This window comes from Zingiber officinale, chromosome 9A (genome assembly GCF_018446385.1).
Source record: "Zingiber officinale cultivar Zhangliang chromosome 9A, Zo_v1.1, whole genome shotgun sequence".
In the NCBI taxonomy this organism is placed as follows: Eukaryota; Viridiplantae; Streptophyta; class Magnoliopsida; order Zingiberales; family Zingiberaceae; genus Zingiber; species Zingiber officinale.
This window is the reverse complement of record NC_056002.1, coordinates 39,978,184-40,048,852: the sequence shown is the minus strand read 5'-3', so window position 1 is coordinate 40,048,852 and position 70,669 is coordinate 39,978,184. Positions and strand designations below refer to the sequence as shown.

Here is a 70,669-nt window from a genome sequence, read left to right as displayed (position 1 = left end):
TTGCATATCCTGCAAAAGACCAAACACATACCATTTTTTTAAAATTATAGTGTAAAAATGTTGAAAATAAAGTTCGATAGCAAATTTTTCCAGTTATAAACATGAAACACAGCTATCTGCGGAATTGTTAGCTAAGCATAAATTTTAATAGAACTCACCAAGGCCTTGAATGCTGGCTTCAAGGCAGTCATCTCATAGATACAACAACCTGAGCAACAAAGATGCCGCAAGTCATTTAAATGTTTACGAAATGTGAATAGCTGATTGCCATTTAGATTTTAAAGTAGAACGATATCTTGCACAATGAAAAATGATTTTACCGAGAGACCAGATATCAGACTTAGAACCATAAGGTATATCAGAAAGAAGCTCAGGGCACATGTAACTTGGAGTCCCAACAAGCTGCATCAACCGCCAATTGTTTTCAGAGAAAGCGAAAAAAGATTGATCACAAAGAAACAAAAATATCAGCTGGATCCTAAACTCACAGAGCAGGCTAGATCATCTGAGGTCAAAACTTTAGCAAGACCAAAGTCACCTGCAAGGTATCAGAATTTGAAATATTTACTAAAGATGTCGTCAAAATTAATAAGTTGTTTTAGTATGAACATATGACTTACCGAGGCGAATGTTTTTCTCTTTTGTAAGAAATATATTTGAACACTGAGAAGTGAGAAAGTGAGAACAATCAATGGCCTGAGACATTAATAATAGGTCTCTAAGAGGTTGTTTCTATGATCAAAGGACTTCTTCTCACCTTAACATCACGATGCAGAATATGTTTTGTATGCAAGTAATTGAGAGCCATTAATAGCTGAACAAGCCATTTACAAAGCTTCTGTTTGAATATAAATAAAATAAATTCAGGATCCAAGATACAAGACATTCTACTAAACTAATAAATAGTTTTCAAAGCAAACAAACAACCTCCTCTGAGAAAAGAGCTCCATTGGCCTTTTTTATAGCTTCAGCCCTGCAATAAGTAGAAGAAGATTGATTTTGAAAAATAAAAATTAAATTTGTACCATGGCGAATGCACAACATACATATCTCCCCCTTGACAGTAACTGACCACGATACACACATAGCAACCCTGCAAAATTTACAAGAATATGATCATCAATCTCATGGAAACAAAGGATCAAAATGTTGGAAATGCTATCACTTTTAAGCATACAAGCACATATATATTATTCTACTGTCAACTAATATCTAGGATTGAAATCATAGGAGTATATTGTGCCACAAAGATGTATGGATGATGACTGAATGAGAACTGCTATATGTCTTAATTATTGTACCATTCCACGATTCATCATTGTAACACTTAAAAAGAAACATATACATAGTCGATGGTAATAGTCAGTTGATTGTAATTACACGATATTTTGAAATGAAAGGATACAACCTGAAAGCTCCATCTAAAATGAACATGGATTGGATATTTTTAATATTTCTGCAAGAAACCTAGTGCATATCAACTAGTATTAACTGATATCATTTATCTAAAAAAATTGTATAAACTGATATCACATACAGAAAACTTTTCTGACCTTCTCAACCCAGGATTCTTTGTGTTCTACAATGAATGGATTGTTGACCTTGGAAATCAGCTCCATCTGAAGTAGTAATTTGGAAACCAAATTAGCTAGAAAGAGAAAACAAATACTAATGTAGCAATAGTGTGACAGATGAAGCATTATGGAAATTGATTGGTAGATCAATCGAGTAGAAAATAGAGCATTTGAGTGAACTATTCACCACACCTCTTGATAGGCAGACTTGCGGCACCTGTCAGTCTGTTTTGCAAGACGAATTTTTTTCAAAACATACCTTCAATAACATTGCAGAAGGGAGTTTTAGCATGGTTCAAATAAAAACAAATCGGAGAGAAAACAGAAGCATATGATTTGCTTCTTTGCTTACTTCTTCTTCTCAATTTTATGTCTCACTAGAAAGGCTGACCCGAACGTTCCCTTACCAATCTGCTCTAAGATCTCATACTGATCCATGCTTTTATGATCAGTGCTTGCTGAATTGAACTTGAAGTTAAAATCCCTCTCTGAAATGAAGTTGAATATTCATAGATCTGTCTCCAGTGACGTTTCATTAAATTAAACATACAAGTTATCTACCCAAAGGAACACAAATGCAGGAATTTAAAAGATATAGAACAATGATAAACATAATGTCATGTGAAATAAAAGATATTATTAAATGTTATATTTAACTGGAGGATTTGTGCATAGATCTCCTGCTCTGGCACCATGTTACATCTGATCAATTGCCAGTATATTCCAAAAGTTTAAGATGTTCAAAAAGAATTAACCTATACATTTATCTAGAAAGTCCATAAATTGAGGCTTTCCATCCTTAATCGCGTGCATAGTGTGTTCATACCACTTATTTTCACCGTTCTTTCTCTTGCCCTGTTAAATGTGCCTCCATTTCAGTAATTCGACGAAAATTTTAAACAATTTCTTCTTAAAATCTAGTTGCATTTTTTAAAACTAGAATTGAACATTTGGATGCATTTTGATAGGAAGAAGAACAAATACTGGTTATTGCTTAAAAAAATCCATTGCTATGAACACAATGCGGCCTCAGATTCAGGTCCGAACTCACAATTGCTTCTAAAAGGTAAAACTTTTAGGCTGAAAACCAGGAAACATCGGCAATTTTAGTGAATCCAGACACATCTTAGCAGCCCAAAACATATTGCCAGAAGAAAAGCACAGAACCATCTAAATGAACACAATGCTACCGGAGATGAAGCTACAAGCTTCAGATGCACACACAAAAAGGGTTCTTTTTAGTAAAAAACCAGAAATTTCTGAAACACTATAGAATCCCGGACAGATTTTAGCAGCTCAAAAGGGGAAACTAAACCCAAAAAAAAAAAAGGATTGGGTTGAAAGGAGTACCGATGCACGTCGGGGAAAGAGAGTAGGACAGGATCGAACTCACCCAAGAAGCCGCATTTATAGGGTTCTTGCCCGTGGGCAATCCAAGTGAGCGATTTGGAGAGAAGAGGAGGGAAAGCGAGCTGACCTTCGCAGATGCTTCCTGAAATCCGTCGCTGTCGCCCATTAAAACAGCAGAAGGGTTCTGGCGGCAACGTGGTTAAAATAAATTAAACAATAGGGTCCTTTTTGCTTTTTCTCTCTTTTATTTTTATTTGTATATTTTAATCGTAACAAAAGCGATAAGATTAAACCTCATAACGAATTCCTCTCGATGATGTTTTAGACTTTTATAATAAAAATAATAATAAACTTATTTAGACAAAAATTTTAAAATATCTCTTGTGTTTATTATTATTCAAAAAAAAGTATTTCATATTTTTAAAATATCAAAGGGACAATCTATTTTAATTTTGTTCAAAATTATTATAATATGAGACAATTTTGATAAAATTATTCCAAATTAATTTTAATTAAAACTGTTTTAAGATTTAAAATTATTTTATCTTAGTTTTTAACTATAATAGGATTAAAATAAAGGCATTTTGATAATAAAAAAATAGGACATGATACTTTTAAATACGAAAGGCTCTTCTAGTGGTGTTATTTTAATTTTTACTGAGATTATTAAAACTCCCGGCTAGCAAACTCAATTTCTATACTTTATTTTCGACTTTTTTTACCTAAAAAAATTGAAAATAATTAGGTAAATTAGTGTGCATTAGGGAGTTGAAGTAAAAAAAAAAAAAATTGCATGTAGAGAATGGAAATAATATTTTTTTTTTTTACGAAAGGACTACGGAGGAAGTTGAGTTTGTTATTAGGCATTTTAGGACAATTTACTATTATTTTGATATTATTAAGAGTTTATATATATATATATATATATGATCAGCAGTGTCGTCCACAACTGAGAGGGTGAGACGTTCAGATCACTTCCGAAAGCCCCTATATATATAGCAGAGAGAGAGAAAGAGATTTGATATGTTGCGTGACTCCCATTGCATGATTTTTACTGTAGCAATTTTTTTTAATTATTTTTTTTCTACTCTAGCAGTGATGAAAGTTAAATCTGTATTATAACAACTACGGAATCATATACAAGATCGTTATTTGTTTAATCATGTTGTAGTAGCTACGAGTTCGTAATTATTACAAAAGTTAAATATGTATTATAACAACTACAGAATCATATACATGATCGTTATTTGTTTAATCATGTTGTAACAGCTACGAGTCCGTAATTATTACAACATAGACTTAGCATTGTAGTAGCTACGGACTCGTAGCTGTTACAACGTGATTAAACAAATTATAATCACATCGTAGTAGCTACAGTTTTATAGTTAGTACAACACAGACTTAACGTTGTAGCAGCTATGGACTCGTAGCTGTTACAAGGTGATTAAAGAAATCATGACCACGTTGTAGCATCTACGGTTCTGTAGCTGCTATAATGCAGACTTAGCGTTGTAGCAATTACAGACTCATAGCTGTAAGTACCCCAGATTGATTTTAATGTAATCAACCGAGTTAAGTTAGCTCCTATGTCTTTTGATGCATTGTGTCTAAGTGTGCAGGAACTTAAAAACACAAGAAGTCAATCAGAAAATGCGGCTAGCGAGAAGGATACCACGAAAAATGAGTCAACGGGCTCGATGCATCCAAGGGACAAATAACTGTTGGATCGCGGTGGCCGGCTAAAAGGGGGGTTGAGAATAACCTATAAACAAAACAGAAAAACCTTTCTCGATCTTTCAACAGAACACTTGCATAAATTAAGAAAGCAATAAATTAAAACTGAAACGACGAGGCACATAGAGATTTACTTGGTTACAATCGGGGAGATTGTTAATCCAAGGAAGATATCGCACTAGAATATCTCCTTCAGGCGGAGAAACCTCTTACAACAATGAGAGCGCAAAAAGGAAGAAGTTAAACTCTAAAAGAAGCACACAAGTGTTGGAAATGAATTGCTTGAGTTGTTGAAAAAGCTTTTGGACCAAGGCTATATTTATAGCCTTGGTCGGGCGCCCCGAAGGGGTTCCGGGCGCCGTGGGGGGATAAAATTTTATCCCCCAATGTTCAGATCGCGATTGACGTGATCTGATCAAAAAGTCAACTCCTGGCGGTTGGAAGGGTTCCGGGCGCCCCGGACAGTTCCAGGCGCCCTCGCTGGGAAAGTCAACCCTGTTGACTTTTTCAGCTCGGGTCTTTTGCTCCGGCTCCGTTCGCCTCAGACCGAGTTTTCCACTCGCTTGGGTGATCCCTGCCATCCGGAATAGGGCTCACCCGAACCCAACTTTCAGTCTTCTCGAGCAGGCTTCCGCTCTAACTTCTGTTCCCTCGGAATCGCCGCGTGCTTCCTTCTCGTCTGCCAGCGTACTCATCCGCAGTCTTCGTTCCTCGGTCGCACCCCGTGCCGACCTTCTCGCTAGCTGCGTCTCTTGCTCCTCGAGCAGTCTTCCGCTCTGGCTTCTCATCCCTCGGAACCATCGCACACTTCCTTCTCGTCCACCGGTGTACTCTTCCGTAGCGCCTCGTCCATCGGACACACCGCGTGTCGTCCTTCTCGCTAGTTACGTTTTCCGCTCGACTACCTGTGCTCCTAAGCTCCTACACACTTAGACATAAGGTTAAAAACACACAGGACCTAACTTAACTTGTTGATCACACCAAAACAACATTGGGGTTCCAACAATCTCCCCCTTTTTGATGTGAGCAACCCAAGTTAAGCTAAGGTAAAAATAGACATAAAAATAAATTAACTAATTTTGTAATTAAGTTCAAAAAGATAGAAAATTTAGATTTTGGTCTACCTCCCCGTAGACTTATACTTTTCCTTCTCCTCCTTTGATCACATAAAAAAATGGGATTCCGAAAAAAATCTGAGGGTTAAAAAAATTTCTAACTTTCTTAACAAAAATTCTAAGTTAGAGAATTTGTAATAATTTTCAGCAAAAAATATTCTAAGTTAAACAATTTCTAAATAAAACTTTAGGTAAAAAAATTTTCTATGGAAAAACTTTAAGTATAAAAAATTTCTAAGTAAAGCTTTAAGTAAGAGAATTTTTTTAAAAAAATCAAGACTTAGGAAATTTTACAAAAATATTTTGGAATTTTTTTTAAAATAAAAACTTTAAGCAGAAATTCCTAATTTCAGAACAACTTTTAACTTTTAAGTAAAAGTTTTACGCAAAAAAAAAAATAATTTCTAAGTAAAAAAATGTTTAAAAGACTTTTTAAAGCATTATTAAGTTTTCACCTTAATGTTTTTATCAAAAAGTTAATTAAATATTTTATTTTAATATTTTGGCTTCCAAGTTGTGGCGAGGCACTAGGCCTTCTTGGTTATTGGAGCAACAACCACTTCTTTAGACAAAGCCTCATAAAGAAACTCACTGTTTAATTTTCTCGTTGAAAACTCTAAATCTACTTAGTTCAAGTTCAAGTCAGACAAAACTTTGGAACCCAATATAAGTTCCAGCCTACTGGATTGACTAAAAATTTCTTAGGGACATATCTTTTTGAAATGTTCCTAATTTGTCCCTTATAATATCTGAAATATCAATTTAAATTGTTATATTTTTTAACATTGGTTTTAGATGAGCATGCATAGTTTTTCAAGTTATCATTTTCTTCTTTTAATTTTCCATTTTCTAACTTAATTCTGTCGAATTCTCCTATTGGGCAAGATTTAGCTAATATTATTTTGAAATTCTTAATTTCTTTTTCTAACTTGTGGCAATCTTTTGTTAACAGTTTAACGAACTTAAACAATTTATCAGGAGAAAGAGATCGTACCTGACTTACCTTGTCGATCTCGTTGTCCGTGTCTCCCCTTGAACTGCTGCTATCTTCCAACGTAGCTCCCCCTTCATCGATGTTCTCGATGCTCATTTCGGAAGAGCTTGAATCGCAGTCGTCGTCTTGATGACTCGCCATTAATGGAAACCCAAAGAACGCCTCGACTTCCAATTCGGACGACGTATCGTCCCACGTCGCCTTTAGGGTCTTGTGCTTTTGGACAGACTTCTTACCTTTATCCTTGTCCTTGTTCTTTAGCTTGGGGCAGTTGTCCTTAACATGCCCTTCTTTGTCACAGTGGTAGCAGCGGATGGTCCTTTTCTTTTTCCCCTACGGATGGTTAGATTTCCTAGATTTACAAAGATTATTAAACTGTCTTACCATCATTACCATTTCCTCGTCGTCGAGAGAAGACTTCGACTCAGGTTCGTCTCTCGATGCTTTGAGGGCGATGTTGTTCTTGGGCTCCTTTGTACCTGCACATCTTGATTCGTGCACTTCAAATGTAGAAAAGAATTCTTCTAATGAAATTTTTTCTAAGTCTTTTGAAATATAAAAGGCATCAGCGAATCTCGGTTACTTACCGATTCGAAAGTCCGGTGATGATTTCCTTTATCCTTGAGTGCAGATGTGCAACTGTCTCGTCTTCCCCAAGTCGCAGGCTGGTGAACTGGTTGCAGAGTAAATCCCGTTTCGCGAGCTTTGCTTCGGACGTTCCTTCGTGCAATTCAAGGAACTTCTCCCAAAGTTCCTTCGTGGAGTCGTAGTTGCCGATCCAGTTGACTTCTTATGGCGGAAGAACGGTTAGTAGATGGTACTCAGCTTTGCCGTTTGTCACGTAGTCGGCCTGCTCCTTTTTCGTCCAATGGTATTTCTCCTTACCTTCCGATGCTGTAAAACCGAACTCCATAATTAACATTAAATCAAAGTTAGTTTTAAAGAATACCTGCATTCGCTTTTTCCAACTAGCGAATTCCCCTTCGAACTTCGGCGGGTAGATGCTTGGTCCGGCCATTATATCGTTGCTTCGTTCGGCGATTAGTCCTCCTGAAGCGCCTTGGCTCTGATACCACTTGTTGGATCACAGTGACCGACTAGAAGGGGGGTTGAATAGCATGTAAACAAAACATGCATAAATTAAGAAAACAATAAATTAAAACTGAAAAGACGAGGCACACAGAGTTTACTTGGTTACAACTGGGGAGGTTGTTAATCCAAGGAAGATGTCGCACTAAAATATCTCCTTCAGGCGGAGAAGCCTCTTATAGCAATGAGAGCGCAAAGAGAAAGAAGTTAAACTCTAAAAGAAGCACACAAGTGTTGGAAATGAATTGCTTAAGTTGTTGAAAAAGGTTCTAAACTAAGGATGTATTTATAGCCTTGGTCGGGGCGCCCCGAAGGGGTTCCGAGCGCCCTGGAAGGGATAAAACTTTATCCCCCAACGTTCAGATCGCGATTGATGCAATCTGGTCAAAAACTCAACTTCGGGTGCCTGAAAGGGTTCCGGGCACCCCGGACTGTTTCGGGCGCCCGAAAGGGTTCCGGGCGCCCCGATTGGGAAAGTCAATCCCGTTGACTTTTTTCAAGCGGGGTCTTCTGATCCGGCTCCGTTCGCCTCAGACCGAGTCTTTCGCTCGCATGGATGGTCTCTGCCATCCGGAATAGGGCTCACCCGAACCCAACTTTCAGTCTTCTCGAGCAGGTTTCCGCTCCAACTTCTCATCTCTCGGAATCACCGCGTGCTTCCTTCTCGTCTGCTAGCACACTCATCCGCAATCTTCGTCCCTCGGTCGCACCCTGTGTCGACCTTCTCGCTAGCTGTGTCTCTTGCTCCTCGAGCAGTCTTCCGCTCCGGCTTCTCATCCCTCGGAACCACCGCACACTTCCTTCTCGTCCACCGGTGTACTCTTCCATAGCGCCTCATCCCTCGGACACACCGCGTGTCGTCCTTCTCGCTAGTTACGTCTTCCGCTCGACTACTTGTGCTCCTAAGTTCCTACACACTTAGACATAAGGTTAAAAACACACGGGACCTAACTTAACTTGTTGATCACACCAAAACAACCTTGGGGTTCCAACAATAACTATGGAAGAGTATACCAGTGGATGAAAAAGATGTGCACGGAGCGTTTGAGGGGAGAGAAGCCAGGAGGAAGTCTGCTTGAGGAGAAGATCAAAATTGAGTTCAAGTGAGGTCAACTAGGGTTGTAAACAAGCCAAGCCGAGCCAAGCTTTGTGGTGTTCAAGATTGATTGATAAAGTTACCAAGCCAAGCCAAGCCGAGCCTAAAATGAATCAAGCCGTTAAAATGATTATTGTTCAAACATGGCTTGGTTTCTTTTTTATGAGTTTGAACTTGGTTTGAACTTGGCTTGAGTTTGGTTCATTTAAATGTTATCGATCTCTCAATTTAAGTTTATTTGATTGTTTGAAATTTTTACATTTTAAGCTTGTTTGATTAGTTATTGAGATTGATAATATAAATATGTGGTTCATTTTGAAAGTTTCTTAACAAGTTGATAATAGTTTTATTAATGATAATGGTTCACAAACATTGTTCAAGAACATTGATCACGAACATGTTCATGAGCAATGCTCACGAACGTTAACGAGTTGAACACATGTGTTCAAGTTTGTTTATTTAGTTAAACGAGTTGTTCGAGCTTGTTTATTTAGTTAAACGAGTTGTTCGAGCTTGTTCATTTAATTAAGCTTATGAATATTAAACGAATATAAATAAACTCTTACCAAACTGAACACCAAGCTTATTCACGAACGTTCAGTTCATTTACAGCCCTAAGCTTAACTCCGGACGGATGAAATATCACCCATGTGAAGAAAGTCAAAAAAAAAGTCAACTCTATGTTGGTGTAGGTTGCACTAATAATTTGATTTTGATGTACGATAAATAGGTTAAAGTTAAATGAGATGTGTGTCAAACTCCTTTACCAAGTGTGTAGGAATTGACGAGTCTAGAGGACATAACACCAGGTTGAAATTCAGCTAGGTCTGCAGGACCTGATACCTGGTACGAAGTCCAATAGGTCCGTGGGACCCGATATCTATTGGAAAGTCCGATTGGGTCCACGATACCTGACAACCAGCCGAAGTCCAGTTGGGTCTGTAAACTTGACAACTGGTGGGAAGACCTGGTGGTTCAAAGGCAAGTCAAGCGACTATAGTTAGTAAGTGGAGGTAAACAACTAGAGGAGAGATCTAGTGAGGACGCGTTCCCGGTTGAGGGAACTATAGACATTGGTCCAACTTAAATTCATTTGGTAAACCTAAGTTGAGATCTTAACTAGATCTTGGTCTCGAGAAGATAGAATCTAATTACTACTACTATATTGTCGTATTGTGCTAACTTTGTTTTGCAGGATAAATATATTTTTGTTTCCCATGACTAACTCTTTTTTCAGGAAAAAGGTGGCTAAAAAAGAGAGTCCGGGCGTCGAGACCAGTTGCACCCGGGGCCGCATGCACCAGGACGGTCTAAGCGTCCAGACCATAAAAGTTATCCCGAATCTGAGTTGGAGGGCGTCAACTGACAGAGTTCACATCAATAGTCTAGGCGCCCGGAGGGGGTCCCGGCGCCCTGAGGTGGATAAAACTTTGTAGATGAAGTTTCAATGAGAGATCACCACGTCAGCAAAGTTTAAGCTCCCGGAGGGGTTCCAAGTAAATAGGCTTATATAATGGCCTTCAACCAGCAACTTTAAAATAACATATGCTACGACTTTTCTTCCTATGCGCTGCTTCAAAAAGGCCCCGACGACATTGTAATGCCCTGATGACAACCAGACATCAAGCTTTACTTAGTTTTCTTTGTTGTCAGTAATCTTTCAAATATAGTTCTTATACTTCATTTGTAAAATATCGAAAAAGGGCGAATAACCATAAGAAAATTTTCGGAATTTTTAGAAATTTTTTGAGAATTTTTCGGAGACCGTATGACTTCAGTTACGGGGATAAAATTTGGGTCCCAAGAAAGCCTGTTTTGGCCACCCTATTTAAGCGAGGAAATATTTATTTTCTTAATTACTTTTCTTTTTCTTTATTTTCTTTTTATTCCCTTCATTTCCCCGCGCGCGTGCCGAGCCATTTTCACCGACGTCGTGCCCTAACCGGTGGCGGTTCCCTTCTTCTCGCGATTTTAAGTCGTGCCCGACTCTTTCTCTCCTCTGCTTCCCGTCTCTGCCAGCCTCTCCACCCGAACCTTTCCCTCTGCCCCTTTTTCAGCGCCACCGACCACCGCAGTGCTGCCGGTCTCCCCTGTGCCCTAGCGTCGCGTTGATACCGGCCTCCTCCTCCTCTTCTCCAAGCCCGATCTTCTTCTTCTTTCCCTTCTAAGTCGCACCCCCATTGCACACCGCCGCCTTCTCCCTACTCGAGTTGTGTTGCAACGACGAGACGAGTCCGAGCATCGACCACCAAGTTCGACCCAGTGCCGAGCCGCTGCCCTAGTGCCCTCTGCCCTTGATCAATCCACGGTGAGGTTCAGTTTTGGTTGGGAATTCTGTAGATTCAAGGATCTTGATGAATTGTTTTCCTTTGTGATGATATACTATTCTTGATTAGAGGAAGCATAGAACTGTTGTGGATCAATCAACACGACTGTGAGGTTTCTGATTTTTGGTTCCGGTAACATTCCAACAAGCAGCTTCCATTGTTCCAGCAAACTTCCTTGGTTGTGGATTAACAACTGTAGCTGTGAGTTGTTCTTGGATCCAGCAGTCACTGATTTCAGTAAATTCCAATAGTTTCTTGTTCTAGAACAAGGCTGTGATTTGAGGTAAGCATAAGGATTTGATATATGTGTTGAATTATAGCTAAATCGGGTAAGATGCTATGATTGATTATGCTTATTGCAAGTCCTAATTCGAATGGATTAGTTAGAATCGATTGAGGAGTTAAATGATCCAATTAGGGTTATAATTAGATATGGATTTTTGTTAGCTTCTCGAGGATTTGATTTAGCTAATTTATTTATATGTAATTAGCTAAATCTGAATATCATATACTACAGGACTTTGACACGAGACGAGTATCTCGACGTCGAATTTGGACCGGATATGATCCTTTCTATTGGAGGCGGGTACTTTGACTTTATGTCATTTGATATGTATAGTAGTGTTTTTAACAAATAGCAATGATTATATTTCTTATCTGCTTCGGTTGGTCACTACCCGATCTGTTAAATGCTTGTTTTGTTTATTTGTTATGCACTTCATGTTAGTACCTACCTGATTATACATTCTTATAGGGGTAGTGACACAACCATATTTTTTATTATGTTCAGGAGCTAGGTTGTTGATACCTTATCTGACCTGTGTACCTTGACCATTGATGTAAAATACCGAAAATAGGCGAATATTAATACGGGGAATTTTTCGAAATTTTTAGAAATTTTTCGGAGCTCGTATGGACGAGTTAACGGGGACAAAAACGGGGGCCGGAGAAGCCTGTTTGGGCTACCCCGTTTTAACGAGGAAAAGTTGAATTTATTTATATTCTTTTCCTTTTCTTTTTCTTTTGTTTTCGCCGAATTCTTCTCACTGTTTTCTTTCTCTCCCGCACGACTCCTTCCCCCTGCCCTAACCGCACGAGCGTCTTCGGTTTATTTCCTCCGGCGCCGCTACTCCTCTTCATTTCCTTCTTCCCCGAGTGCACCAAAGTCGTGCCGACATTTCTTCTCCTCTCCTCTGCCGCCACCACAGCGACGTCGTGCCCTAATTGGGTTGTGCCGCTGCCGAGAGTGCTTCGCCGCCACCGACCTAGTGCTGCCGCCGGCCTTCTTCCGCCCTACAGCCGACTTCCACCGGTGTCCTGGCCTCCAGCCGCGTGCCCTAGGCGACACCTTCTTCCCTTCACCGACGCCGATCCAGCCGAGCCCTAGGGCCGGCTGCCACCACTGTGTCGTGCCCTAGATCTGCCGAAGACTTCCCGGGCTGTGCCTAGCTCTACCCAAGGTAGCCACCATTAACCATTTCATCTTTGGGTAAGATTTGATTTGAGTCTATGATGTGGAGGTCTCGGCTGAAGAATTAGGAATCTGTTGAGGTGAGTTTGGGAAGATGAATTTGATGATTTCGATGGTTTGAGCTATTGGTATTACTTTTGTTATGTAAGCATAGAGTTAATTATATTAAATCCTGTGTAGACCTTATATGGTGACTTCCTTTGCAGACATTGCTGGAGAGAGAGCTAACCGCTGTGATCTTCCTTTTTGTTTGATCCAGAGGTAAGGCTTAATGAATACAATCAAATATGTTGATTGATTTTGATTGATGGTGTAATTAGGGTTAATGAAACTAACCCTAGATGGTCGATGGATTAGGAATTTATTTAGCTATTTGTTTATACTTAGCTAAATTGTAGGATTTATCACAGGACCTTGACGCGAGACGAGTATCTCGACTACCGGTTTGGATTGTTCTATTTGGAGGCGGGTACTTTTGACTTATGTCATTTGATATACATAGTAGTGAATTTAACAAATTTCATTAATTATGTTTCTCATTCTGTTTCGGTTAATCACTACCCAAAACTTGATACATGCTTGATTGATTGATTGGTTTGCATCTCATGTATACATTACCTGTTTATACATGCTTGTAGGGGTAGTGATATACCATGTTTCACCATGTTCAGGACCTAGGTTTTATACCTTGTGTACCTTTGATTTGATTTGATTCGTTGACCTATGATGCACTTATATATATATGGATTAGGTCAGGATATGTTGTGGTTAGTGTCATGCACCATTTGCATGATTGCATGCTGTGCGATAGTTCGCTCCATTATTGTGAGCACATCGCCAGTTACATGGATCTGCACACACCACCACTCATGGGTTAGTGGGCGATCCAGGCAGAGTGTGTTGCAGCAGGGACTCTGTTAGGCACCGTTGGTCCGCTCATGGGTAGTATGACACAACGTGTTATCCGACAGGGATTCCTCCCAGTTATCGTGTACCGGGAGTTGAGAGCATTGCGCTCCCCCATTTATGATTTGAGGTAGGAGGATAGGTGTACTCCGACAGCATCCCGTCCACTCGGTCACTCATCAGGAGTAGTGACAACAGAGTGCACGGTTGTCACAGCCCTACCCACTCGGCCTCACTATGGTGTGAGATGATCGACTGGCATCAGGGGTGACCAGGACGCATCATTGGCATCATATGCATGATGCATTTATTGCTTGTGTTTGTGTTTGCTGCATTTATATGCTGCATATTGTTTGGATACCTATGTTTGACATGCATATAGGATTTTCATATCTCGCGGACTGCTTGTCTTTATACCCAGGTCCTGGTTAGTACAGTATTCTCCTGTTACTTCAGTTTGCATTTACCTTTATTACATCAGGAGACTGTACGCATGATTAGTGCTAGGTGTTATTTCCTTACTTTGTATATCAGTTGTACCTGCTGAGTGTTGGACTCACCCCGCCTCCATTGTTGTTATTTTTCAGGTTGATGCTGTCAAGAGAGAGTTCCAATTGTTAGTCCCCTGCAGACCACAAGCTCTTTTTTTTTATCTTTTGGTTTGTTATTTAGACTGTGTTAGACTTATTCTGTTTGAGGATTGGGATATTGTATGGACTCTTATGATCGATGGATTTTCGAATGGTTTAGATTTGTTCTACTACATGCCTGCCTGGACGGCAGAAGAGGTAAGTTTGTCGGATTTGTGTTTTACAAGTGTAGTTGAGTAGAGTGGTTTTCGAGTCAGAGTATTACTGCTTTGTTTGATTATATATAACTGCGTGGATGTTTGTGTGGTTGTGTTTTATTTACTGTTATTATTCCAGCCGCATGTGGCTGAGGTATATGGATATGTAGAAAGTTTCAGATTGTCCTCCGTACAGGGGAGATGCTGCCGAAATTTCTTCGGACAGGGACTCCTCCGGGGCGTGACAATTGATTTGGTCAATTTTTTTTATGGTACACATTATATATATGGATAGGTTCTGGATATTTTCTATGCTTAGTGTCATACACCATCTCGCATGATTGCATGCTGTGTGATAGTCGGCTCTATTATTATTGAGCACATCGCCAATTACATAGATCTGCACACACCACAACTCATGGGTTAGTGGTATGTCAGGCAGGTGTGTGGCAGTTCTGCTGTAAGGCTCCGCTGGTCTGGTGACTCAGCGTGGTAGACGGCAGACAGTTCTGCTCTGTTAGGCTCCGCTGGTTCAGAGACGCAGCGTGGTAGCCGGCAGATAGTTTGCTCTATTTGGCTCTGTTGGTCCGCTCATGGGTAGTGGACGCAGCATGGTAGCCGGCAGGGATCCCTCCTCTGGACTTGCTTAGGGAGATGAGAGCATTGAGCTCCCCCACTTATGATTTAAGGTAGGAGGATAGGTGTACTCCGACAACATCCCGTCCACTCGGTCACTCATCAGGAGCAGTGATGGCAGAGTGCACGGTTGTCACAGCCCTACCCACTCGGTCTCACCATCGTGTGTGAGATGGCTGACTGGCGTCAGGGGTGACCAGGACATGTCATTGGTATCATACGCATTGATGCATTTATTGTTTGTGTTTACTGTATTTATTTGCTGCATATTGGTTGGATGCATATGTTTGACATGCATGCAGGATTTTGATACCTCTCAGTCTGACGACTTTGTTATACTTATACCCAGGTCCTGGTTAGTACAGTTTTCTCCTATTTATTTCAGTTACATTTATCATTCTTATATCAGGAGGTTGTACGCATGATTAGTGCTAGTTGTTATTTTCTTTATTATGCATATCAGTTGTTACCCGCTGAAGAGTTGACTCACCCCGTGGTTATTATTACATTTCAGGTTGAGGCTGTCCGGAGGGTTCCAGTCGCTAGTCCCCTGCAGGTCGCGAGGATGTGTTGTTTTCGGACTGTTGGTTCTTATTTTCTTATTGCACTATCTGGACTTGTATTAGTTTACTTTATAGATGTTGTCGATGAGTTTATTTGGATTTGTTTTACGGCATGCTTGCTTAGACGGCAGAAGAGGTGAGTGGATTTTGTTTCATCGTGTTTTGAGCTTTATGGGTGTAGTTGAGTAGAGTTGTTTTTGAGTTTTCTTATCACTGCTTTAGTTTGTTTACTATTAAACTGCGTGGATGCTTGGTTGTTGCATTTTTATTATTGTTATTGTACCGGTCGTGTTGGCCGAGGTATATGTGGCCCTAAGGGCAATGTATAAAGTTTCAGATTGTCACCCGTACAGAGGAGATGTTGCCGAAATTTCTTCTGGCAGGGACTCTCCCGGGGCGTGATAATTTATTTGGTATCAAAGCCAAGTTGGCGATACTTGTTTGTTTGTTTTTCGTGTTACGAATTTTCGAGATTTATCTGATACCAATTTATTTCCTTTTATTGTAACGACCCAACTCCTCGGCTCAATTGGCGGCCTATTTGGCAGCCCCTTGGCGGCCTCTTGGGCGGCCCAAATTGGTGACCCCTTATGTCGTCGACCGACAACCCTCAGCCGTGTCGTTACTCACTAGATCTTCCCACCCCTGGCCAATGGATTTTTACCTTCCCCAGGATTCAAACTCTAGACCTCCAGGTCGCTCACTTGGCTACCAGGATTTATAAACTCTAGTACTTAGCCTGGAGGTCTAGAATTCGAATCCTGGGGAAGGCAAAAATCCACTGGCCAGGGGTGGGAAGATCTAGTGAGTAACGACACGACCGAGGGTCATCGGTCGACGACATAAAGGGTCGTCAATTTGGGCCGCCAGTTGGGTCGTCCAAGGGGCCACCAAATGGGCCTCTAGTTGGGCCGACAAATTGGCCGCCAATTGGGCCGCCCAAGGGGCCGAGGGGCCGGGTCGTTACATCATTATTGTATCTTTTTGAACTATTAGTGGATTGCCCGACGAAAGTACTTGACGAGTGCGGACCTTAGAGTAGGAGTTATCATAGGCTTTGAACCAAGTAAAACCATTTGTGTTAGAGTTTACTTTTTGTCTCTGTTCTTTTCTACTGCGTACTCTTGATTTCTAAAAAAGTGTAAAATGCTACTCACCCCCTCTATCGTATTTACAGTCCTACACTCTAAAGTTGTCTTTTAGAGTCATCAAGACCCAAGGCGCCTCAGCTCTGCGGAGGCACCTTAGATGAGCATAATCGCTTCTACCAGCTGCTAAACTGGAGGCACCTCCGATAGAGCGAGGATGCCTTGGATGAACAGTGTTGAGGTGCCTCCAATCATATTGAAGGTGTCTCCAATGAAGTAGAGTCATTGACTAACCGTTATTGTGTAAATAAAATTTTATCCACTTAGAGGTGTCCTAGATCCCTTTGAAGTCACCTCCTAGCCACGTTAGTTCAATGGTAACTTTTCCCAAGAGGCTATAAATAGCCTCTTTGAGATAAGAATTAAATATCAATCATTGTATTACTTTTCCTAGCTATTTCTATGCTTTCAAAGTCTGTAAGAGGCTACTTCACCCACACGAAGAAGTCTTTTTAGTAGAGCTTTCAACTGTCTTGGATTAACAACCATCTAATTGTAACTAAGTAAATCTTTTGTCCTTTTACTTATTTGTTTATGTTTTTTTTGTGTTTAATTAATATTATTTCCTTGCTAAGTGCAAAAGTAAGAGATTGGTTTTAACTTCTTTTCAGGGATATTTACCCCCTCTAGCCGGCCTACCTAGACTTACAAGTGATATCAGAGTCAGACTACTCTAGAAGGACTAATCGCCAGCTAAAACAAGAAAGATGATGGCCGGATCGAGCATTCACCCGCCAAAATTTGAAGGGGAGTTCATGATTTGGAAGCGCAAAATGGAGGTATTTTTTAAAATAGATTTTGAAATTATTTTAACTATAAAATGGAGCATTCACCCTCCAAATGGGGGCATGCATATCCCAAATGCGACAGTGGAAGCTTCGACCGTACGATCAGCTTGTCGATCATACTTCGTGTCAGTGACACTATCTTCCAAAAGGATGTCGAGAGATACTACAGTGGTCCCACTGCTTGTCCGAGTGGGATAACCGCTCGGCCGGGACTCCGCTCCATCCATGATCAAGTCCCGTTGTTTGGCTGAGCGGGGTAGCCAATCAGTCGGAACTCCGCTGCGCCCTTGGCCAGGTCCCGTACGACGTCCTGTCACTCTGTATTGAGCGTCGACTGTCTCGTGTATCATCTCGAGTCTGAGTAGGGGTCAACTCAGACTCGTATCCTTCCGATCGATCATTGTAATTATCCTCCGTTCGACCTTTTGATATCTAGTCATTGACCATCTTAACTTTAACATCCACTCTGACAATTGATCGTGTGCCAGATATATTTTCTCCATCGCCGCATCAAAGCCTATGATAAAATATAAATAAATAAATTATGATCTTGAAGAATATATTTCAATAAAATCCGCATGAATGAATCCATTCTAATAAATCTGTCCTCTATATATATATATATATATATATATATATATAATAAGTTTGCCCTTGGAGTACTGCGCTGCATCCATGGAGCCATCTAGTAGTTGGTTAAAGGATCTATGTCAGATTGTTGTTGGCCGAGGGAAAGTAATCAGTGTCAATGATTAGGTACGTATTACTGGCATGCATATGCTACGTCCCTTCATGCAAAGTGTTGGACCCCACTCATGTTTAATATTTATTATTATTATTATTATTTATCTTAATTAGGACAAACAGCATGATCTAGTACCAACTTAATTAGAGATTAAGCTCCCACTTCAAATATGTCATTAGCATTATTTAACATTAATTTTTTGTATATATATTTAATGCACAAATAATAAAATATCCTTCAATTTATTTCATATAATAATAACTAGTCAAATCTAAAAAAAGAACCGGTATTAATGGAGATATAATATCTGAAATGTCTATTATTATGAATAATTTAATGTATTGTTAATGAAAAAATAAAAAAAAATTAATAATTAACTTTTATATAAATTAATAAATAAATGTACTTATAAATTATGCTCGATTTTATTTATTTTATATTATTATTATTATTATTAAAGGAATATAAATGAGCTCTTGCTAGGTTTTCATTTTAATCCAACAATTTAATCAAATAACATAAACATTAGATGACAAAACAAAATAAAGTTATAATTGAAAAGGACCACACCGGACCACACCTTCAAAAGATTTGGTGTCCTTCTATTCAAACTTTGTTGAGCGCCGACACACATAAAAAAATTATATTTCAAATGTTAATTAAAAGAAAAATAAATTATTTCAAAGCAAATCGAAGCGTTCATCGTCTTATGCACTCGGTTCTTCAACACTTACAAGGGTTGTTTGATCAAAATTTCCTAAAGTTTAACCTTTTCGTTCGCAATATTGTTCTTCCACATTCCCCCACATCAATTATTGATGTAAGCTTTTGAGTGTCGTGGGAGCCATTTTTTTGTGCTTGCTCATAGATGAAATTATTGTTGAAATTTCATCTATGAGTAGAAGTGGTCATGTTAATTAGACCTAACACGGTAACATAACTCGACTTGGTTCAAAATATGATTAACTAAGATAAAATCTAAAAGTGACACGACATAACTCAAATACAAATTGAGACGATAATCTATTTTTTAAAAATAATAAAACTTTTAAAGTTTAGGATTTAGGGTTCATTCGAAGCACCGTTCATACTAGCTACTCAGATTGAAATCGTATGTGCTAGAACATGTGGTTCATTAGCAATCATGTGGCAAGTGAGGTGGAGGATTGTTTCCTCCGTAGCAATTGCGAAAGATGATTGGTGAATCATTTATGCCCAAAACTAGGCTATTATGAAAGAAAGAAATTGATATATTTATCAACGCGAAGAACTTGGTGAATGTGTGTGTCTTGTGTTTGTGAAAGTGATTTAAAAGATGATAGATGACCTAAAATGCAAGATCATGTTAACATCAAGAACTCAACAGGTTTTCATCATTAATTACCAACAATCACGTAGTCGGATTGAGCCCTAATTATATTAAACCCTCAAAAACCTTCAATCATGCAAAAAGGCATGTCTTAGTCATCCCTTCTGAGCATGGATGATGATAAACCCTAAAGTTGGTGTGAAGTCAGGGTGAAGGGCGCGCCACTTTATCGAAGCTTGAAAATCCAAATGTGGCCCAAATAAGTCGTGGTCGCGTGTAGTAGTAGTGTCCATTTGTTCATGTCAATTTTGCATTGAATCAGGTGTGGTGAGAGGTCTCTTTTCACCCGAATGCATCTCTTGCATGTCACACCTCTAGAGGGTTTCAGTCAGTAAAAATTCGACACTATTTTTCTTGTACTGATAACAATATGAATTCAGAAATATATAGTCCTTGGGGCCTCACAATCCTTAACCAATACGATCGAACATATATCATAAAGTAAATAAAACATTCCATGTAGTTTAATAAAGACAGCCTCCGACTGACAACAGAATATGAAAAGAAGTGAAACGGTATTAAAACATCGTAGATATATATAATATCTACTCCACTACAATGAGGAAAAAAACTAACTTACCTAGAAAATCTTCACAGCGGAAAACGAGGGTAGCATACCCAAAACTCGATATAAAAATCTACGGGTGTAAAAACTACACATCACCAGTTGGTAGGACACATAGCAAGGAAACCAAAAGACTAGACATAGAAATCGTCGCGACATAGAGAGGGGACTAGCCGTTGGAACCTCCTGACGGCTTCAACCTGAAATAGGCATAAATCAACGGAGTGAGTTTAATGAACTCAGCGGGTATCGAACAGACATGCATAGTAAAATATAACTATCAGTAATAGTCATGCATTTATAGTCTCCTGAACAATAAACGGTAATGCAAAACTGAACAATGGAGAAAACTGTACTCACCAGGATCTCCTATTAACATAAGGGTGAGAACCATACAAACAGATGTCGGATCGTCAGACCAAATACATAGTGTCTCATGTATACATGTCAATCATATGTAACCACCAAAATGCAACAATCACACACAAATAAATGCAATCCATGCATATGGTGCAAATGACATGGTCACCCCTGACGCCAGTCTGCCACCATCATCGTGATGATGAGGTCGATTGGGTAGGGCTATGACAATTGTGCACTCTGCCATTACTACTCTTGAGTGACCGAATGGACAGGATGCTGTCGGAGTACATCTATCCTCCTACCCCAACTAAATGGAGGAGCCGAAGCTCTTATCTCCTTGTGTCATAGTCAAGAGGAGGGATCCCTGTCCGCTACCACGCTGCATCACCACTACCCATGAGCGGCCGAGCGGAGCCCTGACAGAGCAACTACATACACCTTGCCTGATGTACCACTAACCCATGAGTGGTTGTGTGTGCAGATCATGTAACTGACGATGTGCTCAACTACAAAGGAGTCGACAATCACTCAACATGCAATCATGCAAGATGGTGCATGCCACTAAAGCATGTGACACCTGACAACATGCGCCTCCATCTAATATGTACCAAAAAGAACAATGAATCCATAACAATAAACTATGTATCATAATGTCTAGGTACATATGCCAAGTATAACTAGTAGCTAGTCCTGAACCCAGTAATGCATTGTATGTCACTACTTCTATGAACATAAGTACACAGGCAAGAATCTGTTGGTTGCTACTCGGAAAACCTAGAGGTTCCACTGTACAAAGGTCTGAACCTTTTCCTAGCTACCATGTGTTCTTTTAAATTAAATTTTGGATCGCCTGCGAAACTTAACACGTTTGATCCAAAACTTAATCTATTCGTTCTTTTAGGTTTTGACTTGGGTCTCATGCGGAACTTAACACGTTCGACCCAAATCGCCTCAAGTTATTAATTCCATTAAATATTAATTTCCATAATTGGTTCCCAGTACTGACGTGGCGAGGTACATGGCCTTCTTGGATATGGGAGCAACCACCACCGACTAGACAAAACCTTTTATAGAAAGCTAATATTTAATTTCCTAAAATAACTTTAGGTTAACCGAAAAGAACAATCAAATCACAAGGAAAAAAATAAAACAAAAGATCACAACTTCGAAAAACATATTCGAAATACTAGAACGTAAGCCTCTTGTATTTAGTATTATTTCCATAAATAACTAGTATGATGCGGAAAGAAAAATTACTAGTTATACCTTGTAGAAAAACCTCTTGATCTTCTACCGTATTCCTCTTCTAACCTCGGACGTTGTGTGGGCAACGATCTTCCGAGATGAGAAACCACCAACCACCTTCTTCTCCTCCTAGCTAGGTTCGGCCACAAAAGAAGAAGCTTCACCAAGGAAGAAAATCAAAACACTAACCAAGCTCCAAGAGATGCTAGCTTTCTCTCCTTCTTCTTCTTCTTCTCCAAGTAGTATCCGGCCACCACAAGAGCTCCAAGGGAGAGAGAGAGGTTCGGCCACCACAAGAGGAAGAGAGGGAGAGGATGGCCGGCCACACCAAGGAACAAAAGAGGGAGAGAAATAATAGAGGTTGTCCCCATGAAGGCACCCTCACCCCTTCTTTTATATTCCTTGGCCTAGGCAAATTAGGAAATTTAATTACAATAATATTTCCTCAATTTCCTTGACATGATTTAATTGAGAAAAATAAAATAAAATTTCCCCAATTGGAATCTTATGGCCGGCCACATCAATGAAGAACAAATTGGACAAGTTTCAATCAACAATTAAAACTTCCTAATTTGTTTCCGGAAATTTTAAAAAATAAAATTTCTCTTCAAAATCTCTTCATGGTTGATAAAAGGAAATTTCTATAATTTTAATTTTACAACATATGAATAATTTTTAAAGAGAAAATAAAATATCTCACCAATCTACAAATAAGGAAAGAGATCTAATCTCTTTCTTTAATCTTTTGTAGATCTTTTACAAGAGAGATATTTTAATTTTAATTCTCTTTAATAAATTATATCTCCCACATAATAAAAATTAAAATTAAAATCCCTTTTTAATTTAATTTGGCCGGCCCCCACTAGCTTGGGTTCAAGCTAGGGCCGGCCACCCAATCTTATACCTAGGCCGGCCCTAGCTTGGTTCCCAAGCTAGCTTGGCCGGCCCCCTATTGGTGGGTATAGGTGGGTATAGTAGTCTATATATAAGAGGCTACGATAGGGACCGAGAGGAGGAATTGGTTTTGGTCTCCCGATAAAATTAAGCATCTCGTGTTCGCCCCGAACACACAACTTAATTTTATCAATAATAATTCATTCCACTAGAGAACTATTATTGAACTACCGCACCAATCCCAAATTACATTTTTGGGCTCCTTCTTATTATGAGTGTGTTAGTCTCCCTGTGTTTAAGATATCGAATGTCCACTAATTAAGTGAGTTACTGACAACTCATTTAATTAATATCTAAGTCCAAGAGTAGTACCACTCAACCTTATCGTCATATCGGACTAAGTCCACCTGCAGGGTTTAACATGACAATCCTTATGAGCTCCTCTTGGGGACATTATCAACCTAGTATCTCTAGGACACAGTTTCCTTCTATAATCAACAACACACACTATAAGTGATATCATTTCCCAACTTATCGAGCTTATTGATTTATCGAACTAAATCTCACCCACTGATAAATTAAAGAAATAAATATCAAATATATGTGCTTATTATTATATTAGGATTAAGAGTGCACACTTCTATAATAACCGAGGTCTTTGTTTCTTTATAAAGTCAGTATAAAAGAAACGACCTCAAATGGTCCTACTCAATACACTCTAAGTGTACTAGTGTAATTATACAGTCAAGATAAACTGATACCTAATTACACTACGACCTTCTAATGGTTTGTTCCTTTCTATTTTGGTCGTGAGCTACTGTTTATAATTTATAAGGTACTGATAACATCATCTTCTGCATGTGACACCACATACTATGTTATCTACAATATAAATTAATTGAACAACTACAACTAAATGTAGACAATTTGACCAATGTGATTCTTATAAATGTTTATACCAAAAGCTAGGCTTTTAGTATACACTCTAACAATCTCCCACTTATACTAAAAGACTAAGCTGCCATATCTGCTGCCATACATCTGATTCCCAACCCTTCAACATGCCCATCAAAAGCTCTTGCCTTAAGGACCTTAGTGAAAGGATCTATAGGTCATCACCTGATGCAATCTAGGCGGCAACAATTTCTCCTCGTTTATACGATTTCTCATATTGGGTGGTACTTGCGCTCTATTGTGTTTACTTGCCTTATAGACTTATGGTTTCTTCGAGTTTGCTACTGCACCAACATTATTACAATAAATTGTAATAATCTTTGGACAAATCAGAAATCATATCTAAGTCTATCTTGAGGTTATTGAGTCATTCAGCTTTTATGGCTACCTCAGAGGCTTGCATATACTAAGCTTCTATGGTGGAGTCTAGAAAAATACCTATGCTTATCACTCTTCCATAGTTATGATTTTACCTCCTAAAGTAAACACAAAACCCCGAGGTTGACTTATTATTGTCTCTATCCGATTGGAAGTCAAAATCCATGTAACTCACAAGGACCAAATTAACTGCCTTGTAAGCTAGCATATAATCTCTAGTGCCTCTAAGGTACTTCAATATATGCTTTACTGCAGTCCACTATCCTTGTTTTGATATCTGCTAACTATGCCCTTGGCAAAACAGATTTATGATCTCGTGCATAGCATACATTAGGCTTCTGACAGCCGAAGCATAAAGAACTACCTTTATTTCCTTTATCTCCTTTGATGTCTACAGAGACATATCTTTAGATAAAGTTACTCCATGCTGAAAAGGTAAGAAACCTTTCTTGGAGTTTTGCATGCTTTAAAAAGAGCAAGGATTTTTTCGATGTATGAAGCTTGGGATAAGTAAAATATTCTTTCCTTGCGATCCCTTATTACTTTGATCTCAAGAATATATACATTCTCCCAAGTCCTTTATATCGAATTGTTTAGACAACCATACCCTTACTTCTGACAACATTTTGATATTGTTTCCAACTACCAAAAATGTTATCTACGTATAGTACAAGAAATACCACCACGCTTCCATCACACCTTTTGTATACACAAGACTTATCCGGTTACTAAATCCATAGATCTGGATTACTTTGATAAACCGGATGTTCCAAGACCTTGAAGCTTTCCATCCATGGACCGATTGAGCTTGCACACAAGATGCTCTTAGCCCTTTGCAATGAACCCTTCGGTTGCTTTATATGGATGCTTTCTTCAAGACTTCCATTAAGGAACGCTGTCTTGTCATCCACTTGCCAAATAGATAAAAGAATCGGATAGACTTAAGCATGGCTACCAGTGAAAAGTTTCCTTTTCATCAAGCCTTGCTTTGAAGTTACTACCTTCTCCATCCCTCTTTTCCTATTATAGACCTTTTTACACCTAACAGCTTTTACACCATTTGGTGATTCTACAAGCTTCCAGATTTTATTAGAATACATATATTCTAATTCTGTTATTCATTACTCTTTGTCAAGATGCTGCATCTTTATCTTGGAGTACTTCATCATATGACCGGAGATCAGGTTCATGTCCTCTAGGGATCGAATCCAAAAACTCTCCCAAAACATGAATCTATTTAGGTTGCCTAACAACCCTCCCACTACGACAAGACACTTTCTGCAATTGTGTATCATTTGTGATACATGTTACATTTTTCTTGTGGTATCTCATCTTGTACAGTTGGTACTAGGTTAGACATGTCCTTTATTATTTCCTTAAGAACAAATTTACTTATGAGCACGTGGTTCATTATATAGTCCTTTTCTAAAAATCAGTCATTGATGCTAACAATGACCTTCTGATTTTTAAGACTATAATCCTACTTTTGTTTATCTAGGATAACTTACAAACAAGTGAACTCCTATCCAACTTATCATTGTCTCTCTTTAACATATGTGCTGGATTACCCGAATCCGAATATGCTTCAAAATAGGTTTTCACCTATTCATCAATTCTATATGAGTAGAGAGTTCTAACTTGGAAGGTACTATGTTCACTTTCGTTTTCAGAGTTTATCCTTAAAACAAATTTGGTAATTTTATGAATAACTCATCATCTATCTAATTATTCCATAAGAGTCCTTTACCTTCTTTCTACTACACCATTCTGTTGGGGTATACCAGATGCAGTTAGTTGGGATTGAAATCCAACTTCTGATAAGTGACTCCTAAAATCTCTCAAGAGGTACTTGCCACTACGATCTTCCATAGTGACTTTTTACTTTAACATTTCTCCGCATCAACCTTGTACTCTTTGAACTAATCAAAGTACTTAGTCTTGCGGTACATTAAGTAAATTTATCTGTATCTTGAATAGTTGTCTATAAAATAGACAAAATATTCAATACTACCTCTTGTCTGGATAATCATAGGATCACACAAATCAGAATGAACCGATTTCAACATATCTTTGACTCCATACCCCTTGGACTTAAAAGCTTCTTGGTTATTTTCCTTCCAAGTAAGACTCGCAGGTTGGAAAGATTTCCACTACCAATGAACCCAAAAGTTCATCAGCCACCAATGAATCCTACTCATGTATAACCTAGCTTTAGATGCCAAAGATATAATTGGTTCATTTCCGAAGGTTGCTTTCTCTTAAAATTAGAAGATGTGTTACTAATTTCCATTTGTTGCATCGTGGGAGTTATTGGATTATAAATTGTCAACCATCATACCAGAATAGATAACTTTCTTATTTTTCTTGATAACAACTTTGTTATCAAAATAGACATAATATCTATAATAGTTTAGAAACTGAAATCAGGTTCTTTCTAAACTTGGTACGTAAAGACAATTACTTAAAATCCATATTTTATTCTTATCAAAGGATAAACATCTCCCACTGCAACAGCTACCACTTTTACAGTAGTGCCCATGTGGACGGTGATTTACCTTTCATTTAGTTGTCGGGTTTCCTGGAACCCTGCAATGAATTGCAGACATGATTAATGGCATCTTGTATCTACACTCCAGGTTCTGGTAGATAACACCACTAGACATGTTTCAACTAATGAATTAAATATACCTAAATTGTTCTTAGTTCTTAGAAGACAGTCTACCTTAATGTCCAAGTCCTATTTCCAATCATTACAATTGAGACTACTAAGTCTTTTCTATAGTATAACAACTAGGGAATTGACAAACATTTTAAATCCTAAGAATCACAAAAATATTTGGTCAAGATCAATTCCTTAAAATCCCCATGAATTTTATATGCCACGATAGTGTAGACGCATACAAAATCAAAGAGGAGATTTTATCCATTAATTTTATTATCTCGTCAACTTGATGAATAAAATTAATAGTTGATCTGTCTTTAATCAAATATTTGGTCAAAACTCTTTGAATTTTAAAATAACATTGATTCCTCAAACAATATTATTTAAATTCACCAACACCTCAAACACCGTGAATTTTGCATGCCACGTTAGTGTGGACGTATACAAATTCATCATTTGTAAGAGGAGGGTTTTACCCATTGACTATCTTGTCAATATAACTTTTTGACAAATAAAATTACCTCAAACACCATGAATCTTGTATGTCACGTTAGTGTAGACGTATATAAATTCAAACATTTGTAAGAGGGGTTTATTAATTTTATTATATTGCCAATCTAGTTTTATGACAAATCAATAGTTGGTTTCCCTTTGGTCACACAAGTGATAGTAGTGACTCCGTTGGGGAGGATACTATTAAATGTATCTAAGTGTATACCATTACTTGACACTAAGTCCATTAATAAGATTATGCCCCTTCCGTTGGGGAAGATCACACGCTCTTAATTAACTTCCTATAGTCATCCAAAAATGGAAGTCTGTTCTAGTGATCCACAAAGAAGTTCATCCATTATGGAGGAAGGCACTCAGAGCCAACGCGCAAGCTTGTTTGCATCACTTACAAACCAGTAATGGAGACCATGGGATTTACTTAAAAAATCCTCTCCCACTTAGTTATTTATAAATGAGGAATTTTAACTATGCTAACCTACTAAATATGTAAACTAACATGCACACACAGCACAATATAAAAGCAATAAATAGAAAATCTAATTTTCAACTATTATGGCTTTTATCTCTTGTTGTCCTCCGTGTGTTGTCATCCCAAGCTGTTGCCATATTTGGCCACTGCCACCGGGTCTAGCTGTCGCATCCATCTTGCTCCTAGTTCCGCTACGCCTCTGGTCCTTAGAAGGTTCCACGCTTTGCAAGATTCGATCCGCGACATAAATAGAATTTTACATTTTGATCCTATATTCCTCGAAGGAATGTACATGTAAACTAGATCGAACATAAAATAAAATTTACATCCATCGATCCTATATTCCATAAAAGGAATGTACATGTATCTAGATCAAAAATAAAATCCTAATAAAACTAAATACAGCTCCTGCTGTATTTTAATACAATCATGCACACACATATAAATGCCCTTGACATGTCCAAGGATCCAATCACACACATAAAACTATAAGCCATAATAGTTGGATCCTGCATCCACAAAGTTAGCACATCCTACTATTATCCTGCCTAAATTATGTATGACATGTGCATAATTAAACTAATACCAAATACACAGAGGCAAAACCCTAGCTCTGATACCAATTGTTGGTTGCTACTCGGAAAACCTAGAGGTTCCACTGTACAAAATTTTGTACAAAGGTCTGAACCTTTTCCTAGCTACCATGTGTTCTTTTAAATTAAATTTTGGATAGCCTGCGGAACTTAACACGTTTGATCCAAAACTTAATTTATTCGTTCTTTTAGGTTTTGACTTGGGTCTCATGCGGAACTTAACACGTTCGACCCAAATCGCCTTAAGTTATTAATTCCATTAAATATTAATTTCCATAATTGGTTCCCAGTACTGACGTGGCGAGGCACATGACCTTCTTGGATATGGGAGCAACCACCACCGACTAGACAAAACCTTTTATAGAAAGCTAATATTTAATTTCCTAAAATAACTTTAGGTTAACCGAAAAGAACAATCAAATCACAAGGAAAAAAATAAAACAAAAGAACACAACTTCGAAAAACATATTCGAAATACTAGAACGTAAGCCTCTTGTATTTAGTATTATTTCCATAAATAACTAGTATGATGCGGAAAGAAAAATTACTAGTTATACCTTGTAGAAAAACCTCTTGATCTTCTACCGTATTCCTCTTCTAACCTCGGACGTTGTGTGGGCAACGATCTTCCGAGATAAGAAACCACCAACCACCTTCTTCTCCTCCTAGCTAGGTTCGGCCACAAAAGAAGAAGCTTCACCAAGAAAGAAAATCAAAACACTAACCAAGCTCCAAGAGATGCTAGCTTTCTCTCCTTCTTCTTCTTCTTCTCCAAGTAGTATCCGGCCACCACAAGAGCTCCAAGGGAGAGAGAGAGGTTCGGCCACCACAAGAGGAAGAGAGGGAGAGGATGGCCGGCCACACCAAGGAACAAAAGAGGGAGAGAAATAATAGAGGTTGTCCCCATGAAGGCACCCTCACCCCTTCTTTTATATTCCTTGGCCTAGACAAATTAGGAAATTTAATTACAATAAAATTTCCTCAATTTCCTTAACATGATTTAATTGAGAAAAATAAAATAAAATTTCCCCAATTGAAATCTTATGGCCGGCCACATCAATGAAGAACAAATTGGATAAGTTTCAATCAACAATTAAAACTTCCTAATTTGTTTCCGGAAATTTTAAAAAATAAAATTTCTCTTCAAAATCTCTTCATGGTTGATAAAAGTAAATTTCTATAATTTTAATTTTACAACATGTGAATAATTTTTAAAGAGAAAATAAAATATCTCACCAATTTACAAATAAGGAAAGAGATCTAATCTCTTTCTTTAATATTTTGTAGATCTTTTACAAGAGAGATATTTTAATTTTAATTCTCTTTAATAAATTATATCTCTCACATAATAAAAATTAAAATTAAAATCCCTTTTTAATTTAATTTGGCCGGCCCCCACTAACTTGGGTTCAAGCTAGGGCCGGCCACCCAATCTTATACCTAGGCCGGCCCTAGCTTGGTTCCCAAGCTAGCCTGGCCGGCCCCCTATTGGTGGGTATAGGTGGGTATAGTAGTCTATATATAAGAGGCTACGATAGGGACCGAGAGGAGGAATTGGTTTTGGTCTCCCGATAAAATTAAGCATCCCGTGTTCGCCCCGAACACACAACTTAATTTTATCAATAATAATTCATTCCACTAGAGAACTATTATTGAACTACTGCACCAATCCCAAATTACATTTTTGGGCTTCTTCTTATTATGAGTGTGTTAGTCTCCCTGTGTTTAAGATATCGAATGTCCACTAATTAAGTAAGTTACTGACAACTCATTTAATTAATATCTAAGTCCAAAAGTAGTACCACTCAACCTTATCGTCATGTCAGACTAAGTCCACCTGCAGGGTTTAACATGACAATCCTTATGAGCTCCTCTTGGGGACATTATTAACCTAGTATCTCTAGGACACAGTTTCCTTCTATAATCAACAACACACACTATAAGTGATATCATTTCCCAACTCATCGGGCTTATTGATTCATCGAACTAAATCTCACCCACTGATAAATTAAAGAAATAAATATCAAATATATGTGCTTGTTATTATATTAGGATTAAGAGTGCACACTTCCATAATAACCGAGGTCTTTGTTTCTTTATAAAGTCAGTATAAAAGAAACGACCTCAAATGGTCCTACTCAATACACTCTAAGTGTACTAGTGTAATTATACAGTCAAGATAAACTAATACCTAATTACACTACGACCTTCTAATGGTTTGTTCCTTTCTATTTTGGTCGTGAGCTACTGTTTATAATTTATAAGGTACTGATAACATCATCTTCTGCATGTGACACCACATACTATGTTATCTACAGTATAAATTAATTGAACAACTACAACTAAATGTAGACAATTTGACCAATGTGATTCTTATAAATGTTTATACCAAAAGCTAAGCTTTTAGTATACACTCTAACAGAATCAAGATGATATAGGCCTAAATGCATATCAGATAAAATAAAGACATACCTCATGTATCAAGTAGTGACATACCAAAGCAGATATAAACATAACAATTACTACTAGCTATAACATACTATACATATCATAATGACAATATCAAAAGAAGGTAAGTCGGAGGTACCCGCCTCAAATATAGCGCGTGCTAAAGTAATCCTACGTCAAGCGGCTTATTGTAAATCAGGGTCCTATAACAACATGCATATAATTAATCCACTCTCGTGTATATCCAATAACTAAATTGAAATTCCTATTAAACCAAGAAACCGTAATTCATTAACCTTGGTTAATTAACAAATCAGATCTAATCTAAACCTTGGTTCAAATCCAACAGATAACCTCAATCGTTTCGAAACTACATGATTAACTATCCTTAACCATACTAACATCAACTCCGATTAAGCTAAATGAGAATCAGATTTTTCAACAACTTACCCTACTACAAGGTTTCTCCTGTTGACGAACAGCTAGGGAGAGTGATGGCCGGAATTGATATCCAGAGGTTTCTTTGTTGGGTTCTTCGGGCCGCGAAAACCGCTTTTCCGCGTCGCGGAAACCCCGAGTAACCCAAAGCCGTAGATCCGTGCAAAGATTCGTAAACAAAAACTTTTTCGAAAAACCTTTTCTTGTACGAGTTTATAAAACTTTAGATCTACACTAAAGTTAAGATTATACCTTTGATGCGCGCCCCACGCGAGTCCCGCTCGTCCAAATGATGTCGGATCTCAAGACCGTCAAGTGTCGGTCCTCTAGAAGTATCCACACGGACACACTAGATGGAGGTGACCAAAAACCAAGGTGTACTAGCACCTATGTGGTTCGGCCAAGGGAGGAGAAGAGGGAGAGGGAGAGCTTGAGAGGAAGAACACAAGGAAGAAGAAGGAGTTACACCACTTGAATGGGAAAATGAATTCACACACCCACACAAAAGTGGCCGGCCACTCTCAAAAAACACCCAAATTAATTGCATTAATTGCAATTAATATGAAACTATTAAAGAGAATGACTTTGTAACTTTCATGAGGTGGCACCCATGATGATGTGGAACATCATTATTGGTCCACCTAATGCCAACTCACCAATGAGGTGGCAAAAAGGTCAAGTCAAAATTGACCTTTGGTCTTCCTTCTCAAGTCAAGTCAAACTTGACTCAATCTCTACCATGGTGGATCTAATCCAACCATTTGATTCGAGTCAACTTAAATTAATGAATCTAATTCATTAAATTAAATTGATCCAATGAGTCAAAATCAAAATTAGACTCATTGAACACATGAATCAACTTGAGTTGAACTCAAGTTAGCCCAATTAGGATTACTCTTAATCCAATTTGATTCATCAAATGAATCTAATCCTCTTGGTTCATCATATGAACCTAATCTCCACCTAATTGTCCTAAGTGTGTGACCCTATAAGTTCTTGTAACGTTGGCAATGCCCTAAACCCATTTAGGAGCATAAGTAATGAGCGGTATCTAGCAACACATCATTACTACCCAAGTTACAAGAATGTCGAGATCCGACATCACCTTGTGACTACCAATTGTGACTACTCACAAAATAATGACAAGTGTCCTTCTATCCTAGACATCTAGATTGATCAATGTGAGGCATAGACCGTGTCATCCTCTAATCAATCTAAATCTTGAACTCCAAGTAGACTCACTCGATCAAATGAGCTCAACATCTAATGTTGACTCATTTGGGCATGGCCATGCACTTAGTGATCTCACTCTATCAAGAATACCGATGTCGCTCCCGTCATATGGGAGGGATAGATCCCATCTACATCACTCACATCCCTCTACATAATTAGTTATATACCCAGTAATCGCCTTTATAGTCCACCCAGTTACGGATGACGTTTGACGAAACCAAAGTACATAACTCCTTATGTAGGGATCCATGGTGACTTCAGGTCTAAGGACTAATAGTCATACTAATAGCCACATGAGAAAGTATATGATACTCATATAACGATCCATGATACTTTCTCATGGCGGGTCATTCAGTATACATTCTCTAATGCATACCCATGTGTCAACTTGATATCTCTATATCCATGACTTGTGAGATCAAGTCATCGAGCTGACCTACATGCTAGTCTTATTGTATTAACATTGTCCCTGAATGCTAATACTCGACTAGGAATGATTTAGAGTAGTGTTCCCTATATCATCTCACTATCGATTCAACTAATCGATTGATATAGGTACGAACCTTCTACTCAAGGACGCTATTATACTTAGTCTATTTGGCACTAATATAAATAAGTATAATAACCAAACAAATGCCTTTATTAATATAAAAGAATATGATATACATGAGTCCATACAATCATCAAATGATTGGCTCTAGGGCTCTAACTAACATTCTTGTGCTGGAATTTGGTGACCGGAGCTACAATGCCTTTACTGCCAGAAACAATCACCTTAGTTAGCACCACATCCATATAGAAATCTATGTCTAGAACTCTACAAACCTAAATCCAAAAGATGCCTTACCCTACCTTAATCTTGGCAACTCCCTTCTCGCCCGAAACCACGGCAAGCGATAAATCGAAATGAAACCCAGTGGTAGCTACTGTGGTGCCACGCCGGAGCAGAGAAGGGCGACGATAGATCCACGCGAACGATGAAAAGTAGTGGACGAGAGGGTCAGCCGGTGTTGGCTTCCTACCGCGATTAAGCTTGTTGACGGTTGACGATGTTGTAGCAGCTAATGTAGTAGTCGACCTGAGGAGATGTCGTCGCCGTGAGGAGCAGAGGGTGGCGTTAATGATCGATTGGCGATAATGGATCAGGGAAGAAGAAGAGGAGGTGACGATGAGGAGAGGTAAGCAGTGGATCTGGAGGGGAAAGGAAAATCGGCAAGAATGATAAGAATGGGTTGTGACCTAGATTTATAACATATATACTTAGGGTTTAATAATTATAAGCTTAGATTAATTGATTCAATCAACTCTCATTTAATTGGGTATTCTGAATAGGCTTCCTCCAAGCCTAATCAGTTCATCCTCTTAAAATACATCATATGAGTTCTGAAAAATTTCGAGAAAATTTTTAAAAAATTTTGTTAAAATTATTCGTCAATTAAATCTTATTATTATACTATTATAATTTTGTTACGATATCTTACATTGCAACAACTTAACTGATCTTGAGAACAGACTGATGAGTTATATTGATCGATAGAAGATGTGTCGATGAAACAAACAAAGTGAGAATTCAGTAAGAATAAACTATGCAAAAGGCCTCCTCCATCGCAACAAGGTCGACCAAACACATGTCAAATGGCTCTAGAGATGACGGGCACTGTGGACTGTGGTTATGCTCGTTAAATCGTTCTTCAACCTTCGTTTCTGATAACCTCAAATCGAAAAAGGCATCGTGGAGATTTCAATTGAGCAAACCTTTAGAGAAGAAATGATACTAAAATTAAGGGATATTTTGTATTTATTTGATAAACTAAGGGATAAAATATTGTAATTGTTTTGCAGCTTCATAAGAGCAACTCGAAAATGTAAATAAATTAGGGGGCAAAGTAAAATTTTGCCAGGGAGGAAAGATTAGGGGGGTTAATTCAGTAAGTAATTCGGCCATGCGCGACCGGTCTACTCTGTCGTTGCCTGTATTCTGTTGTGGGCGGAAGGCGTAGCACTGTCGCCAATCTCTCTCTGTCGCGCGTTGCGGTGACGCCGCTGGTGATGCCAATCTCTCTTTCTTCTGAAGTAAAGAAAGTAGGCCTGAATGGAATGGATGCCTTTGGATTTGGGGTCGGTGTTGGACGCAGGCAAGCAACACAATCGGACGCGTCCGAGGAGGTGAGACTCTGGATCGGTCAACGAATTCGGCGGCGCCTACCCCAGTCCTTTTTGCTTCCTCGTCTCTTATTTTTAGCGTTTATTGCCTCTTTGGATTGCCTGCCGTGGTTTTATTCATTGGCTGGCCTTTTGCTTGTTCCTCGCGATCGTGCGGGTCGCCTGTTGAGGGTTTCTCACCGTAATCGGATTGTAAAGATCGTTTTTTTTCTTCTTCTTTTGACTTCTTTGGCTTTTTCTTTGATAAACTTGGGATTTTTTAGGGTTATGTATCTTTTTGATTCCTCGTCGGTTTGCTTATTGATGTCGTGCCTTTAAAGGGTATTACAGAAAACAGATCGGATATAGCGAAGGGTTTCAACCTTGCGGACGTTGGGCATGAGTTCCGTGAGTGGAGAGAAAGAGGAGGGCTCCCTGGAAGTCAATGATGATGCAGGAAAGCGATCGAAACTGAAGGGGTTTGACAGCTTTGGGAGCAATGATATGTTCTTCAGAGCTGACAAGATTGATTTGAAGAGTTTGGATATCCAATTGGAGAAACAAATCAACAAGGCATGGAGCAAAGGAAAAGATGATTCCAAAAGACCTAAGGAGGGATGGGAGATTGATCTGTCGAAGCTGGAAATACGCTATGTCATCGCTCAAGGAACATATGGAACTGTGTATCGAGGAACTTATGATGGCCAGGACGTTGCAGGTATTGTTCTTTGACCTTTGCTGACAAAAATTTGGGTGTCTAAACTTCTGTTGCTTGGTTTGAATAGTGTAAGCCCATGGTTATGCATGCTGGCAATTTTGATAGTGCTACTTCCTTCTTGATCCTGATCAGCTGCTTTGTATAACTAGAATCACCTACCATTTAAGATCCTTTGCCTTTATATCGCAGTATGGCAAATGTAAACTTGATTTTCTAATTTAAACAGTGTTGATATTTAGTTAGGAAAAAAAAAATTATGCTAGAGCTTGTTAGGAACTAAAGTGCGTGCAATTATTGGCAGCAGAAACCACAAAACTCATGTGAAATAAGAAAGCTATTTCATTTCGACCTCAAATTGGTTATATTCCTAATATCCCTTGCCAAGTATATACTCCTTTTATCCATAACAATGGTTGCTTAGATCATAACAATAATTATCGTATTCATAGTGAAAGTGTTGGACTGGGGTGAAGATGGTATGGCTGCAGAGGCTGAAACTGCTGCTCTTAGGGCATCATTTCAGCAGGAAGTTACAGTTTGGCATAAACTTGGCCATCCAAATGTTACAAAGGTACCAGTTTTCATATCTTCATAGTCTCGGGCCTTTGCATGCTTATTTTTAGTCTCTTTTGACTGTACTATCAAAGTTCCAAGTTATCTTGAAGGAAACATGCTTTGTGTATGAAGTTTTGGTATTAAATGAAATGTTCTTGTTTCATGCTTAAAAAAATTTGTTTATGAGCAAGATCTTTCTTGCAGTTTGTTGGGGCATCAATGGGAACAACTGATCTTAAAATTCCTACAAAGAATTCCACAAGTGTCAGTGATTTTTCACATCCAACTCGAGCCTGTTGTGTTGTTGTTGAGTATCTCCCAGGAGGAACACTGAAGCAATATTTAATCAAGAATAGGCGAAAAAAACTCCCCTTCAAGATTGTGGTTCAGCTTGCATTAGATCTATCCAGAGGGTTGTCAAAATTGATCTTTTTTCCATAGAAGTTGTCCATTTGTGTTTAACCATCATGCTAAGGAAGATAACATCTTTTTTGCAGATTAAGCTATTTACACTCGCAGAAAATTGTGCATCGGGATGTCAAAACCGAGAACATGCTGCTGGATGCCCACAGGAATCTCAAAATTGCTGATTTTGGGGTTGCTCGTGTTGAGGCTCAGAATCCAAAAGATATGACTGGCGAAACGGGTACCCTTGGGTATATGGCTCCAGAGGTAATATGTTCCGTGGATTTCTTTCTTTCCCTTTTTGCTAACACAGGAAAGTTGAATACTTTCGCAGTCTGTTTACTTAGAAAGATAGATATTGAGAAAAGATACAAACTGAGGGAAGAAAGTATCGAAACATTATTTACTTGGGAAGATAAGAAATTAGAAAATTAGATATTATGGATTTGATGAATGACCATTTCTGAACTTATTATATTTGAATAATGAATAAACTTGAAAAAATAAAGTCAATTTAGTTATTTGAATTCAAGAAGGTGACTTAATGAAAATGCAATCATAACTAGGAATCAAATAGAAGAAAGGCAAAAGAAAAAAATAGTTTCAACCTATAAAAATAAAAGACCAGAATTAAAGGAGAAGCGATCCATTGTCAAATTTTGGAGAGGGGAACAAACTCACTTTTTCCAACTTATGGGAAGAAACTTGGGTATTTTATCAGTTTAATAAACCCTATTTTACTTATGCAGGTTCTCAACGGTAAGCCTTACAACCATAAGTGTGATGTATACAGCTTTGGCATTTGTTTATGGGAGATCTACTGCTGTGACATGCCATATCCTGATCTAAGCTTTGCTGAAGTCTCCTCTGCTGTTGTTCGGCATGTATGCTAATCCAACATTTCAGTTCTTCATAAATCTCTAATTTCTTATCAGTATATCTATCACACTTGGACTTCTGAAACTGAAGTGAAAACTTAGTTATTGAATAAATGCTTTGATATTCTTCAATATTGCATTGCAGAACCTACGACCAAATGTACCTCGGTGTTGTCCAAGCGCAATGGCTAGCATCATGCGCAGGTGTTGGGATGCCAATGCAGATAGAAGGCCTGACATGGATGAGATTGTGCGGCTTTTAGAGGCTCTGGACACCAGCAAAGGTGGTGGGATGATCCCTGATGACCAACTAAATAGTTGCTACTGCTTCATTCCTAAACGTGGTCCATAGGTGCTTTCCTTGTGCATTTAGCTTAAATCTTAGCAAACAGCAAGCAGCTTCAGAATGTCACCATTCTACACTGCTCAAGGAGTTTTGGTGTGTTCTTTTGATGCCTAAGTCCAGTGGTTGTGAAAAGTTCCATGCATGGTTTTGTTTCTTTAAAGTTGTTAGTTACTTTTAACCTAAAGAAAAAAAAAAGTTGATTGTTGTTACTCGAATAAACAGAGGACAGGAAGGAAACAAAAGAGTTGTCAAACAAATAATTTCTCAGTGGTATTGCAATTCAAACTTGATATTATATTGTCACCTTTTTCCTAGTGCAAGCACAAGGAATTGGTTGGTTTTAGTGGTTTCATATTTTTTTTCTTTTCTTTTTATACCATAATCGATAAAGAATTGGCTGTTGTAATTGCATGTTATAATAGATAATTCTGATTGAATATGATTAAATATGAGTTTCATCTCTGGACCTCCTTGGATCATCATATTAGCACTTCTTTCATTTTAATGTCACATTTTCACTCCATTTATATTTGCTTCTAATTGTTTGTGTACACTTTGAATTAACATTTTTCATTTGAGTGTTTGAATTAGTAAAAGATGTTTATAGTCGTCTATTTAGTCGCTAGTCAACCATTCAATCCTACACGAAGTTGAAATTTGGTAGCATCTAAAATACAATTTAGCGGTATCCATGACATAATTTAATAGAACGTAGGATATGATCTCCGCGACATAACTCATGGGGTCGAGATAAAGGTATCTATTCGTAAGGAAATGGTCTTCACAATGTGGCAAAAGGCGAAATCGTTCGCCCCCAATGTCCCCGTCGCATCCGACCCAAGGTCATCACAAGAAAAGTAAATCACGATAGCCGAGAGGTCAAGTGGTGGTAGGATGAGTTGCACAAGGTCCGAGGATTGACGCCCCGACAGTCCTGTGGTTCGATCTCGAGATCTCATGTGGTAAATATGTCACCACTTACTATCTCGGATGATCCTGGAGAGTATCTTGGCAAAAAAAAAAAAAAAGGTGGAACCGCCACCCTAGCGGTCCCTTGCCCCGGCCCCACAAGATTCCAGAGGGAGTAAATCACGGTTAATGCTGGGCAGGATAGGTGACTGGGGGTCAAAGGAATTTTTGACGCAGCAGACCAGGGTTTTATCCCCGAGTGCAACTAACAACCTTTGACCCCACGACTTCATTGGCAAACTGTAGGCATTAAACCAGCTGATCCAGACCGTGGGGGCGGAAATGGTCTTCACAAGATAGAATGTAGGAGGGAGAGAAGGTAAAAGGACGAAGACAAAAGGGGAAGGATGTGAAAAGAGGAGAAAAATCTTGTTTACATGAGGAAAAGAAAATAAGGGAAAAATTCAAATTACAAAATAGCCCTCTTCGTCAACTTGCGCCGTCTTCGGTCTTCATCATAAGCATGCTACTGATTTAACCAAAATTCAAGTTCTAGATTTCGACATTCGGATCGGTGCAAGCTAATTGGATTTGTGGTTTCTCCTCACTTTCATCTATCAAAATCACCATTGATTTGTGTAATCCTTTTTGTGTACTGGACATCAGCAGCTACAGCAATGGCTTTGTGCAGCTCTGTTGGAAGATCACCTACCCTGTCGGCGCAATGAATACATGCTCAATGGCTCCACTTCCTTGGAAAGCTCTGCCTCTTTCTCGGTCAACTTTAAGAAACCTTTGGAGACCCTAAAATAAATGTTTGCAAGATGAACACAGGAGGCATCGCCGGTGAGCTACTCCAACCGAAGAGAAGTAAAGGACATTAACAATATGATGGTAGAGAACTCCTATGGTAGGATACAATTGTTCTATTTACACATGCTCTCGTAATGCTCGCAACAAGTATTTTTGATGTTTGTATAGCTCTAATTAAACTGTCTACATGATAATTCAAGCTTTTGGTAACTCTCCAAACAATCTTTGGAGAATTTTCCAGAGGGAGCCCGAGCAGGAAATGAACAAATGAAAAAAAATGGGGTGAAAGGTGCTTCTACAAGTTAACCTCATCAAAAAAGTTGCACAGTTGGAACACTAAACTCTAATATCAGTTTGTCTCCGAGGAAGTTTGCTAGTCAAGATGTTGGAATCAACTATCGACTTCTGCTTGAGAGATTACTCAAATTTTATATGTTTTGTCTGTAAGAGGTTTCAAGAACTGGGACAGGAGGACCATAGATTCTGCCGCAGCGATCTTCAAAAGATGAAAGTAAACGAGGGGCCACTTCCTGAAAGAACATTGATACAACCTGCCACATAATTATCATGTCAGTAAGGTGGGTTTGTGAACTAATCAGTAGTATAATAAAATCAAGTTATAGATAGTTAACTTTTGTGACGATACACAACATTATTTTATCTGTCCTACACTGTCGAAATTGAATTGCTGAACTACATCAAAGATTGTTTTCCCACATGAATACATGATTTTGTTTCAGATAACAACAAGGGAAAGAATTTACTCGGTCTTTAAAGTGAAAAGTCAAAAACCAAATGGATTCATCTCAATCACTTTCATCAGGAATGTCAAAAGCTTTTATGAATTACAACTAGCTGACAGAATTAAAGGCGGTGAAGAAATTAACTTGCCGATATCATCAAATGGAAGAACTTTTTTAAAAACAAAAACTAATTTAAGTTTACCTGTCGATATAGTGGCGAATGAAACTTGAAATCCACCAAGAAGTAAAGTTCACAACTTCCAGGAACTGAACCAGGAGTGAATTCCCAAATGTTAATTAAGTGTTCAAAAAGTCCATTTTTTGAAGCAGTGGTCTACAAGAATGTAAATCGCAGCAATTTAGAATGATTAGCCTTTACTAGGAACAAAAAATAAGAAGAGACGACCAATAAAAGTTTAATCCACCTTCCACCAAACAATCAATGACAAAAGATCAAGAAAAACTATGACATATAACATACGGATAAAATACTATTGTATTCATCATATAGATAATAATAAAAGAAATCAAAGATTGATATTATTAATAATTAAACAACGCTTATAATAACTAATGTAATTAATCATAGTATTATTTTTAATATTATTTATAATTAAATGCTAATTGAGAAATTATGATAGAATCAACTACATTGTCAGTTAATAATTATATATTTTATAATCTACAAATATAAAATTACTGCTTTATTATTCATAATTAATTAGGATGTCACTATTTAGAGTTTTATTAACTATAAATATTATTCATTAAACACTTTGTTTCCTATATTATCAAATTTGTTAATAATTGTTTATGTATCAGTAATAAAGTTAATATTAACTAATAATTAAAACATACTATATATTACCTAATAAGATGATAACCCTTATAAATGTTATTACCTTATGAATAATTAGTTAATACCTTTCATAACCTTACATACAAAATAATCTAACATTATTACAGAAAACTTATACTACCAATTAAATATTGCTGTTATCAAATAGAAAAGAACAAAGAGAGACACAGGTTCTTGTTTTTTATTTTCATGAAATGCTGTTGAAACTTGAGCAGTTCTACAATTAAATCTAAAATTGTTTGGTGCAGAAATTTCTCCAGACATTATTGGTTCCTTGCCGAATTTCGTTCCACTTAATCTACTCTAGTGACAACTACACAATTGGCCTACTCTGGTGGAGAAATTGATCGATCTCATGTTGTCTAAGATGGCTCAGTTATTGCCCTATCATCACATACACAAATAGAGAAATCTACTGGTTTCATGTTATCTGAAGTGCTTTTTAGTGCTTCTATTGCTGTCTATTTTGTCCACATTGATGGAGCTTATTCTTCATTTTTTTGGACTATAGACCAGACAGCAATAATGTCTAATCTCCAACTTGAGAGGGCATTAAAATTACTAGTAGTATGATGACTACTTACAGAGTAGATTTAGTTTCATAAGATGTTATTAGTTTTCTTACTAGTAGTATGATGACTACTTACAGAGTAGATTTAGTTTCATAAGATGTTATTAGTTTTCTTCAAATTTTAACAAGAAATATCTACACTAAAATTTAAGAGAAGCCAAAGCTTCTGCATAACAATTCTATCTGCTGAAAATAAAGCAAGTGTCTGTTAACAAGATAGAGAAAGCAAAGAATCAAACCTTGATACGTTTTGGCTTGTCAATTTCCACATGAGAAAGATAACTTTCAAGAAAGGACTTAAAACCAATCTGAAGCTCCGCATCAAATGATCGATCGCTATTCCGCTTGACAATCCTAGACCGCTGGCACCATGGCAAGAACTCCTCATACATATCGACTGCTGAAACCACATTAAACAACTGTTCAGGAGAGTACCTGTTTAGATTGTTCATAATTAGGCATCAAAACAGATCATGTATGTAAAAATTTAACATTGTTGACGACATAAAACTCCAATGATGCAGAGGCAAAGATCTAGATGCAAAACTCAGATTTAGCCATGGAAAGCATATGAGAAGGATCAGCTACAGAGCGATAGAAGAGGAAATAGTAGTTATCATAACCACGAAAGAGAAGGTGTTCGATTGAATCCAAGCAGATCGATAACAAAAACTCAGATTTAAAAGGTGAAAACAGCTGTTCATACCCAATGGTCCGTCGCTCCTTGTAGACCTTTGAAAGAGCAGGACAATCTTCTCCGAAAAAAAATCCGAGAAACTGTCGAGTTTGAGCGAAACCACGGGAAGTACCAATCGGCAGAACGTGGAGGCCGTCGGCGGAACTACCGACGCAAGGGTTTCCGGAACGAGCCAAGGTAGCCAGACATCGCGCCTGATCGAATCGCCCCAACCTGCTATCCGGGCCGCTAGGTCGTCCCGCCGATCGGAAAATCCCAGCTCCGTGTTGTAAAGATCGAGCTTTACATGATAGGAAGCTGGCAACCGCCTCCGTAAAAACTAGGGTCGGCGGCATTGTAGAGATGAGGGAAAGTGACAATGAAATCGTAAAAAAATCGAACTTTAACTTGGCAGAAATTTTCGAATTTGGGATGGTTACTTTAAGATTGACCAAGAACTCCAATCAAATCAGTTGATTAGAAAGCGACGCCCAGATTTTAGGGGGAAAAAGTTGTATTTACACGAATAGATCGGCGAAAAGGTCGGGGGCGCGGGATAAGACTTGTATAGACGAGAGGAAATGCAGGTTCTTGTCGTGTTGAGATGGCCGGCCGCTGTGCGACGATTCCATGCGAGGAAGCCGTGCCACCACAGCCACGGCAGCCGACGCGGTTAGGGTTTGACATAAACAAAAGGCAAACGTTGAGGCTTTGACTGTAATAACGGTTGGAAGAAGTCAAAATTTCTCTTTTAAAACGTTCTTTTCCTAGCGTCAAAGGAAAATATAAAATATATATTTTTATATACTTCAATGAAAAAAATTCAAATATATAAATAGACTCAAATATTTATTAAAAACAATTATAATAAAACGTTCAAATAAGACGACTATAAAATTTAATATATATAATAAAAAAATTCAAATGTATGTTTTTTAGGTTTAATACTTTAATATGTTGACAATTTTCTTAACTTCCTCCCCGCACAGATAAAACTAAACTATAATGCCTATCAGATGGTTTCATCTTAAGATTTGTGATAGCTTGAAGGTAAGCTCGACTTCTCATAGCAATAGCTCGATGACTCGTCATTTTAACAATGGTTTAGTAACTCAATCTTAACATGAAACCATAATCACCATTGCCACCCTCTTATCATCAGATCGGCGATACTTCTAGAGCATAAATTCAGACGAAATCAAACACTATCGGATCCCACTTTGATTGAGTGACAAGTTCCAAGCACCCGGAGCAAGAAGTTCAGACGAAATCAACCTTCGCATCGGCAATGAGCTCTGAGTTGGCTAAGGACTTCCGGGGAGCTTCATCTTCACTCACCGAATGCAAGAAGAGTTCCTTGTGTCTTTTTCTAGTTTGCGATTTCACAATCAGCCAAATGCAAAGTGAGCACACAAAGGAAAAAAAGCACATTATGCATTAAACGAGTGTCGATAGACAAAACGCTCTAAAGATTTCTTAAAAAAGACACAGTATGAGTTAAAACAACATAATATTTTACAAAACTCAAAAAGTCCCTAGAAAACATCGACTAGAGTTATAGTTCCCACACGTCAAGTTCTTGGCAGAGCAAAGGATCTCTTTGAGATGGATATGACTGGAACGCATGAACTAGACCTGAAACATGGATTGCATTTTAACAAAATAATAATAATAAGCTGTCTATTACATTTTGCAAGAAACTTCAAGGGATTAGGGCTTGGGTACTACCTTAAAATGCTTCTGGCCGGGAAGCACAAAGGGTTTTGCCTGCTCGAGTTTGTTCACCCGAATGTTGCAATCAGGAATGACTTGTATATGCTCATGAATTTCGCGACAAAGGCTGGTCAAAAGTGCAGAGAGAAAGCATTAGTTGTTTCTGCAAATGAACTTTCTAAAATTTAAGTTCATACATACAAATTTGATATGTACTAATAAGCACGATAGAATTCATATGTATTAGAGATGCTGTGTCACAAACATCTGCCTTGAATCCCAAGCCATGGCATAGAAACGGGGCTTATAATCCAGTGATACAGAATGTTTATCGTTCATAGTACAACTGGGGGGTGGATCACCTTCTCTGGAGGGTACATAGCGAATACTGATTTTACTATTGATAATGAGAAAACAGTTCACCAGATAATCAGAAAACACTAGGTTTCTTACAAAGCCTTTTGCTCGCTCAAAAGATGCTATATATCCCCAATAACACAAGGGTTTAGGGTTTAAATTCAACAATAATGATAATTTTAATAATTTCCATTTATATTTTTGGCATCAAAGTCTAAAAATATCAATTACAGTAGTAATTTCAATATGCATGGAACAATACTGCTCCAGTGTTGAGTTCAGTCATACTGACACTCAGAGATAGTTCCAAGGTCATACCAACTTAGTTTCAGATCTCATTGAGTAGATTTAGGGTAAGATTAAGACCTAATTTGCTTTGAATGAGACTTAATTAGATCCCTTATGGGTGGAATGAGCACTATGCAATGGTGGGCATAGATGCACTAAGAAACAAACTCTTCCCTATGGAGAATGTTGTGCAGTAATCATCTAAACTAAGAAACAAGTGCATGATACTTTCTACAGTCTATAAGATCCAATGGTGCAATGCGCATGAACCTGGCAGCATATAGAAGGTCATGTTGAGTGCATCAACATTATGTTGTTTGAAATCAAACTCGAATACTCAGTTTAATTGGAAGGACGGATTAAAAAAGGAAAATCTTTTGTGCTTCGTAACGATGAATTATTTATCCTTTTCATCATTTACTTATTATGAAATAATAGACGGATGGATTTACGAATCCATCTACCGATTAATTTGTTAACAAGTTTTTACCCACCTAAAATCGAATGGAATACCTTTACTTCCCATCATGTCTCTTGTCATGTCCCTGTCCTCAACCACACGAGCGGCCGATAGCTCTGCACAACTGGCCTAGCATGGCCGCTCGAGCTCATCACGAGCAGTGGGCATCCCCGCATGTCGACTCACGAGTGAGAGAGGCGAGCGTCCCCGCACGCCTGCTCGTGAGCAACTCGCCCCGTGTACTGGCAACCTCTGTTTCTCTTCCATTTCCGAGTATTTCTATTCCATTCTTCCATTCTCCCTGCCTTCTCTTCTTTCCCTTAGGATTCTTTTCTCTTCCCATTCCTTCTTTTATTTTTCCCTTCCTTTCCCATAGGGATATTTTTCCTTAGCTGATTCCATTTCCTCACTAGTCCACCCGTCCAAGTAAACAGGACATAAACCCTCCATGTGCAAATAATTATGTAACTGATAAAATAAGAATGATTCTTAAACTTCAGGGCACTAAAATCTGTTATTCCATTGCATGCACATAAGCAATAGCATACACATCCACAATAAAGAATATGTAATATATGAATAAATTAAGCATCACTATGGTTATATATTAACTTTTCTGCTACAGTAGTTTAATCAAATTTTCACATTCAACCTATTATAAAACTATTTCCATTTTAGGCTTAACCTTGGAAATTGCACGTGCAAAAATTCTAGATAAAATACCTTCTATGTGGAATATGGCCTTTTGTCCAAGTCGCATCCTGTGTTCCTACACAAACATTAAGAGAAAATTCGACTCCACTAAGATGGGGAAAAAAAATTCAAGGGTAGTCATCAGAAGATAAAGAAGAAAATGAGAGTATATGTAGAGAAGGATTTGCAATTGATATTATAAAAAAGGTTGACACAAAGTGGAATTCACATTATGGTTCAGTTTGCTTGAGAATAGAAGGAACCACCACCACTTGTTTACTAGGAAAGGGAAAAAAGAATGAAAATTTTAAATTTTGTACTGGTCATTTAAAAAAGAAAATAGAGAAGAAATAAACATGCATACTTCAAAAACCATTTTACTTATAGTGCTAATCATGCATTACAAGTAAATAATCAAGTTGGTAATTTCAGTTTGAAATCATTCCATTTCTGTCGCTAATTACTAGTTTTGGGATAATTGCATTGGGAATAAAGATTAAGTTGTAAAACTCCCCAACTTTCTTCCCTAAATTACCTATCCATGTAATCAGGATTTTTTAAGTCATCTCTCCTATTTCCTCACCTATTTTTTATTTCTTCTTTTCTCTCTCCAATTAAACAGTAAGAAAGGAGCATGGATCAACAACATCATTGGTTGAGCGAATCCTTCCAAGATTTTTATCATATTTCTAGTAAAATAAGTTCAGAAAGAAGCCAACTAGTGCATGTCTTATCAATGGTCAACGATTGGATATAACTAGTCAACTAGCCAGTTTTTTTTTCCCATTTGGGTGGATTTTGACAATTTTGTATGGGTGAACTCAAGTTCTAGACGTGACTAGATGTCTTGAAAAGGACTGATATAGTGAATGCGTCACTAGGCCTCACATGCAAGCCATTAAATGTGACTGGGTAATAAGTTGGACCTGAAATCTTAATCATAGTGGCAGAGACGTTGACATATAAGGCTTAGATGAGTGAAGTACTATTAACTTGGATTCAATATTTTGGGATAGTTTAGTTTAACAAGTTGACAAGCCGATTCTCAAATTTAGTTAGGTTCTAAAAGATACAGAAACACTTTAAAGATGTAAACTTAGTCAAGATCTAAACTAAGATTTATATATATTTTTATTTTATTTTAGTTAATGTAATAGAGAATAGAATGTGTCAATTAGTGAGAATTCCTTAAGATTCCTACTAATTCCATGTTTCCTATAGAATTATATTTGTCCTATCTTTTTGGTGCATAGCCTATAAGTAGAAAAGTTGTAAAGCAATATCAGGTTATGATGTTTGAATGAAGTTATTCTTCTCTTTGGTTCTCTCACCCTTCTCCTTATATTCATCTATTCTTATCTCAATTTCCTAATTAAGAGAGGTTATATAATAAATTCAATTTGGCTCTTCCCCAGCAGCTTAAGCCTTTGGGATAGGCGGTCATTGTCATTCATCAGCCTTAAGATAATAAAAACCAGAATTTGATCAAAGTACGAACTAGAGAAAATGATGAAACAGACCTTTGGTTGCACAGCAATGAAAAGCTAATGTCGATATACAGGTCAATATGCAAAAGGAATTATCATCACTGTCCTTCAGGAGGCTGAATCTAGCAGCTAGGAGGGCACATGCGCTCATAGAACACCACCTCATACCAAAAATACTCAATTGCTTTGTACTGTGTCATTGAGGGAGACTCCACAACACTTAAAACGGGGGAAATCACAAAAATACTAGCACAATGGGAAGCAAGAAACATCATGCACTCTCTTAACAGCAATAATAGTTTGTGTGGAAAATATACTCACATAATATGCAGCCCAATGACATACTTCAAGCTTTAATTCAGAGTCCAATTTCTTCAATAACTCTGACAATAGTTTCTGCAAAATCAAAATAAGATCTACAGACAATTTTTTTTTACCGGGTTAATATAAAATATAATTAAATAATATAATCACTTTCACCTTTAAAATAATTTCCGGGGGAATGCAGTTCACAAGAAGTTCATATATTTTTCCACGCACAGAAAATAACCTAGAAGTGAGTATATATGAAGAGAAAATTTACAATGAGTTCTGGCATTCCACGAGAAAAGTACAGAAAATAATATCCTAATATCTAGATGACTTTGAGACAACAGCAACAGGACCATATACAATGAGTTCATATAAATAAAGTATAGGCTTGATAGTAGGTTAAATCTATGGCAACATTCCAGATTTTATGGCCCTTGCATAAGATACCATGCTCACATTCATAACATGACACCATTTTGAAATCAAATGCCAGACTCAATGGACACTAATTACTGAGGAAAATTTCAATTTAATTTAACAATAAACACCAGATATGGCATTTAATTTACGTAAGTAGACAGAACCTTGGTACCTGTATTGTAAATCACAATGTATGGCTATAATAAAGCTTCATCATTTTCTTTTCTTAGAAAGTTGGTCATAGGAAAATCATGAGCTTACAATCAGCACCAATTGTACGGTATCAACATGTCTACAAGCTCATTTTCTCATGACATGGTGCAAATGGAATCCTCAAACTACATTCAAATTTTATATTAGGGGCACTGCAAACCAAGTGTCACAGGTGCATTGGTTGTGGACACAGCAGCAGTCTCGACAAGGATGTGAAGATCATGGACTAACAGGCTGCAGGCTGAAACATAGATCATGGCAGAACTTGTGGGATTGTAACAACTAATAACCAACACTTTCATATCACCCTCAATGTATAATGCGATGAGCCTCATGTGTGGGTGCAAATCATATATATATATATATATAGAGAGAGAGAGAGAGAGAGAAAGAAAAATGATTAAGAAAAAACTTGCACCAGCATACTAAATCAAAATGAAAATGTTAAACGATGCTGGGTCCAACAGGTAAGAAACACTAAAACACAAAGACTGACCTAAAGAGCATGCAACAATTCTTATAAACATGATTCTCAATACAAGAAGTTAAGAGATGCTAATAGCTATCGAGAAGCATTGCAGTATTTCAACCAACCAAAGATATACAATGTTTTCAGGCTGCTACTTGTACTTGTTGTCATCATCTATCTGTGTACTCTGTTCAAATCAATACATTTGGCAAATATTAGGCAACTTTGATCAAACCAATAGCACACCCAAACACTGTAGAGATTGCACAGGTCAACCATGCCTACATGGTTTGATAGTGGAACATTAATGGTTGCCACACCTTCAAAACTAGTGTTTGCCAGAAATTGTTTGCGCCCTCCCAGATGCTAAGGTCTTACACTCTTAGCAGAACCTCCTTTATGTTTTTCTGCCAAGATCACCTTTGCCAGTTGTCAAAGAAAAATGCACATCCAATATGGTATCGCCTTTGTAATATTTGTCAAGTTCAAGTGTAAGATCGGAATGATACATTTAGCCCATATCAAGCAGGAAAGTACAAGGCTTCAGTCAATGCATTGTTTAAATACTTTTCTAATAAAATGCCTAGGACCTACAGTTCTAGAACACCACAGATTGGAAACAAAGTTAACCATAAGTGTTTGTCTTATTTGTTCTATTTGTTTCATTAGGAACTGAAATTGCAAACTGATGTTAAACAAAGATGATCATATAAATATAAGAAACAAAGAAAAAAATGGACCTTTTAGGACTCTGCTCCTTCATTATATCAGATGCAATTTCAGAAACATATTGTTCCCAGTCCAAGGGTGGCAACGCCTGGTTTGCAGTGAATGGATACCTATTTCAATAGCACAACATTCCAAAATAAATGCACTTATTACATAGTTAAGGATGCAGCTTCAACATAAATCTTATGAACATATATGTACATAATGTATGAACAATACACACATCAAATCGGAATGTTAATACTGTATGGATTCTAATTTGCTTACTGCTGAACTCGACAGGCTTCAAAAGTCAATATTGCTCTTCTTAAATTACGGTTTGACTGAGCTGCTATACGAACTGCAAATCCAGGTGGAAGTTGTAGATTTTCCTTCTTGCCAATGAACTCCAAAGTTCTGATAATCTAGTCAAATATAATTTGTAAGATACTTAAAAAAAATTTACTAAAAGATCCAGAAGACCATAGAACATAAAGAGAATACCAACATAAATATAAAACAGGAACGAAGATATTTCGAGGTAAATTTAAAATAACGACAAATCTTATAGAAACAAACCATGTATCCAATCACACTGTTACCATGTGAGGTTAGGCGCCATTAATGCTTCAACAAAATAACCAAAATAATCTCTAAGTTAAACAGTAGGGATGGTCAAAAAAGTCATTTAAGTACATCCATCAGATCTTCCTTTTCTCCCCTCAATCCCTGCATTTGACACTACAATTTGATATCCACTCTCACTGGTACTCAACCACAAGAATAGCCTCACATTTCATGCCATCACTGTGGGAAGCAACCTACTATGGTTGGCAAGGCTTCATTATGCAGGGGATGGTAGCCATCGTCACTGTCAGCATGATTGGCATCTCCCACTGTGAGAACTCCACAGTGCATGACATGATGAAAGAGTTGGGATGCAGCACTTGCATAAGGTACTAGCCGCAAGGAGGGTTAATGTAAGGAGGAATCATAAGATAAGGAAAGTTCAAAATAAAGAATCAGTTGTATCAGAATTGTGAATTGTATTGAATCAAACAATTATTGATAAAGATGACTCACCCATACGGTTCAATCTATTTTGGGTGTGACTCGAAATGAATTGTGTCATTCAAATTGCAACTAATATGATTCTGATAACTATAGTGTAGATTGGTTTGGCAAAGTAATTCAAAATGAAAATGAAGAGGAAACTTGACATTTGACTGCAGTCAATTGGATAGCCCATTTGTTCACAAAGTAATCATATGTTCCACAGTTCTTAGAGCCTTACAAGATCCATAAAAAGTAAACTGTAAGAGAAAACTTGAAGAAAACAGTTGAGTTCAAAACTATTTTAGTTTGAAAAAACATGGTTTTAAGGATAAAAGAACCACAAAAACTTAAAAGGAGTAAGGGATAGCAAAATTGTTCAGATAAAAATCCATGCATTGGATTTTAGGAGGGCTATGATGAAGATGACAACACTCACAATCAACTAAATTTGAATCCACAACATGGTGAAGCAAGCTGAAGGTCCCTTTCATTTTTGGCATATGGTTAACAGTGCTTCACTCCCTTGATTGCCATGGCGAAAAGGACTAAGAGGATGATTTGTTTTTTCTCAGATTGCCAGTAAGGGAAACAATAGTTGAGGTGTAAAGTGGTATTTGAGGAGGGGAAACAGACTTAATAGAAAAAACCTAGAGAAAGAAAGTAGAAATTCAAAACTATTACAGTTTGAAAAAACTTGGTTGTGAGGATATAGAACAAAAAAGGAAAACTAAAAGGATTAATGGACAGCCAAATCAAAAGGGAATATGCAGAAGAGTAGCATTAAAATCAGCAGTATCATACTGGTAATATTTCTCCATTCTATTTCAAAAGCTAACCTGTTCTTCACTAGGTGCGTTGACTCTAATGTTTAGACAGCGGGATCGGACAGCCTCAGTTACTTTTGATGAGCTGTTGCAGCACAAAATTAGTCTGCATGAAGCACTATACTTTTCCATTGTTCTCCGGAGAGAATGTTGAGCTTCTCTTGATAGTTTGTCAACTTGATTCAGCACTAACACTGCCAGTTAGACTACCATATCAGCATCAGAATAGCAAATATGTATTGCAATAATATTGGCAGAGATCCAGCTGGTTTAATCCTTAATATATTTCATCAATCAAGTTCCTTATCTCTGATAGCAATCTCATGAAGCTAAATTCCATGGTTTTTGAATCAGTACAACTCAATGATGACAAAAGTTGTAAAACGATATTAAAATAATTATAATATTATGTAAATAATCTAAAGTTTCTACTTATCTCAGAAAAGAATTATATATAGATAGATATATATATAAAGAGAAGAGAGAGACAGAGAGATTGTACTCTTTCACAGATTTTCACAGTTCAAGAATTCAGAAAAAAAACTCGTCTCATAATTTTCACCATTCTCTATTACTTATGAGTTTACCTTTGAACCCTAATTTTACAAAAGAATGAAACCAAATGCAATCTACCTTTGAACCCTCTTTTTCCTTTCGTATCTACAGGCCTGTTTCTTGCCATTTCCTTAATAATCTCCTGAACTATATATCTGTCCTGAAATCCTGCGTCACTAGGATTCATCTCAACGTGATATGTGCTGGATAGCATCGCCAGTTCCAACTCAATTGTTCGGGTACCAGCCTAAATTGCAAACATAAAACAAAAAAAAAAAAAAAATAAGTAGAGTAAGCGACTTGACAATTGGCCACAGAATTTATGCATGCCAGTACTACTTCTGAGTGGAAAAATTCGAAAAAACTACTATGCATCAGAAATGGACTGAGACAAAATCCAAAATTTAACAACTTACATCAATTTTCCAGGTCTTGTTCTCCAACTTCACCTGCCGCAGGGTATTAAAAAAAAAGAACACGCCAAAAAAAAAGAAAGATTAACAAGCGCACCAATTAGTTTTAAAACATATCATTACCAGAAGATCAAATAGAGACCTTTTCAACCCCGGGGCCAAACATTTCCTTGAGAAGGGCCACGATTAGGGTTTTTTTGCCAGAACCAGTCGGGCCATAGAATAGGAGATGAGGGCAGTCCTGCTCCGTAACCTGAGGCAACCGCAATGCAGGGAGGAATAAAGAGACATAAAACAACGGCCCATACGTGAAAAGGACGAAGAGAGTGCGGAAGGACCAACCAAACCCTAGACGAAGGACCAACCAAACCCTAGACGAAGAACCAAACTAAAAATAGGGTTTTTCAGGAGATCTCACCAGTTTCCTGAGGTTTTGGGCGATGTCTTCGTGGGCAATGATCTTATCTAGGCTCCTCGGGCGGTGCTTGTCGACCCACAGCATCGTCGCCGGCGTATGGATTGGACGAGGAGGAGAAAGATAGAAGCAAATGGCGGGAAAGCCGGATGTGTCGTTGTAGAAGCCGCGGATACCTAATGGGTCATAAGCCCACCAGTTATTTTGGGCTTTATGTGGGCCTAGAAATTCTTTTCATACTAAATAGGCGTCCTTAGAGCATCAAACACCCTCAAAAGCTCCTTCAACATCATGTCAAAAGTAAAAACTATTATATATATTTCTCAACTATCAAAAAAAAAAAAAAAATTCTCTCTACAATTTATTTGTGAATTTCATTTTTTTTCATTATATATATGTTTTATCTTTCCTTCGTATTTTACCCCCATATATAATTAATTTTTTAAAAAATTTAAATTCATAAATAAATCATAAATGACTAACAATCGAAATAACATTAATAAATAAAAAATATATAAATATTATCATATATCAAATAAATAATATAATATTATCATAATTAATAAATTATTTTTTTTACTGATTACAACCGTAGCATGTTCAGATATGTTCAACCAAGTCGGCTCGAAATTAATAATGCAGTTGATTATCACGTAGCTCGCAATTTCTCCGAAGGTATTCTTGGAATTCTTGGGTGGAGTCTTGAAATATTTGTGACGGAGGATCTCCTTCATCATCCGACCCATTCACTATTACATCTCTCTCATTCTTAATAATCATGTTATGCAAAATAATCAATGTGTACATGAAATCCTTCAAATTATCCTTGTACTAAAATTATACTGGACCTCTTATCTAGAGACGGATCTATTCAAGAGCTATACTGGGCTATAGCCCAGCCCTATCAGCCCAAAAAAAAAAAATAGGTATAATATAATATTTGATTTTGACTTGCTCAGCCGCTCCCATCTCCAACACACGCGGCGTGCTTCGTCCGATAACCGGCGACACGGTGAAGGCGCACCACGGCACCGGCACCGTCTAACATCGGAATAACTCCACTGCATCGGTACTACCACACCGGCCCTCGCACGCAGCATATGAGCATCGAGACTCTGGACACAGGAGGACCGAGGACAGGTAACCCTAAATGACAAAATCCCTAATATTTTCTTCTCCTCCTTTCTACTGTATGTTTGCAATCGCCTCCGACTTCATTGTCGTGGCCACCATTAAACAGCGAGAGCATGTTGTGGCTTGCTGTCGACTTCGCTGCCAAAGCATCGCACATTCTAATGGCGTTGGTCGCGTTGCCGACTTGCCGTGTTGGTTTTGCCATTTTGCTAAAGCCGGCTTCATCGCTTCACCGCTTCACCACTTCTGTTTCATAGAAGTCATTAAAAGTCGTGTTGATTTAAAATTGGTGTCGTGTTGATTTAAAATTTCTTTTTTTTTATGGATTATCATTAGTCATTAGAAGTCAGATTGCTGTTTAATGGATTGTCATCACAAAAATCTTTGATGACTAACTAATCAACACGGCACCAATATTTAAATCTGATATTGTGATTTGTTTTTTTTTATGGTCGTGGCTTGTTTTTTTTATGGATTTTCAAGCTCGGATTGCAAGGGCATCCAAGCTTGAAAATCTTTGATCAGTATAGTCTTATGGAGTTCTATTATGATTTATCATATGACCTTGAAATTTAAATGTCTTTCTCACAATTGATTTTATCAATATTTTCAATTGGCTTTAGCTTTCAGCCTTTCAGTATTTTATTTTAGAATAAGATAATAATTTATATTTTATCTCAAGTTATATAACTATTTCCCTTCCTAATTCATTATACTTTAAGCCATTAGTAACCTATTACTTGTTTATTTAGGGATTTAATTTTAACTATTTCAAGATGGAACATCAATCTGCTACAAAGAAAGGAAAGACATTAATATCATCTTTCTTTAAAAAGAGAGATCGTGAAACTAGTGAAAGTACTTCAATTCCTACTACAATGGAAAATCAATCTAGTGAAGGTCTTCTCATTCCTAGTGTCCAAATTTCTTCAATTTCTTCTCCTAGCAAAGACCATCAATCATCATCTGCTTGTATTGAACGAGATTCGGGAAAAAGAAAACCAATATGTGAATATCATGTTAATATACGAGATGAGATAAGACGTTCATATCTAAAGATGGGGCCTTATCAACCAGATATGTTGGAGTATCCGGCTACAAAATTTGGAAATCAAAATTGTAAAATACCGGAAATAGGCGAATATTAATAAGGGAATTTTTTGAAATTTTTAGAATTTTTTCGGGAATTTTTCGGAGCTCGTATGGACGAGTTTACGGGGATAAAATAGAGCCAGGGAAAGCCTATTAGGGCAACCCCATTTAAATGAGGAAAAGTTGATTTTCTTTATTTATTTTTCTTTTTTCTATTCTTTTTCTTTAATCTCTCTCTTTTCCCCGCGCCTTCATCTCTTCCCGTTTCCTTCAGCGACGCCGTCTCCTGCCCTAACCACTCCTAACCGGCGCCGCACGACGCTCCTTCTTCCCGAGCCGATCAGTTTTTCCCTCTGCCGTTGCCTCGTCGCCTCAGAGATCTCAGTCTACTGCCGGCCTCTCCTTCTCTTCCTCTCCCGAGCGCCGGCAAGTATCCCGTGCCCTAGCGCTGACGCCCTCTACCTTGCGGACCCGTGCCCTAGATCGCCGGGAGTCGGAAGCCGGGAGCGTGCGTCAAGGATAGAGGTAGGGTTCTTAAGCTTTTCCTCTCTTCTGATCTCTGCGTGCCAACACCAAAGCCGCCGCAACCCTCTTCTTCTCCCGAATTGACCTCCTGCCCTAACATCGGCTGTCTTCTCTTGGCCTTCTTTCGATCCGGAGGATTGTTTTTGTGTCGGCACAGAGCCACCACAGCATCGAAGAGGGCAGCAGCTTCGCATAACTCCGACTGTAACTTCTAGCAGTACCTTCTTCGACTGAGTGTCAACAAGGGTGTCTCTGGATTGGGGTAAGATGAGTTTTGGAATTATGTTGATTAGAGGTTGTTAGATAGGTTATTGCTTGATTTGTGATCCCCACTTAACGATACCAATTTGATCTGATCTGTAGGGAAAGATTTCAGCAAGGTTGTGCTGTGAATATTTAATTAAAGCTGTGAGGTGAAGTAGGATTTGTTGTGGGGTTGTTATGTGAGTTTCCAGCAGCTACTTCTTCCCACAACGACCAGCGGAGAAATCACTATATCTAGGTGAGTTTTGGAAAGAGATAAATACATTGTTGTTAGTATAAATATGGATTACATGGTTAGTAGGATTATGTAGATTGGATTAGCTTTAGATTTTTAATCTAATGTTATGATTAGGGTTAAATGCAGTTAACCCTAGTTAATCTTTGGATTTAATTTAGGAAGGTTGAAGTTTATGGTTTAGGGTTTTTCTCTAAATTGTTCTTAAGGATTTTTGTTTAGCTATTTGTTTAAATTTGTAGCTAAATAAAAATGTATGTTTGATATCACAGGACTTTGACGCGAGACGAATATCTCGGAGTCAGATTTGGACCATTTTATCGGAGGCGGGTACTTTTGACTTATTATCTTTGATATGCTTAGTAATGAAATTAACAATTTGCATTAATTGTGTTTCCTTATTTGTTTCGGTTAATCACTGCCCGATACATGTTGCCTGCTTGATTGATTGTTTGTTTGCATCTCGTATTGATACCTATCTGATTTCGCATGCTCTTGGGTAGTGATATAACCATGTTTTACCATGTCAGGACCTAGGTTTGATACCTTATTTGATCAGTATATCTTGATATGATTTATTCACTATGGTGCCCATTGTTATATGTCCAGAGGTTGGTTTAGTATATTACCATGCTTAGTGACATGCACCATTTGCATGATCGCATGCTGTGCTATAGATTGCTCCATTATTGTCGAGCACTTTGCCAGTTTTCATCACTGTTCGGTGCTCCGTTGTGACGCTCATGGGTAGCGTGACACAGCGTGGTAGCACGTCAGTTTGACTCTTCCGGTGCTCCGTTGATCCGCTCAGGGGTAGTGTGACGCAGCGTGTAGCACGTTAGAGATTCCTCCCCGTCATAGTGTACCGGGAGATGAGAGCATTGCGCTCCCCCATTTATGATTTGGGGTAGGAGTACGTATGTACTCTGACAGCATCCCGTCCACTCGATCACTCATCAGGAGTAGTATTGCTGAGTGTACGGTCGTCACAGCCCTACCCACTTGGTCCCACTTATGTTGTGAGTTGGCTGACTGGCGTCAGGGGTGACCATGACATTAGCATCATATGCATGATGCATTTATTGTTTGTGATTGTGATTGTTGCATTTATATGCTGCATATTGTTTGGATACCTATGTTTGACATGCATACAGGTCTTCTATACCTTTCGGACTGTTTGTCCTTATACCGGGTCCTGGTTAGTACAGATTCTCTCCTGTCTTCTTCGGTTTGCATTTACCTTTATTTTTATCAGGAGACTGACGCATGATTAGTGCGAGGTGTTATTTCTTTACTTTGCATATCAATTGTACCTGCTGAGTGTTGGACCCACCCCGCCTCCATTGTTGTTATTTTCATGTTGATGCTGTCCGGAGGGAGTTCCAGTCGCTAGTCCTCACTGCACGTAGTGCTGGTCCCTGCAGACCTCGAGGATATGTTTGGTTTTCTTTGGTTTCTTTTCTGTTCTAGACTGTTTTGAACATGTTATGTTTTGGATTATTCTGCTTATGGATATTGTATGGATTTTATTATTGCGATGGATTTGGATTTGGATTTTATTCTACTACATGCTTGCTTGGACGGCAGAAGAGGTGAGTTCGTCGGATTTGAGCTTAACGAGTGTAGTGGAGTAGGGTGGATTTCAAGTCAGGGTATTATCTTTCTGTTTACTTATATAAACTGTGTGGTGATGTTTTATTTTGTTGTTATTATTCCAGCCGCCTGTGGCTGAGGTATTTGTGAGATGTAGAAAAGTTTCAGATTGTCCACCGTACAGGGGAGATGCTGCCGAAATTTTCTCAGACAGGGACTCCTCTGGGGCGTGACAAAAATCGTCAATTTCAGAAAAAATGGTTTCAGAAATTTCATTGGTTAGAGTATTCGCCTTCAACAAATAAGACATATTGTTTTTATTGTTTTCTTTTTTTGAATGATATTAATTCATCTAATATCTCGGCACTAGTCAGTGAAGGATTTGACAATTGGAAAAGGGTAAACCAAGGAAAAACATGTGCATTTCTTGCCCATATTGGTTCTGCAGCTTCTTCGCCTCATACTATGTCTGAGAGAAGGGCTGAAAATTTGATGAGACCCTCTCAACATATTGATAATGTGATGTATGTTCAAGCTAAAGAAGAAAAGGAGAAAAATCGTTTACGTTTGAAGACCTCAATTGTCACTGTTCGATGGCTAGCACTTCAAGGTTGTGCCTTTAGAGGTAATGATGAATCTCTATCTTCATCTAATTGTGGGAATTTCCTTGAATTGGTGAAGGCTTTTGCAAAAATGAGTATGGAAATTAATGAAGTTGTACTTGAGAATGCTCCAAAAAATGCCCAATATATTGCTCCAGAAATTCAGAAAGATATTTTACATATTATGGCCAATAGAGTACGACAGATGGTTCGTGAAGAAGTTGGAGATAAATTCTTCTGTATTCTTGTTGATGAAGCACGAGATATATCTAAACGGGAGCAAATGGCCATTATCTTGAGGTTTGTGAACAATCATGGGATTTTGACAGAAAGATATTTTGCTATCAAAAGTGTTAGTGATACTACCTCATTGAATTTGAAAAAAGAAATATCAAATGTTCTTGTTCATCATGATCTACAAGTTAAGAAACTTAGAGGCCAAGGATATGATGGTGCTAGCAATATGCGTGGCGCGTGGAATGGACTCCAGACATTATTTCTCAGAGATTGTCCTTATGCATACTATGTTCACTGTTTTGCTCATCGACTACAATTAACATTGGTCTCTGCCGCTAAGGATGTCAGTGTTATTTGGGAATTCTTTTCTCATTTGGACAATATTGTCAATATTGTTACTTCTTCTACTAAACGCATTGCTGAGTTACATACTGCACAAAGAAATGAAATTGAACATATGTTGGCAATTGGAGAACGTGATTCTGGAAGTGGGGCCAATCAGATTGGTAATTTGCAATGGGCAGGAGCTAGTCGTTGGAGTTCTCACTATGACTCAGTAAAAAACTTGATAGGTATGTACGCTGCAACTTGCAAAGTTTTTGAAGTTCTTAGTGACTATTCTCCAAATGGAAGAGCTAAGGCTGAAGTTCGGGGAATTTACAGAAACATGGCAAGCTTTGAATTTGTGTTCATTTTGCACTTGATGCATAAAATTATGAGAACAACAGATACTCTTTGTCAAATTCTTCAAAGAAAATCTCAAGACATTTTGACTGCTATTACATTTGTCTCTACTACCAAAACCATCCTTCAAAAACTTAGAGAATGCGGGTGGGAAGAATTTCTTCATGAAGTGAAAGTTTTTTGTTCGAGAAATGATATTGATGTGCCTGACCTTGATTGCCTATATAAGATTGGTCGTTCTCGTCAGCAAACTACAATTGAGCATCATTATCACTTTGATGTTTTTAATGTAGCAATAGATTTCATTTTGATGGAGTTAAATACTCGGTTCAATGAGTCATCAGTGGAACTTCTTTCTCTTAGTACAGCTTTAGATCCGAAAAATTCATTTGATTCAATTAACAGTAATGATATTTGCAAACTTGCAAAGAAGTTTTATCCTGAAGATTTCACAAATCAAGACATCGTTGCTTTGGAATATGAATTGGTACATTATAAACTTGATGTGATGCAAAATTTGAAGGCTTCTACACTTGTTGAGTTGTGTCAGCAATTGACTGAGAGTGGGCGGTCAAAGGTTTACATTATGTTAACTAGATTGATTCATCTCGTTTTGACATTACCTGTTTCTACTGCCACTACTGAGCGAGCCTTTTCAGCAATGAAGCATGTGAAGACGGCACTTCGCAATAAAATGGAGGATGATTTTCTTGAAGATTGTTTGACACTCTATATTGAACGAGATTTAGCTAAAGATATAGATATAGATTCTATTATAGATGAATTTTATGTTTCAAAATCTCGTAGGGCACAACTTTGTTGAATAATATAATGTAATAACTTTTTTTTTGTTATATATCTATATAATTTATTATATATTTTTAATAATAATATATAATTTATTATATTAAGTTCAAGCCCCCCCCCCAACTCTAATTCCTGGATCCGTCCCTTCTCTTATCATTGCCCATCGAGATTGGAGCACTCCAAATGCTCGCTCGAAATCCTTTCTCATGGTTCCTTAAATAATTTTCTCTTGGGATCCTGAGGACATGGAAGTTATTGATGAAAGTAGCTCATTTCAGATAGATCTCATCGGTTAGATAGTATCCTTTTATATATTATGTATTGTTAACCTTAAAATTAACCTCGAGTGCATTTCCTTGCAAGATGTTGTTGAATAAAGATGATTCGTTAAGCACGTTGATATTATTACGCGATCTTGCAATCCCAAAAAAAGGCATGTTATATCCCATAAGTTTGTAGATGTGATTACTTCAAGCGCAATTGTTGGAACGTCATGATCTCCCTGAGTAAATTGGTCTTTCCAAGCGACAAGGCAATTGTTCCATTATCAATGCATGCAATCGAGACTACCCAACACGCCAGAGAAGTCATGTCTTTGTTCATGCATTTCAAGCAAGTGTTGGATATCAACAACATTAGGTCTTCTTAAATATTGAGCCTTGAATATTCAATTATACATCAATAGAAGTTGAATAAGTATTGGATGACAGTTGAGTCAGCAATCCGTAGATACTCATCATAATGATCAACAGGGACTTCATATGCCAATTGATGGATAGTCGCCGTACATTTCTAAAGTGGCAACAAATATTTTTTCCTGTCGCATTGACCATCCACTGAAAATATTCTGAATGATTTTTCAAGATATTGACTATATGAAAAAATAACCCTATTTACATTCGAAATCGACGTCGAAATATATCATCAGGATATGTTGGCTCATTAGAGAAATAATCATTAAAAAGACAAGCATATCTAACTTCATAATCCCGATTTAAATACCTTCACCTTCGCGTTCTTCCGGAAGAACTTTGAGCGCTTTGACATACTATTTGTTGTTCCTTATATAGTCGGAGCATTCTTTGTTTATCTATATTCTCCACATCATCCTTCAATTAATTTATTCAGAATTAATCAAGTCTTTTAAGGTATTTTTATGGTGGAAAGAAATAGAGTTGAGAAAATGATAAAAATAATAAAATATTGAGAGTATATTTATAGAAATTTTTTTAAATAAAAAAATTAATCGTTGAATAATTGCTACTCAACCGTTCAAATTCAACGTTGATTAAAACGTTCACTAGCACTTGCTTTTTAAATATTTTAATATTTTTAGGTTCATCCTAGATTTTTTAAATTTTATTTTGAAATACTATGATCCTGTCCGAACCAGTATCAATAGACGCTGGGGATGTGGCGCTCCCTGCTGTATCCTCGAGTGCTCCGGCGAACCTGCAACAAAACCGAGCCGGGGGGGGTGTCCCGGCGACGGCCCTCCGACGCTCAAGTTAGGCGAAGGAATAAGAAAGTGGCTTAGAAAATGTAGACTTGTGTACCTCCGGTTGAAGAAATGGAGGCCTTATATAGACCTCTCGAAGGAGCCTGGGCACACTAATCGAAGCGATCACCTGCTTTCGACCATGCCTAGGTGTGGGCCTGTCAGAAGGGCATCCATAAGACCATACTGCTACTGTATCAACCTTTCCGTGACGTGATGGTGGGGCCTTTAATAGTGTCATCTTGCGTACAGTCTAATCATCATGCCTTTGCTGGCATATCATATCCCGAGCCGAGCGAATAGGCCGCTCGGCTAACCACTGTTCCCTCGCCACGATTCCGGCCGAGCGGACACCTCCGCTCGGCCATTCTGTCCTCGGCCGAGCGGACACCTCTGCTCGGCCACTCGGCTCCGGTTCTTCTGCTTTGGCGTCGGAAACCCAAACCTTTGGCTGGGTAATCTCTAGCTCCGCTAGGACGGGACCCCATCTGTGGGTCCCCCATTCTTACCGCCGGATCACTTGCCTCCCCTTCAAGTCTAGTCGAAGGAGGCAGTGAGTCCGACTGACTGGACTGTGTGTCCGAGCGGGCGGTCATCGCCTTATCGCTGCTGCTGATATCCCTTGAGCCGTTCGGCCCTCATGCTAAATTTATCCACTCGGCTCTTCGCTTTGTATTCCTTGGCGCCCAACGTGGATGTTTGCTTGTCTAAATCCTCTCGAAAATCGCGCAAGTCTTTTTCTTTAAGCCGAAGCATGCGCGGTATGGGCGCATTAATTGCGCTTGGTGATAGAGCACCACGTGGCTTGTCTCTAGTGGCGGTGACGCTCCGTACGATGGGACGCTCTTTGTTTTGAAATGAACGGCTAGATGATGACCTCGTCTCTTGTGCCCTTCATCCGACGGACGAGGCTGAGCGGTCTCGTTTGTATAAAGCCCTCGTTTTGGCCTTCACGTCGCACTTTCTGTTTCATCGCGCGTCCTCTGTCGAAGCTGCCTGCTGCTAGCTTACTCCGACGACTCCCAGTGCTTGCTTTCCTGTGGTTTTCGAGTTCCTGGGCTTCTTTCCTTTGATCTTCCCTAAGTAAGCTTCTTCTCTTCTCTCGTCCCCTTGTTTCCGAGTATTGCTAGGCTTCCTTCCCTTCTTTAGTCATGGCGAGCACTTCTGCACCCGCTACCGAGGTTCACGGTCCGTGGTATATGAGTATGGAGAGTAGGTTAGATGAGGAGCACGCCCGGCGCGTTGTTAGGACCTACGGGATCCCGCACAACCATGAAATAGTTGTAGCCGGCCCGACCGACCGGCCCCATAACCCGCCGACCGGTACTATTTGTTTTTTTCTGGATCAATTCCAGGGCGGCCTTAGATTTCCTACTCATCCATTTATTTTGGAAGTTTGTAATTATTTCCGCATCCCGCTCGGCCAACTTGTGCCGAATTCCTTTAGGCTGCTGAGCGGGATTGTCGTCCTCTTTAGGTTGCATCCCACCCCCAAAATATTCCACTACTTCTTCTACCCCAAACAATCTGAGTTGGGTACTTTTATTTTCCAAAGCAGAATAGGCTTCAAATTTTTTGAGAACATGTCGACCTCCAACAAGCACTGGAGGGAGTTCTTCTTCTATATACGACTTCCCGAGCGGCCAGCATTCAGAACCAAATGGCAGACCGCTGTGCCGACCCAGCCGGAGCTCGGCAAATTCAGAAGCAATCCGGCCTACCTTCATGCGGCAAATTGCTTGTCCGGTCAGCGGTACAAAATCGACCAGTTGCTTCTCAAGGGGGTGTTGTACATTTTTGGATTATCTCCCGTTCGGGCCAATCTCCCCTACCGCATGGGTAAGGACTCTTTACTCCCTTCGCCTTTTTTGTCTAACTGATTTTAATTTCTTCCACTGCAGCTGAAGTCATGTGGGGCTTCAAGGCTACCGATCATCTGAAATTGAAGGCCGTGGAAATTGAGGCGGCTACCCCCAGCCGCCCGGCAGCTACAGGAGAGGGGGGGACGCATCCGCCGAAACAGAAGTTACCCAACCCGCTTCAACGGAGGTTGAGGCGGATCCTGTTTCCTCTGCTCCAGCCGAGCTAGGAGTCCCCCAGGCCGGGGATTCACCACGGGAAGTTCGGCGGAAACGTCGAAGAGAGTCCAGCCTTCCGCCGACCCCAGAGGGCGAACCGCAGGCGCCGATCGAGATCGCTTCTCCAGATCGCACGCCTTCGCAGATCAGGACCCCCGTGGCCTCGCCCACCTCACAGCCCTCTGGCTCTCCTCCACGGACTCGTCGTCGCTTACGACGGTTGGGCGAAACTTCAACCATAGGGGAGTCCTCGGGCCAGGCGACTGCGGCTGAGGAAGCGCCGGCCGGCCACCTGACCATCAAGACTACCCTTCGATTCCCGTCGGAGGAATATTTATTGTCTGCCGATCGGCCATCAAGCCCCGTTCATGAAATAACCTTGACGGGTCCGCTCGCCAAACTTTTCGAGGACGCCCAGATTCGGGTGGCCCTCATGATGCCCAAGCAGCTCGGCGATAACCACATGCAGCAGGCTACTCAGGTAGGTTCATTTTTCTTCCTGTGCCATGCTACTGTTCGGTTCCTGATTTTATTACTTCCTTTACAGCATTGGGCTGAGCAAATCGCCACTAGCCATCGGCTGGCCGAGCTGGAGGATCTTATGGAAAAGCTCCAAGTCTCGAGGGTTCCATCGGCCGAGCGGGAGAAACAAGCCCGCGAGGCCGACCTGGCTACAGAGGTGGCTCGACTTGAAGGCTTGGTGAAGAAACGCGACGAAGACGTGAAGCGCGCCAGTAGCCGGAAGAAGCGGGCGATCGCTGATCTGGACAAGATGAAAGTTGAAGTCCGAGCCCTAGATCAGCGATCTAAGGAGCTGGAAGCCCAACTAACTACCGAACGGGATGGGCGCTCAGCTGAACGCACTAAAGCGGAGGTGGACCAGAAAGTTCTTCAAGATTCACTAATTGCCTCCCGGGCGGCGCTCAGAAAGTACAAGGAAGGGAGCCGAGTCGTCTGGCTGCTGCACGTCAAGATTACCTCCGCTCGGAGAGGTTCGGCACGAAATTTGGCGGCAGCGTCTCTTCAACCTTTGCCGAGGCCGTTAAGGTCACTATAACCTACTTGAAGAAGGGTGGCTACCTTCCTGCGGGAATGCACATTCCCGCCTCCGATCTGGCGGCCATGACAGACGACATTCCGGACGATTTCTTCAACTTCGAAGACCCCGAGTGAAGAGTGTTTCTCGGCTCTATCTTGTTTTTGCATTTCTTACGCCCAGCGCAACTTTTTGTATTTGCCGTCCGGCATGCTTTCCCTTTAATGCAATTATGTCTTTGCTTGCGTCTTCCTGATCATTATCCATAATATTCTTCTGTTTGCTTAACGTTTATGCTTAGAGTCAGTCATGCTCTAAGTGTTCTCCGTCACGCGGCCGATCAGCTTAACCCATTAAACAAAGTCCGAGCGGGAGGGCCTACTCGCTCTGCACATATCTAGCCTGTGTGAAATCAACAAACGCCAAGTATCGAAGGACCAACGCCCGAGCGGGCCTAAATGTTTTAATACTTGTGGTTTCCGCGGTTTCTTATTCTCTGATATTCGTTCGTCCGCCCGGGGTATTTATAGTCGCCGGACTGACTCTCGATCTTTAACGACGGAGCTCGTCGGTTTTCCGCTCGGATATTTATAGTCGGTCGGCGCGGCTCTCGATATTTAACGACGGAGCTGGTCAGCGCAGATATTTATAGCCGGTCGGTGCGGCTCTCGATCTTTAACGACGGAGCTCGTCGGTGCGGATATTTATAGCCGGTCGGCGCGGCTCTCGATCTTTAACGACGGAGCTCGTCGGCGCGGATATTTATAGCCGGTCGGCACTCCTTCGTCGGCGCGGATATTTATAGCCGGTCGGCGCGACTCTCGATCTTTAACGACGGAGCTCGTCGGCGCGGATATTTATAGCCGGTCGGCGCGGCTCTCGATCTTTAACGATGGAGCTCGTCGGCGCGGATATTTATAGCCGGTTGGCGCGACTCTCGATCTTTAACGACGGAGCTCGCCGGCGCGGATATTTATAGCCAGTCGGCGCGGCTCTCGATCTTTAACGACGGAGCTCGTCGGGCTTTTAAGTCTAATTTGGACAACGTTTTCCTGGCCGAACGGCACAGGGTCTTCGGAATTGAGCCTTTGGCTCGTACAATATACCTCCGGCTGAGCAGCTCGGGGCCTTCGTCATCGAGCGCTTGGCTCCGATAATTTACCTCCGGCCGAGCGGCACGGGGCCTTCGGATAACCAACCGTTCGGCTATAAACACAGAATGCCTTGGGAATAATTTGTTTCCTGCGATAAAAGGAGTACAGCTATTTTGAATTTATACAAAATAGAGCAAAAGCACACCTATCACCCAGCTCTATATGGCTGAAGGTGATTTGCACTCCATGGCCGATCCAGCATCCGACCTTCTGCATCCTTGAGGTAATAAACGCCCGAACGGAGCTTCTCGACCACTTCAAAGGGTCCTGCCCAGGGAGCTTCCAACTTGCCGACATCTCCAACCGGCTTGACTTTCTTCCAAACTAGGTCGCCTACTTGAAAGGCTTTGGGGATCACGCGCCGGTTGTAGTTCTGTTTCATACGTTGCCGGTACGCCATCAGCCGGACGGACGCTTTAGCTCTTTCCTCTTCGACCAAGTCTAGCTTCATGCTCCTCCGTTCGGCGTTATCTTCATCATAATTTTGTACCCGAACGGACTCCACCCCAACTTCAATCGGGATGACTGCTTCGCCTCCATATACTAAGTGAAATGGAGTGACGCCCGTTCCCTCCTTTGGTGTCGTGCGGAGAGCCCATAGGACGCCCGGCAGTTCGTCTACCCAGTTGCCTCCTTCATGGTCGAGCCGAGCCCGTAAAATTCTGAGAATCTCCCGGTTGGTTACCTCGGCTTGACCGTTACTCTGGGGGTATGCCACCGATGTGAAGTGCTGCTCGATGCCATAACTTTCGCACCACTTCCCGAGCAGCCTCCCAGTGAATTGACGTCCGTTGTCGGAGACGAGTCGTCTTGGGATGCCAAAGCGGCAGATGATATTTTGCCATATAAACTTTTTAACCATCTGCTCGGATATTTTTGCAAGTGGCTCAGCTTCTACCCATTTTGAGAAGTAGTCGACCGCCACCAATAAGAACTTCCGCTGCCCGGTAGCCATGGGGAAGGGTCCCACGATGTCCATCCCCCATTGGTCGAACGGGCAGGCCACAGTTGATGCTTTCATCTCATCTGCCGGTCGGTGGGACATGCTGTGATACTTCTGACAGGATAGACAATTTGCAACGGTCCGGGCAGCATCCTTTTGAAGTGTTGGCCAAAAATACCCGGCTAGCAAAATCTTCCTGGTTAACGACCGTCCGCCTGGATGTCCACCGCACGAACCTTGGTGCACTTCTCGAAGGATGTACTCGGCGTCTTCCCAGCTGACGCATTTTAGGAGCGGACGGGAGAAGGCCTTCTTGTAGAGTTGATCTCCTACGAGGGTGAACTGACTAGCCCTTCTCTTCAGTAAATGAGCTTCTTCCCGGTCGGAGGGGGTAGCTCCCGAGCGCAAAAACTCCACAATAGTTATCCTCCAATCGCTCGGGTATGTGATGCCCTCCATCCGATCGACATGTGCTACTAAAGATACTTGCTCGATCGGCTTCTGAGAGCCGACCGGGGATAACGCGCTTGCCAGCTTGGCCAATTCATCCGCCACTTGATTCTCCGCCCGGGGGATCTTCTGAATAATCACCTCCCTAAAGTTGAGCTTAAGTTTTTCAATAGCCTCCACGTAGAGCTTGAGCCTTGTACTATTTATCTCGAAAATCCCCGAGATTTGTTGAGCAGCCAACTGAGAATCTGAATAGAGGATGACCCGGACGGCTCCAACGTGCCGAGCGGCCTGCAATCCAGCAATAAGGGCTTCATATTCTGCTTCGTTGTTGGTCGCTCGGTAATCTAGCCGGACGGAGAGCTGCATCCGCTCTCCTTGTGGGGACAGCAAAACTATGCCAATTCCGCTCCCGTGTCTAGTGGACGATCCATCCACGAACACTTTCCACACAGCTTCGGGTTCCGGGTCCTGCACCTCCGTCACAAAATCGGCTAAGGCTTGTGCCTTGATAGCCGAGCGGGGTTGAAATTGGATATCAAATTCGCTTAGCTCGGTTGTCCATTTGATGAGCCGTCCGGAAGCTTCTGGATTTAAAAGCACTCGTCCCAACGGGCTATTGGTCTTGACGATAATCGTGTGCGCTAGGAAATAAGGACGAAGTCTCCGAGCGGCCAGGATCAGAGCAAAGGCCAACTTCTCGAGTCCGGTGTAGCGAGTTTCAACATCTTTCAAGATATGACTAAGGAAATATACAGGTTGCTCCTCACCTCCCGATCGGACTAACGCTGATCCCACTGCCTGCTCGGTTGAGGATAAATAAATGTGCAACGGTTCGCCGACAGCTGGCTTGGCCAGCACAGGTAGGGAATTTAAGTACGTCTTCAGTTCTTCAAAGGCCCGATCGCAGTCTTCATTCCATTGGAACTTTGTAGCTTTGCGGAGGACTTTGAAGAACGGAAGGCTCCGGTCGGCAGTCTTGGAGATGAAGCGTGATAGCGCTGTAATCCGACCGGTCAGCCTCTGTACTTCCCTCATGTTTCTGGGCGGTGGCATGTCCTGAAGAGCCTTCACCTTGCTAGGATTAGCTTCAATACCCCGTTCGGTCACAATATAGCCCAAGAAACGTCCTCCTTTGGCGCCGAACAAACACTTGTGAGGATTTAGCTTGACCCCATATTTTCTGAGTGTACGGAAGGTTTCTTCCATATCTTTGCATAAAGTGGCCGCTCGGAAGGATTTGATGAGGATGTCATCTACATAGACCTCCAGGTTGTGTCCGATTTGCTCGCGGAAGACCCTATTCATCAATCTTTGATATGTTGCTCCGGCATTCTTCAGTCCGAACGGCATCACCGTATAGCAATATGTCCCGTCCGGTGTAACGAAGCTAACTTTTTCCTGATCCTCCGGGGCGAGCGGCACTTGATGATAGCCTTGGTAGGCGTCCAGCATACATATAAGCTCGCATCCGACTGTAGAATCTACGAGCTGGTCGATTCGGGGCAGAGGGTAGAAATCCTTCGGGCAAGCTTTATTCAGATCTCTGAAGTCGATGCACACCCTCCATTTGTTGCCCGGCTTAGAGACGAGCACCACATTTGTTAACCAGCTTGGGAATTGAACCTCCCGTATATGGCCGGCCTCTAAGAGCCTTTCTACCTCCACTCGAATGATAATATTCTGCTCGGCGCTGAAGTCTCTTCTCCTTTGTTTTACTGGCCGAGCGTCCGGCCGGACGTGAAGCTTATGTTGGGCTATGCTAGGGGAGACACCGGGCAGCTCATGCGTCGACCAAGCGAAGACGTCATGATTCATCTGGAGGCATTTGACCACTTCCTCTTTCTGTTCGTCCTCCAGGTCGGCGGCAATAAAAGTTGTAGCCTCCGATCGGCTCGGATGGATCTGAACCTCCTCCTTTTCATCATAAATTAAAGCAGGAGGTTTCTCGGTTATGGCGTGTACCTCGATCCGTGGAGCCTTTCGCGCTGCGCTGGATTCGGCTCGGACCATTTCCACATAGCATTTCCGAGCGGCTAACTGATCTCCTCGTACTTCACCGATTTTGTCCTCGACCGGGAATTTGATCTTCTGGTAGAACGTCGACACAGCAGCTCGGAATTCGCTTAACGCCGGTCGCCCCAGTATCACGTTGTAGGATGAAGGGGAGTCGACCACCACAAAGTTTGTTGTCCTCGTTCTCCGGAGCGGTTCTTCCCCTAAGGAGATAGCCAGTCTTACCTGTCCGACCGGAAGAACCTCATTGCCCGTAAACCCGTAGAGGGGGGTTGTCATGGGCAGCAGCTCGGCTTGATCGATTTGTAGTTGATCAAAGGTCTTTCTGAAGATGATGTTGACCGAGCTGCCAGTGTCAATGAAGATACGGTGGATGGTGTAGTTGGCTATCACCGCTTTGATGATAAGGGCATCCTCATGCGGCACTTCAACTCCCTCAAGATCCTTGGGCCCGAAACTGATCTCGGGTCCGCTCGCCTTTTCTTGGCTGCAACCCACCTCATGGATTCTGAGCTGCCGGGCGCTTGCCTTTCTCGCCCTGTGTGAATCTCCTCCGGTAATATTGATTTCTCCCGGGAGGTGTTGTTTCTGTTCTCCTCTTCCCGAGCGGACTGCCTAGGTCGCTCATTGGACCGAGAGCGATCTTCATGCACGGAGGGAAACGCTGTTATGTTCTCCGACCGGACTCTTGATGCCGCTGCCGGCGGCCGGGTGAAGGCGATCGACGAGGGCCACCCCGTCGTACGGGATGGGTGATTGAAGGCAGGCCCCGACAGTCGCGGGTGTTGTGGGAGTCAGTATTATGGAAAGAGCAAAACATTGGGGTCCATACCCTCTTTTTCTTCATCTTTGACCGCTCGGCCGCTACCTCTTGGACCACCGGGGACTTCGCATGATGTGCCCGGGATGCCTCAACTCTTGGTCCTCTTGGTGGCTGATGGGCAGTGGGTTGCTTCCGTTCGGCATGGGCCAGACGTTCGGCATGAGTTCCCTTCCGTCGGGCAGCCTCCGCCTCTTCCACATTTATATACTCATTCGCCCGGTGTAGCATGTGGTCGTAGTCTCTGGGCGGTTTGCGAATGAGCGCGCGGAAGAAGTCCCCTTCCGCGAGGCCTTGCGTGAAGGCGTTTACCATTGTCTCCGAGGTGGCTGTGGGGATGTCCATCGCTACCTGATTAAATCGCTGTATATACGCCCGGAGAGATTCTCTTGGTTCTTGTTTAATGGTGAACAGGCTGACGCTTGTCCTTTGATAACGTCGGCTGCTCGCAAAGTGATGAAGAAATGCCTTTCGGAACTCCTGGAAACTAGTGATAGAGCCGTCCGGCAGCCTCCGAAACCACCTATGTGCAGATTCCGATAGAGTGGTGAGAAATACCCGGCACTTTACTCCATCGGAGTACTGATGCAAGGTGGCGATGCTGTCGAACTTCCCCAAATGGTCGTCGGGGTCGGTCGTCCCATTGTAAGCTCCGATCGGCGGTGGTGTATAGTATTTTGGTAACGGATCCCGATGTATGGCTTCAGAGAACTGTCGGTGAACCTGCTCGGGTGGTGCGTTCGCTCGGGGAGCTTTGCCCTTCCTATGATCCCGAACGGGAGGCTCATCGGATGAAGATCCTTGCTCCCCGTGAGCGGGCGCGATTTCTGGGGGAGTACGGAAGAGTGCCTGAGGGAACCCTCCTGTTGAAACATATTCCGGGCGGTCTGCTTGCGCCGCCCGGCCTGCTGAAGACGAGGTTGTTTGTTGTTGCGCTCGCTCAGCCTGTGCTTTCTCCTTTTGTTGCGCCACTGTCTTGGCTGCCCTCGCCTCGACTATAGCGTCAAACTCTTCTTGTGAGAGTGCCACGGTATGTAGTCTTCCAGCCTCGTTCAT

The 70,669-nt window shown here is 40.0% G+C and overlaps 5 protein-coding genes across 14 annotated transcripts in view; 2 read left to right on the top strand and 3 right to left on the bottom strand.

The window, feature by feature from the left end:
• The window catches only part of LOC122019893 (serine/threonine-protein kinase Nek2-like), a 6,438-nt gene extending 3,345 nt beyond the window's left edge, over window positions 1-3,093 (bottom strand). For 2 of the 5 annotated variants that reach the window (XM_042577494.1, XM_042577492.1), the window contains exons 1-12: window positions 2,925-3,066; window positions 1,927-2,062; window positions 1,767-1,833; window positions 1,554-1,619; window positions 1,047-1,093; window positions 928-973; window positions 758-838; window positions 621-663; window positions 489-538; window positions 321-402; window positions 159-208; window positions 1-9 (exon numbers count right to left, since the gene is read on the bottom strand). The exon at window positions 1-9 is cut by the window's left edge and continues 65 nt beyond it. In XM_042577494.1, coding sequence (XP_042433428.1) covers window positions 1-9; window positions 159-208; window positions 321-402; window positions 489-538; window positions 621-663; window positions 758-838; window positions 928-973; window positions 1,047-1,093; window positions 1,554-1,619; window positions 1,767-1,833; window positions 1,927-2,012 — 627 coding nt within the window. In that variant the 5' untranslated portion in view covers window positions 2,013-2,062; window positions 2,925-3,066. Of the gene's footprint in view, window positions 10-158; window positions 209-320; window positions 403-488; window positions 539-620; window positions 664-757; window positions 839-927; window positions 974-1,046; window positions 1,094-1,553; window positions 1,620-1,766; window positions 1,834-1,926; window positions 2,090-2,924 lie in introns of all 5 variants that reach the window. The other 3 variants (XM_042577495.1, XM_042577496.1, XM_042577493.1) reach the window with 3 other exon arrangements.
• Window positions 3,094-34,394: 31,301 nt separating this feature from the next.
• On the top strand, window positions 34,395-37,786 carry LOC122020582 (serine/threonine-protein kinase STY13-like). 5 transcript variants are annotated; one of them, XM_042578560.1, is made up of 7 exons: window positions 34,395-34,613; window positions 34,941-35,307; window positions 35,757-35,878; window positions 36,067-36,275; window positions 36,360-36,534; window positions 37,017-37,151; window positions 37,291-37,786. In XM_042578560.1, exons 2-7 carry the CDS (start codon window positions 34,989-34,991, stop codon window positions 37,495-37,497), a joined length of 1,167 nt encoding a protein of 388 aa, XP_042434494.1. In that variant the 5' UTR covers window positions 34,395-34,613; window positions 34,941-34,988; the 3' UTR covers window positions 37,498-37,786. The 5 variants fall into 5 exon arrangements, with proteins under 5 accessions (XP_042434494.1, XP_042434491.1, XP_042434490.1 ...); XM_042578557.1 differs by having other exon boundaries at window positions 34,396-34,613; window positions 34,931-35,307; XM_042578556.1 differs by lacking the exon at window positions 34,395-34,613 and adding an exon at window positions 34,654-34,802 and having other exon boundaries at window positions 34,931-35,307.
• A 1,562-nt stretch (window positions 37,787-39,348) lies between these two features.
• Window positions 39,349-42,751, bottom strand: LOC122018734 (coenzyme Q-binding protein COQ10 homolog, mitochondrial-like). The gene is made up of 4 exons (XM_042576131.1): window positions 42,093-42,751; window positions 41,626-41,821; window positions 40,159-40,290; window positions 39,349-39,764 (listed from the first exon to the last, which is right to left on the bottom strand). Exons 1-4 carry the CDS (start codon window positions 42,416-42,418, stop codon window positions 39,642-39,644), a joined length of 777 nt encoding a protein of 258 aa, XP_042432065.1. The 5' UTR covers window positions 42,419-42,751; the 3' UTR covers window positions 39,349-39,641.
• Window positions 42,752-43,478: 727 nt separating this feature from the next.
• LOC122020340 (replication factor C subunit 5-like) lies at window positions 43,479-52,590 on the bottom strand. 2 transcript variants are annotated; one of them, XM_042578227.1, is made up of 12 exons: window positions 52,449-52,590; window positions 52,173-52,283; window positions 52,034-52,066; window positions 51,696-51,864; window positions 51,075-51,256; window positions 49,471-49,607; window positions 49,215-49,313; window positions 47,541-47,610; window positions 47,382-47,456; window positions 45,604-45,649; window positions 43,791-43,902; window positions 43,479-43,697 (listed from the first exon to the last, which is right to left on the bottom strand). In XM_042578227.1, exons 1-11 carry the CDS (start codon window positions 52,530-52,532, stop codon window positions 43,844-43,846), a joined length of 1,065 nt encoding a protein of 354 aa, XP_042434161.1. In that variant the 5' UTR covers window positions 52,533-52,590; the 3' UTR covers window positions 43,479-43,697; window positions 43,791-43,843. The 2 variants fall into 2 exon arrangements, with proteins under 2 accessions (XP_042434161.1, XP_042434162.1); XM_042578228.1 differs by lacking the exons at window positions 43,479-43,697; window positions 43,791-43,902; window positions 45,604-45,649 and adding an exon at window positions 45,656-47,251.
• A 5,163-nt stretch (window positions 52,591-57,753) lies between these two features.
• On the top strand, window positions 57,754-59,634 carry LOC122019159 (zinc finger MYM-type protein 1-like). The gene has a single exon (XM_042576654.1). The coding sequence runs from the start codon at window positions 57,754-57,756 to the stop codon at window positions 59,632-59,634; it is 1,881 nt and encodes a 626-aa protein (XP_042432588.1).
• Window positions 59,635-70,669: the final 11,035 nt, after the last annotated feature.

Excerpts from the sequence above, each read along its gene's own strand:
- LOC122020582 (XM_042578560.1), top strand. The coding sequence starts at position 34,989 with ATGAGTTCCGTGAGTGGAGAGAAAGAGGAGGGCTCCCTGGAAGTCAAT. Across the intron at positions 35,308-35,756 it reads TGATGGCCAGGACGTTGCAG|TGAAAGTGTTGGACTGGGGT; the intron begins GTATTGTTCTTT and ends TCGTATTCATAG. Across the intron at positions 36,276-36,359 it reads GCATTAGATCTATCCAGAGG|ATTAAGCTATTTACACTCGC; the intron begins GTTGTCAAAATT and ends TCTTTTTTGCAG.
- LOC122018734 (XM_042576131.1), bottom strand. The coding sequence starts at position 42,418 with ATGCCGCCGACCCTAGTTTTTACGGAGGCGGTTGCCAGCTTCCTATCA. Across the intron at positions 41,822-42,092 it reads AAGGAGCGACGGACCATTGG|GTACTCTCCTGAACAGTTGT; the intron begins GTATGAACAGCT and ends CAATCTAAACAG. Across the intron at positions 39,765-40,158 it reads ATTCGCCACTATATCGACAG|GTTGTATCAATGTTCTTTCA; the intron begins GTAAACTTAAAT and ends ATTATGTGGCAG.
- LOC122020340 (XM_042578227.1), bottom strand. The coding sequence starts at position 52,532 with ATGCTGTGGGTCGACAAGCACCGCCCGAGGAGCCTAGATAAGATCATT. Across the intron at positions 51,865-52,033 it reads ACAAGACCTGGAAAATTGAT|GCTGGTACCCGAACAATTGA; the intron begins GTAAGTTGTTAA and ends TTTGCAATTTAG. Across the intron at positions 45,650-47,381 it reads GTCATTGGGCTGCATATTAT|GAACACAGGATGCGACTTGG; the intron begins GTGAGTATATTT and ends ATGTTTGTGTAG.
- LOC122019159 (XM_042576654.1), top strand. The coding sequence starts at position 57,754 with ATGTCTGAGAGAAGGGCTGAAAATTTGATGAGACCCTCTCAACATATT.